Consider the following 72,089-nt stretch of genomic DNA (forward strand, 5'->3'; position numbering starts at 1 on the left):
GGCGGAATGTGATGGTTTGAATGTGAATGTTCATCCCCCAGAGCCTGAGGTATTTTTTAAATATATTTATTTTTATTTATTTCTTTTAGAGCCACATACAGAGAGAGAAAGAGGGAGAGAGAGAGGGAATGAATGGACTCACCAGGGCCTCCAGCCACTGCAAGTGAACTCCAGATGCATGCATCTCCTTGTGCAACTGGTTTACATGGGTCCTGGAGAATCAAGCCTTGAACTGGGGTCCTTAGGATTCATAGGCAAACACTTAACCACTAGGCAATCTCTCCAGCTCAACCAGAGATATTTTTTATTAAGCTTGTAACTTAAGTCTCCAGTAGTCTGATGGAGGGTGTATATGGTGGTTTGATTCAGGGGTCCCCCATAAACTTAGGTGTTCTGAATGCTAGGTCCCCAGCTGATGGATATTTGGGAATTAATGCCTCCTGGAGGGAGTGTATTGTTGGGGGTAGGCTTATGGGTATTATACCCAGTTTCCCCATGCCAGTGTTTGACACACTCTCCTGTTGCTTTGGTCCACCTTATGTTGGCCAGGGTGTGATGTCCACCCTCTTGCTCATGCCATTGTTTTCCCCTGCCATTGTGGAGTTTCCCCTCAAGCCTGTTAGCCAAAATAAAGCTTTTTTCCCAGAAGCTGCTCTTGGTTGAGTGATTTCTACCAGCAATGCAAACCGGACTGCAACAGTAAAGTGGTACTGAGGAGTGGGATTGCTGCTAGACACCTGACTGTGTGGCTTTGGCCTTTTGCAGCTGATTTTCAAGAGGAGTGTGGGAGGATCTGAAACCTTGGCCTAAGAGATGCTTTGCAGTGCTGTAAGTACAGCTTGATGGACTGTTCTGGTCTGAGCTACAAGACCTATGTAAGAACTATGGACTGTGGGGTTTGGCTTATGAGGGTGAGAAAGAGCTTTGTCTGGACTGGGCTAGCAGTTTATGTGAGAAGCTTGCTCTTATGCCCATGTCCTGAGAAATTGTCCAGGGTTGCTTTCGTAGAAATGAACTGGTGTGAGCAGAGGGATATGGCACAGAAAGAATAATCTTTGGGTGACTGTTACCCGTTCAGCTGCAACTGAGAGATTACAACCTTTGAGACTGGGCTAGCTGTCCTGTGCTGGGGCAACAGGAAGAATGTTGACTCTTTTGAAGGGGACTGAGTGCTCAAAAAGTGTCCTTTTCTTCAAAGTCTGCTCTGGATTAACAAACTGGCACCCTACCTGGTATTATGGAGTATAAAAAATGCTGGAAAGAGGGTCATTGAATTTGCAACACGGTCTTGTGTTTTGGAAATGGCCATGGGCAGTGTGAAGCAGGTTTGCTGGTTGCCTGCATGGAGAACCCATGGGGCCATGAAGATGAACCATGGATTGAAATGGAGACCCAGTGGAGATGCTGGGACCATGAGATGGCTGCTAAGGAAAGCTGCCAACCCCGATGAAGTTTTCCAGGACTGTGAGTAGCCTAGCCAGAGGGGTGGAATTGGAATGCCACAGACTTGTTGGTAGTTAGAATATCAGTCTTAGAGATTTATCGCTGGCTAGAATTGTTAGACTTGAAGCTACAGTTTGATGTTTTCCCTGGTTGTTTTAATCTTGTATTGGTTGAATGTTTCTTTGCTATACCCGATGCCATCTTTTGCAGTGTGCATATTTATTCTGTGCCATTATGGGTTTGGGGGGGTTATTTTTTGGTATTATGGCTCAGTTAAAAGATCTTGGACTATGGGGATGTATGAACATCATTGGAATTGATAAAAACTATGGGATTTTTAAAGTTAGATGAATGCATTGCATTTTACATCATGTATGGTTATCAGTTTATGGGGGGCAGGGGTGGAATGTGGTGGTTTGATTCAGGTGTCTCCCATAAACTTAGGTGTTCTGAATGCTAGGCCCCAGCTGATGGATATTTGGGAATTAATGCCTCCTGGAGGGAGTGTATTGTTGGGGGCAGGCTTATGGGTATTATACCCAGTTTCCCCATGCCAGTGTTTGGCATAGTCTCCTGTTGCTTTGGTCCACCTTTTGTTGGCCAGGGTGTGATGTCCACCCTCTGCTCATGCCATCGTTTCCCCCTGCCATTGTGGAGTTTCTCCTTGAGCCTGTAAGCCAAAATAAATCTCTTTTTCCCAGAAGCTGCTCTTGGTTGAGTGATTTCTACCAGCAATGCAAACCGGACTGCAATAGTGTGTCACTGGGGTGGATCTCAAGACTAGCCCTAAGGAGTGTTCAGAGCAGTTTGAGCTCTGGATGTTCTTGTTTGCTAACTGTTGGTGCTTACTGGTGCTAGTTTTTCTTGCTCTTATGTGGATGCATCTACAGAAGTGAGCCAGCTTCTTCTGCCATTGGTGGTGCCTACTGTGGATTCTGCAAGCCTGAAATAAACCCTTTCCTCACTTAAGCTGTTTCTAGTCAAAAGTTTGTCCAGAAATGAGAAAGCTACTACAACAGATATTAATTACAAAGGATAAAACAAAACCTTCCAACATGGATTTGTTCTAATACTTTACGTTGGCACAGCCTTTCACAGTTTTCAAAGCATTTCAAAACATTGTGATTTAGGTGTGTCCAGCGCATGGCCTGAATGCTGGCATGTGGCCTAGAGTAGCTATAAATATGACCCAACTTGAAATTGTAAACTTAAAGTGTTATGCTAGCTTCCTTTGTGATTTTTTTTTTGGGGGGGGGGGTAACCCAGTTGCATAGTTCTTAGGTACAAACAGTAGATGACAACATTGTGTCAAAATATAAAAAGATGTGATGCTATGAATATTTTGAGTTGGCATTTTTACAGATGTTTGAGGCTTGTATAAAGTCAAACAGCTAGAAACTGAGTGATTAATACATCTGGGTCTGCCTCTGACAGTCAAAGCTGGGCATGTTTGACATTGGTCATGATTCTTTTGTGAGCCAAAAACCTGTGCAATAATGAACATATAATTATTTTCAGGTGGATCAGGTCTACCTAAATATGTATATTATTATTAAAATAAATATCCAAAGTATTGATCATTCAGTTCTTACTGTTAAGGGAAAAATGATATTTTTGTGCTATAGATAAATGGGCAACTATGCTCATAGCATGGGAAGGAGGTGCTGCAGTTGTATATAGGAATCTCAGCATCTCATTTTTCTCCTCTAAAGCTATGGTTCCATTATTCTCAATACTCTTGCTATTTATAGTCTCTTCCTTTGTCTTGTCAGAGAATGTGGATCATGTGGCCCCACACTCATTGCTCAATATTGCCAGTATCATCATTGGATTTTTGATGCCTTCAAGAAAGCCTGTGTGGAACACGTGTCTTTTGCCTGTGGAGCTACTAGGAGGTGGTAGGACCTTTTGGATCTGGGGCCTAGCACTAGTACTAGTGCTGAAAAGGAACATATGAATCCAGTCTACCCTCACTTTTCAAACTAAGCCATAAGTACTTTGGGGGGAAGCAATTAGTTGTTCAGCAAACTTTTTGAATATATTCCTCAAAGTGTTTTACCATAAGACTATGATATAAAGCAGAATTTAGAAGTACTTTATGTTTTTCATGATAACTTAGAATTTTTATTTGATTCCAGGTAACTTTGGACAACAAACATGATGAGATGTTTTCTCTCAAATAAATAAGTTAAATTACATCAATGAAATAAATATACAATGAGCTTGATACACCATAATATTACTGAAGTACTACTTTCTATAGTAATTTAATGACTGAAGCTACATTTAATAACAATCTTCGCAGTACTTTTACAGAGTATTATACAGATTACTAACAGATATTACAGCAGTTGTAAGAATGTCATCAGCTCAACAAACATCTAACAATACAATATTCTCCTAAGAGGAAGGAAAAGCAATATATTAGATTTATAGACAATAAAGAGTTTTGTTTTCCACTTGAAACACTGAAAATAAGAATCCAGATAATCTGGTATCTTAATATTTATTACAAAAGAAGTTTCCTTTTTTGGGGACTTGACCCCCAGGACCCCATAGTCCAGTAAGTTTACATGAAGAGAGCTTTTAGAATGCCACAACAATGGAAACTCTCCTAGATGAAAATCATTGATTTGTAAACTACTGCTTAAACATCTGGCTTGTTTTTAAAACCTATTTACATACATTCAGTCCACATCAGTAGCTAGAATGTTTTGTCTATATTACAATAGGCATGTTAGCATCTCACCAGAAGGCCAGTGCAGGACAATTGTGAACAGCCACTTAGATTTTAAATATCATACAAATATACATAGTATGAGAAATCTAATTTTGTGCATGATAGCAGTGGTCTCCTTTATGGATGTGGAATGGCAGAAATTACTCAATGGGATAGTAACTAGAGTGCTACTAATCGAAGACTTGGTTCTCATATGTGGTTGGGTATACTCCTGTAGAGTAAGTTGAGGTTCCCAAAATCCTTCCAAAATGATTGCAGCTAGACCTGGCTCAAAGTGCTGGAAACCGGGGAACCCTTTTAGACATAGGCATATGTTTGTGGAGCCTCCCTAATCTGTGTTTCTCTAATAGATATTTAATAGGGAGTAAACAATCTGAGGTGCTTGGAGACAGCCTCACTGGTCTACATGATGCTTTTGGTGTAGGATGAATCTGAAGTGAAGTGGGTTGGGAACCAGCCTTATCTGAAGACACATGATGGTTGAGAACATGCTCAGGACAGATATGTCATCCTCACAGGGAAGTAGATAGAGCTTACAAATGCTTAAAGTTAAGTAATATTTAAACTAATGGAGCCAGTGAAGGGACTGGTTGATGAGCAACAACAAATGAACACTAATCCTAGTGAATATATTCACCAGGGAGAATATTTTGGTCACTAGAGTTAGGAAATGTTATGAGAATGCCAGAATTAATCCAACTAAATTTAAACCCTTTAAAAATGAGTGTAGTAGAATACACACAGGATGATATTTCACAAGATATTTCTTAGAATATCAAGAAGCACCAATGTAGTGCTATCAGCCCCATTGTCCCTTAATTTGTTATATATGATTTAGTTCCTAAAGGTACAAGACACAGTTAAATTTACACGGCATTCGCACAAATGCAGCTTCAAAAGCGAATCCTGGGTTTTTAAAAATCCTTATACTGAGAATTTCATCCCCATCAGGTCTTCATAGCTGTGAGAAGAGAATGGTACTGTCTGGCAGAGGCATGCAAATTCATATTCAATGATGCAGGGCAAGACTAGTAACTCCTAGTCAGAAATTAGACCTTGATGATGTTTTTGTCAATACTCTTCTCTCCTCTATGAAGGCTTCCTAATCCACCAGAAAGAGGCTCATGCTTTATCTGTATAAGGAGGAGTGTCTATAAGTAAAACTTGTGAGGGTTGAGTGGCTTTTTAAGCAGTACGTTTTCTTACTGGAAAGGGCCCCATTCTGAGCACCATGGCAACATTCTGGACCATGCAGCAGAAAGTCAGAAGCACGCAAGCCAAGAGCATCACCTTTATGCTGTGGCATATTTTCTACCACTGAGTGAAGGCGAAGTTTATTCCTTAACCTAAACTTACCTGTACAAAACCAGGCACTGGGCGTTCACTAGCTTTTCACCTTCTGTCTTGCCCACTGTCATATTCAGTCTCTGTAACCACCTAACCTGGACTTAGTAGTCCTACTTTAGCATGCTCTGTATAGTGTACTATGGAAACTAGGACCACACATCTTAAATGCACCACTGAAAAACCTAAGGGGCTTTTAGACCCACCTTGCTTTTGATGATTTCTATGTCCATGAATGTGATGACTAACAGGTGCTCACAAACCCTCACACAAGCCTTTGTTTCTGCACCTGGACTGATATTTTCTTCTACACACTGGCCTTATATCACAATGAATGAGCATTAGCAATACCTGATCCAATCTCTTAGGTAAGCTGATTTTTTCTTAATGGTTTTAGTCATAACTTTTATCAGCAACATTTCGGGAAGAACTAAGTTTTAGCAACAATTCATGTGCAAGAGTGCAGCAGCTGGCACAGTTCATACTTGGTCACAATTTTCTCACGTTATGACATTGCTATAACAGTTACAAGGTAGAAACACGCACATAAGTACATTTACATTCACACCCACACATAGTACACTTATGATCCAGACTTCTTTTTGATTAAAACACAAATGATATGACTATTTGGCCACTGAGGCATGAAGTCTACTCACATCTGGAACATAGGAATGTGAGACTCTTCAAGTTATCAGCAACTGCACAGAGATAACAACGTACATGACGTTGACACATGCTGTCTTTGGAGGTCTGGTACTAGATAACAACCAAAGAAAGTCAGAGATGCCAATCAAAAAAGTCAAGATGCTTTCTCATCTCCATTCTGATTATAATCTGTTACCCAACCTAACAGCTATAGTCCAGAACAAATGTCCTACAAAAATGGAGGCTAGCAAATTTTTAAGTGTTAATCAATCCTGCTCAATACTTTGGATAGTCTTCAAACTTTTTTTGTGTGTTAACAGGAAAATAAACCTTTATGGTTATTCCAATGTCAACATTAGAGATATCTGAAGAAATACTAAGAGGTTTGTAAAATGTCAACATGGACAATAATGTTCTTAGAAAGTGATCTCATTGCCATGGATCCAGTCCTGTTCTCTATTGGTCTCATGAAAGTCTACCTTTTGGTTTTGCTAAGCTAGACAAAATTAACACTTAGTGAACACTGATACACAGGTCACAACACACAATACATTTTACAAAATATCTCTAGTACTATAAGTATTGTGAAAATGAACATCTCTGACACTATAAACAGACATATCACAAAAGTTGTGGTTACAAAGGCATTACTCATGTGATGACATTTTTCTATGGGTACTTAGACTTCAAAGCCTTCCCTCCTATTTCATTGAGACTCTGAAGGACCATTCAGTAACTAAAGCAAAAGGCTTTCTCCACTGTAAACCCTGGAGAATGGAGTTTAAGTACCTAATCTATTGAGATGTCAGCAAACTAATAAATGAGCATGGTGACAAGTCACCTTTTTACTGAACATGGCAAAATTAAAAAAATATAACCAATGAGACAACACTCTTCTAAATTTTGAGTTAAAAGAAAATGAACTTCTTTTCCCATGCCGCTAGGGATGCAGTAGGCTCACAGGGCCTCAGCAGACGTGTCTGTGGACACAGACATAGTCACCTTGGCGATCTTGACTGTGCTCTTGATGCAGCTTTCTGCAGCCCTGTGCATGCTAGCTGTATTGTTGGCATGCTTGTGCAGGCAGTCCGAGTCCCCCATGCTGTTATCCAGCGGCTGTGCTGTGCCTTCGCATGAGGGAAACATACTGCGGAAAGCATGTCTCAGGTCCTTGCTCCTCAGAGCATAGATGATGGGGTTCACGGTGGAGTTCAGGAGGCAGAGCATACTGCAGAAGGCAAACACTGTCTTAATGAGCTTGTTCATCTTCCCAAAGACATCATATACCATGATCGCAAGCAGAGGGCCCCAGCAGATTATCAAAACCACCAGGATCAGGACCAGAGTTTTGGCTAGCCTAATGTCCATGCGGGCCTGGTCAGGGCGGGTCACCTGTACCTTGCCATCCTCGGACGTGTGAATGATGATGCTCTTCTGGGTTCCACGCTGAATCATGCGGACGGCGTGGCTGTGAGCTTTCCAGAGGATGAACATATAGGCATACACAATGAACAGCAGCAGCACGCTGGTGACCCCGATCCAGAACATTAGATAGGTCTCGTCAATGAGTGGGAAGATGTCAGAGCACACAGACTGAAGCTTCTTGCAGTTCCAGCCGAGGAGTGGCAGCACAGCAATGACAATTGCGATGGTCCACATCAGGCAAAAGGCCACCACGGCCTTGGGCCTGGTGACGATCCTCTTATAGGCCAGGGGCCTGTGAATAGATATGTACCTGTCGATGGCTGTGAGGAACAGGCTGCCTACGGAGGCCGTGAAGGAGGCCGTGACGCCACCCAGTTTGAACAGAAACACATTGGGGCTATCCTTACGGTGGAACACATGGAAGTCGACAAAGCTGTAGACAAAAATGACGCTGCCCAGGAGGTCAGCCACTGCCAGGCTGCCAATGAAGTGGTAGGAAGGCCGGCAGCGGAGGCTGCGTGAGTGCAGGATGACACAGAGCACCAGCAGGTTCTCCAGGACCGTGAAGGTGCCCAGTGTGAGGGACAGCACAGCGATGGCCAGCTGCTGGCTGGGGTTCAGAATCATGAAGCACTCCATGTCCATGAAGTTCTCCCCACACTGGATGTTCTCCTCATTCTCCTTGTATGACGAGAGAGACTTGTTGTAGAATTCTGTGAGGTTTGCTGGGTCTGGGACCAGCTGGGGGTTGTCGCCTGCAGTCATCTTTTCTTGGAAGGGACTGCCCCTGAAGGATGTTAAAGGGAATTTCTGTGGGAAGTATCCTAGTTTGGATGCCATGTCACCTTTGATGTCTCCGTACTGAATGTCATTGGAACCCATATAGAGGAGATCTGTGGTGATGGTGCGGAAGGTGGTATCAGCAAGGCCATCTAGGATGGACTTCATAACCTCAGTCTTTGATTAGGCCAGACTCACACTGAGAAAGAGAGAGCAGAGGGAAACCCTGATGGGAGAGAAAACAGAGAAGATAAGTGGTAAGGAAACCAGGGGACAATAAACAGAAACACCGAGGACACCACAAACACGTGCCATCAGTGCATCTTCTTATAATCTCTGAACACAAGTCTACAGGCTCAGTCTACATAATGAGACGTTCTCAGAGAAGAGCTCTTCCTGCTCATAAAATAGGGGATGAAGTGGCACACACCAGACATGGGATTATTACTGCATGTATCTTAACCAAGATCATTGCATAAGACATGAATGTACCTATCTAATGGGTCAAACAGGCTAGTTCACTGAAATGTTGTCAAGTGCAGTGTGCATCTCATGGGAGGAGTTTACCTCTTAGCTTCTATTACCCAGACAGAAGTCATTCTCATGGAGCCAGAAACAGCTACCATGCATTACATGATACCTGTCTGAAAGACACTTTATGAAATGGTGTAGGAACAAGATTGAGTGATGTGTTAACTGAAAAAGAGAGGGAGGTCAGTACTGAGAGCCAGAGGTAGCTCAAGACCATGATGGGAAAATACACTCCACCAGGAAGGTTTTGACTGAGATAACTTCTAAAATGCCCATGCCAAGCAAGAAAAATGTCACAAAGCCCAAAGTTGAGCTCCCACACTGAGGCTCATGGAAGATCAAGATCTCTAACATGAGGTTTGTGGGGATGATGGAGGATGCTTAGGGACAGCATTCCCTGCAGTATGGTAATATGAGTGTGCCACAGGACAGGAAGCAGCCATGAGGACATGCAAGGATTTTCAGGTGAAGGGTGCTGGAAATAAGGAAGACTAAGAGAATAGGGGAGAATTTTAAGAGCACTTAAGCACCAAGCAATTTGGTGCTGTTTCAAAGTAGCAGGAGATCTCACCTTACCATTTATCAATGTTTGTTTAAAAGTTGGCTGTTTATCTCTTTAGTTTACAAAAACTATTACAAGTACAGAGTGACTGCTATCATAATTAAAATGAACATGAAACCCAATAATTTATTTCTCCATTTATCATTTGTTGCTCCTATATATAATACATATTGGGGGAGCCATAATCTTGGAACAAATTTTAATTCTAGGTCTTTCTACTAAAATACCAACAGCAATCAGAATAAATTATTTAATATACTATTGATTTAATAAAGAATGGAGAATTCACAAAATACCAGACACTCAACCACATGGAGCCCATGAATCTACTGTTCATATGGAGAAGGATGGTGGCCCCAGCAGTCATGAGCAAGCATTGTTGCTCCTGTGGATGACGGTTCTGTGGAGCACCAACTCTAGGGGTCGAAGGAGACTTCCCTAAGGAAATTATGTGTCGTGCTGGGAAGGTGTAGGATTTTTGTAGGTGAGGACTGGACATAAAAAGTTAACACCTTATGATTCACAAGTTGTGTAAGAAAAGGTAACCTGATGGAAAGATACATTTACAAAATAAAGATTTTCAAACATGTAATCTGGAGCAGGCATGAGGTACTAGATGTGGACCACCAGCCCCACCCTTCCTCCAAGTCCAGGTTTTATTGCTGTTCACCAGCGTTAGGTCATGTGCTTCCTGAGCAGTTCTCCTTCCCTTTTCTGACCCTAGATCCTGACCACTGCTACATACCTGCTGAAGGGATCTTTACAAATGTACATCAAGTATGTGGCTCTCATTTCAATGTCTAAGTTCTAAATACCAAACACGAATTCTTACAACAAGCTCCCTTTTCAATCACAGGCACTCTAGGCCTCGTGTTTCAGCCCAGCTGAGCTCCTGTTAAGATTCTGACCCTCCCAGATTCTGTTCTCCATGAGCACAAGTCATTCCACCTCACACCTACGCTCTACCCTGCAGAGTCCAGTAAAAAGGCCCCTGCTGTACAGTCCTGCCTCTCCATAGCTTGGCCTCTCCAACTGAGTTGAACCACACGGGAGTTTGGTTCCACAAACATCAACTCAACTCCTCATACTATTGCTTTCACTGGCCCTGACAGTCCTCTGCCTGTACACTCTCTGTTTCTTTGCCTGATTGACATTGCCTCCCTCTAGCTCCTGCTACCCAAACTCAAAGGAAGCATCACCTTAGAGGCTACAGTAATAAAACAGGCATGTTCCAAGTTCTCCAATCTTTGTGCTTATGTCTGTTCTTTCACTTGCTCCATCCACACAGTGAGCTCCCTGAGGGCCTTATGAAGGCTCCTATGTATCTTAGCATTTAACTTAATAGCATTTAATATAATGCCTTCCACATAGAGGGAGTAAAAATTAAGTTGGATAGCTGATATTTCCAATGAAACCAAAACAGCTCTTTTCTCTCCAAGTTGGAGGAGGGAATCTCATAGTCACAGTGTGAAATACTTAAGAATGTCATTTGAATCAAGGTTTCTTACCCAACAAGATGGTCAATTCATTTGTGCCCCCCCCCAAAGAAAAGGCTGTACTGAGGGCAAGATTATTGGCAATCTGAATGGATGCCTGCACAATGACTACCTATTCTGTACATTGGAGACTGAGCTGTGTGACACAAGACAACTGCAGCTGTAGAGGCAACTGCAAACAGCAGCACAACACATCAGAGAACACAGAACCCCTAGCATCCACCTGACAAAGGGCTCACTCACTCAGCTGCACAGAGTCCTGTAACCATTACATCATCAGGGCACTGCTCCAATGACAGTATGAAGGTGCTGCCAGAGAGCTCTGGGTCCTCCATGAGAAACTCTCATCACTTACTCAGGAAGTGAGCTTTCCCCCTTAGTCTAAGCCAATTCTTTACACAGTGGCCCTGAGTGCAGTAGCCACCTAAGTCCAACCAACTCTGCTGGTGGCTGCTCTTCATATGATCTAGCATTTCCTCAAGCCCATACTTGAAAGCCTTGAGAGGTGACTGGTTGGTCTTTCAAAATACCGCACTTGAGCCGGGCGTGGTGGCGCACGCCTTTAATCCCAGCACTTGGGAGGCAGAGGTAGGAGGATCGCCATGAGTTCAAGGCCACCCTGAGACTACAGAGTTAATTCCAGGTCAGCCTGGACCAGAGTGAGACCCTACCTCGAAAAACCAAAAAAAAAAAAAAAAAATACCGCACTTGCACACCTTCCTCGTGTCTCTCAGTCTCAGCTTCCATACTGCTACATGGCTCTTCCTAGGCTGATGACATTGCCACTTCTGTGCACAAGACCTCTGTACCCTGCTTAGCCAGCAGGCCAGTAAGTTCCCCAAGTGATCCCTCTCTATCACAAACCTCATCATGCCATATAACTATGGGTTACATATTGCTCTCCATAGCCAGAATTCAGTTTTCCAACACAGAATGCTCTTTTATTTTCCCCTCCTTTATATAAGTTACCAGCCTGAAATCCAGAGAGGAAAGAGATGGGCTCCTATGGAAATGCTCAGCTGCACCTAGTAGACAGCAGGGGAACTTCATTAGCTGGCACATTTAGATGGTGATTTAATACTTATTTGCCTCTCAAAACTGGAGGAAAGGGCTGGAGAGATGGCTTAGTGGTTAAGGCTTTTGCCTGCAAAGTTCTATGATCCAGGATCAATTTGCCAGTACCCACATATAGCCAGATACACAAAGTGGCACATGCATCTGGAGTAAATCTGTAGCAGCTAGAGGCTCTGGCATGCCATTCTCTCTCTTCCAGGCAGGGTGGTACACACTTTAATCACAGAACTTGTGAGGTATAAGTTGGAAGATTGCTTTGAGTTTGAGGCCATCCTGAGACTACATAATGAATTCCAGGTCAGCCTGGGCCAGATTGAGACCCTATCTCAAAAACTAGAACAAAACAAACTGGAGGAAAGGTAACTCAGGACAGTTGGCCTGACAACCATATAAATACACATGTATGTGCACATGCACATTCACCCCTATGCTTTTATAAAATAGTAGCATACACACACTGCTTCACATTTTGCTTTCCACTTAGAAGTACACCTCAAAGGCATTCTCTATGAGCCAAGTCCACTTCACTGTGCTTGCTCCAAGGAGCTGGTGAATGGGACCAGCCTCCCCCCAACTGTGAGGCTTAGGTGTTTCTAATATTTAATGCTCCCATGAATTAATGCTAACCACTTCATTTTTCATATTTCTTATGCATTGTGAGTGGTCTTTCTAGGCATCTCACCTCTTTCCTTGGACTCACCATGACACCTCCTCCTTCTTGGCTTCAACAATCAGGTATACCTCTTAAGTCTTGCTAATTTTCACACTTTAAGCACATAGAGACTATGGGCAGGTGACATTCTAAGCCTCTCACGTGTACCAACTCACTTACTCATACAATGACTCACAAGGCAGTTGCTGTTACCTCCTGCCCCCGACTTTTAGATGAATTGCCCAGAGAGGATAAGAAATTTGCCATAACACAGCCAAGAGGAGATACAGCTTGGGATGCACCCAGTTATGGACCACATTTCAAGTGCAACACATCAAGGGCTACATACCAGGCAGTGTACTTTGAAGCTTCCTGCTCTACACCTTCATGTCACACTCTGCAAGGAAAAACAAAGGTCTACTTCCCTTAGTTTCCCTACTGATTCCAACCAGCTACAGATTGATTACAACCTGGTCAAAGGAGAGAAAACTGTACTAGGGACAAGCAAGATCAAGGTCGGTATCAGATCACACTCAGGCAAGTAGTTGAGTTCTAATCCTCAGTGGTTCATCTGCACAATGGGAATGATGGTGATGAGAACAAGGGCTAAATGACATAACTGTCATGACCATTAACTCAGAATAAGTCATACTTGGGGTCTGGCACAAAACCATCTTCAATAAGCATTACTGTCGTCATTACTCAGCACTTATGGCTTGTTGCCATGTACTACATACTAACTGTATTTCAAGAATATATAATATATGGTAATTACCAGATTATATACTAATTTTATCTTAAGAAAATACATTATCTTTAATCAATGATAGGATGCTTATTTGTGTTCTTATCTCAGCACTTAAGAGACTGAAGCAGACAGAAGATGTGAACATGGAGAGGAGGGTTTTTAGTGAATGTTGACTATATTCAGCATTCAGCACTTGGGAAGCTTTACTTACAGCCTGTCATTAATCTGACATGGTCACCTACTAGGTGTCTTATCTTCACTTCACAGACAAAGGGATACCATCAGATATTAAGTAAATAAAAAATTAAGACTATTTAGACAAGTCCATGTGTCCCAGTCTCCACTTCATGTACCCTTTTAAGGATCAACAGTAACTAAATTATAACCACTCTATAACTTTTTAAAAAATATTCTATTTATGAGAGAGAGAGAGGAAGATAGAGAGAGGGTGTGCTAGGGCCTCTAGCCACTGTAAATGAACTCCACACAAATGTGCCATCATGTGCATCTGGCTTACATGGGTACTGGGCAATCAAACCTAGGTCCCTAAGCTTTGCAGACAAGTGCCTTAACTACTAAGCTATCTCTCCAGCCCCCATTCTACATCTTATATTCAAATATTCCTGATTCTTTAGAGTGTAAATTAAAATACTTTGCCAATATTGCTTAGCATTAATTCCTAATGAATCATTTTCTACCCCAGCCTTTCCAGGTAAATCTGCTTACTGGCATGGCCCCAAGGATGAAAACCATTGTCAGTACTTGGACAGTCATCTCATTTCTTCAGGAAAAACAAGAGATCAGAATGCAGAACTATACACTTGTCATGTGCATGGAAAGTCACCACATGTGTGATCCCAATTTCCCACTGCAATGCAACCAAGTACTTTCTTGAAGACAGACCAGCTTGTTATCGCCTAAGCTAGAGCATGGTATGATAATGAGACAGAATTTCTGGCCAATGGAAACTAAGATTAAAGAATAAGTTTAGAGTAATATGGGCTTTGGACGTCTGAGGATCTTAGTAACATGAAAACAGCAGCATGCACAGGCTCCTTTTGCTGCTAATGGGACCAAGGCAGGAAAACTGTTTTCTGCATCTTGCTAATTCCTTCCTTAATTTCCACATTTGTATTACTGCAGTCATTTCCATGTTATCATTTTTTTCATGGAGAGTTCATTAGTAATACGGTATAGTCTTTGAGGTATACAGCTGCCATTAATTTTGTTGTTTGGTAATGGGAAAACTGTAATTGGAAATTTCAAGTGAGATATGTTAAGGAAGCAGGTGGATTTTATAAGTCCTAGTCAAAGAATGATTGACATTTAACATTTCCTAACAGTCTGCTTTTTAAAGTACAACTGACACATTCAAAGAACTTAAAAAATAAACCATACCTTTATAGTAACAATAACAATTTTGGCTTTTTTGAATTTATTATTAGAAAAACTTAATCCCTTTTTTTGAATAGTATCATTTATTCTGTTTGTCCCCCTGTCTATATGTGCATACCTATTTCTCTACTCTCTTCTCTATAAAAATATGGAAATTATCAATAAGGAGGCTATGGGATCAGCAAAGGAATTTCATGAGTATGGGCATAGTCTGGTAATGGCAATGTTTACCTGGGATCTAAATGCTGATTTTTATAATCATCAAGGATAGAAAACATCCAAGCAGAAGCTGGGCATGGTGATACATGCCTGTAATGCCAACACTAAGGAGACTGAGGCAGGACCATGAGCCCAGCCTGGGGTTACCATAGCAAAGCCTTATCTCAAAGATAAAAACAGCAAACACACAAAATAAACCACACACACAAAAAAATCCATGTTTCTTTTTTGTCCCCTCTCTCTCTTTTTGGATTTTTGAGGTAGGGTCTCCCTCTAGCCCAGTCTGACCTGGAATTCACTATGTAGTCTCGGGATGGCCTCAAACTTATCATGATCCTCCTACTTCTGCCTCCATTCTGAATGTTGGGATTAAAGGTGTGTGCCACTACACCTGGTTTAAAAATCCATATTTCTGATTAGGCTGAGTGAGGAGTAAATCAAGAGCAGATTTCAAACAAAACTTTGTGCATCAGCAATATCTTGCTAGCCATTACTTTAGTCATCATTGCCCCAAAAGGATCAAACTTTATTGTACAGGGAAATTTCAATAATTCAGGTATTTATCATTGTTACATCTGGGACTAAAATCCTTGCCATAGTTCTGGCCTGTGTAGTATCTCTGGGGAAACGGTAGGCTGGTATTTATTTACTACAAGATGCTATGATCAGGGATACAAAAAAATCCTCTAGAAGTATTAGAATGACTGGTACTCCCTTAAAGTTATAAATTATACTGGCCCACTACTAATTATCTCTAAGATTCTATTTATAAATTCTTTAGCAAGACGATGTCCAGCTCAGGGTGTCTGAACCAACAGGGACCCAACACCTCAAATGCAGGCTTTCTAGATTCTTGCTTAGCCGTTGTTTCCCCTAGTTTGTTGGTTCTTTGTTGCTGTGCTTCACTGATTGCAAGAATGACCCTGTGAAGCCTTCAAGGGAATGAAGGTCCCGATGGATGTATTTGCTCTTTTCCTTTCACTTCTGGGAATAAGTCTGGTTTCCACTAATTTGATCAAGAAAAATACCTTGCTAATCCATTTCTCTCAAGTTAGTAGGGAACATCTTAATTGGCTCTTGTAACTACATTATGCTTAAGTCACGTCCCCAATAGATATGGCAGATCTCATGGCCCAACATCATAACTGGCTGAATGATGCTTCTGTGTAGGCTGAATGGGAAAAATCTTTTCTAAAGAATGCCTAATCATTAGTGCTTTCCAATTATTAAGGTCCATCATCTTCTATAGCAAAGTAAAATAAAGAATTGACTTAATTATCCTGATAATTCAAGCAAAAATATATAATCTTTCTTCCCTGTGTTAATGTCAGTTTCTTTTCCTAAATGCAAAAGAAAATTCCATTATGCTAGTAATGCCTGGTTGGCTCTCAAAGCCTCAGCTCTTTATATATTTTGTAACACAAAACAGGAGTATTAAATATACTATTTTCTCACATCTATTCTTTCTAACAATAGTGTTAGATTTTTCTTAATATATAGAAAGTGATATGAACTAGAAACATTAAAATACTTATAATGCTATGTTTCTTTGTAATTCATATGTGTAATGTGCTCTATTATTTAACATTTAAAGGCTTGTTAAAGTTTAATTTCAGGGCTCAAAAAATGATGCCTTATAATTACGTAGGCTTAAGCACTATTTGGTGACAATGTTACAGGAAAGGCCTGTCACAAAGGTGAGTTAGCAATACAATTGAAATCATTTGCCGACTTGTCTGACAAGTTCCATTTACCACTGAATTGTGCTGTGCAGTTTAGATGTTTGCTCCTACTAAATGCCTGGGCCTCCTCCTGCAAAGATACCACTTCCAGAGTTAGTAATGAAAGTGGTTATTAAAACCACCTTCTCCGCTCAGAAAACATGCAGTTTGTGATTCAATAAAAGCTATGGTCCACATGTAAACAGCTTCATAAGATTGCCTCTATCTTGCTTATGAATTTGATCATTAAAAGAATGCAATAAACTATTCCAGTCCATAAAATATGTACATCCAAGGCCACAGGCTCTTTCTTTACAGTTCATTATCAAGTCTTCACAGTGGTTACAAGTATGCCATGTGATGCCCACTTGTACAGCATCACATTCATTTTTTTCCTCCTTTCATCTACAGACAAAGGGGTATTTTCTCCGTGAATCCATGAACATACAATTAAGTATAAATAAAGCCCAATCTTGTTTGTCTGGATTCAAATCGGATTCAGACGAATAAATGCATATTAAAGAAAATCTCAATTCCCTAAATTCTCACTCGAGAATTATCTGAAGGGTGTTCGTGTTTTGGCACCATGCCAAGAGTACATATTATTTTCCTTTAACATTTATGTGGTATAGGTGATATTTCATCTCCATTGTACATGTAAGAAAACTGAGGTTTGGAGAGGTAAATGCTCTGCCTACAATCTCCAGTCTTAATGACTGAAGCATCAACCCATGTTTGCATAACCTGCTCTTTACTCTAAGGCCCAGGAAACACACATGGAGCCACCCTTTCTTTCATCTTTAGAAAAAGAGTTGGTTTGGCAGAAAGGACATCACAAACAGTATGTGATAGTTTTACACAATTCGAACAAGTACAGTCTAAGAGGACACTCCAGTGACGGAAGATTGCTATGTCACCTGCAAAGCATCCTTGTCCATGATCCTCAGAGACAAGGTTGACAATGAGCTATAAGCCAGAAGTCCTAATGCTGGGTTTGCACCTTGTCTGCAGCAGCTGCTGGCAAATAAATAAAATCTAAGTCATCTTTGTCACAGTTGTTTTTAATTAGGTAACATGATTTTCTGTTTTGTCTTTGCCTCTGTAGTCAATTTACAAAGATTGTGGATGGTAATGAGATCTTCTACACCAGGGAGATATGGAAAGGTTACCTTCATGTCTGACACCTTCTCATGTCAGAATAAAGCACAATGTCCATTAGTAAATAGAAGCTTGAGGAATCCATTCCCTAAAGGGAGAAATGCAGATTTACTTAAACTCATTCAAGTCCACCATAAGCAGTGGCTTTTCTTTAGTGCAGAAGGCATTCTTCAGGCCAATCCCCAAGTTCTGAGTTGAATCAAGGTGAAAACATGATGTAAACCTTAGGACCTAACAAATGAGTGGTTGCTAGACTCCCAGCTTGCAATAGACATAAACCTGTATTACACAACAATATGGCTGGCTCATAGATATGGAGTGACAGGCCTTCACATGTTTCATTTAGCATGTTTCTGATGTGCATATACTCTGGGACTACCACTAGACAACCATGATGTTCCAATCAATAAACATTTTCTGTGAGGTATAATTCTGAAAAGCATTCATGTTTCACCCTTGTGTAATAGACATGGGTTGGGTAAAGAAAGCAAGAGAAATGACTCTGTATCCTACAACCCTCCCTCAAATAAAGCCCATTCATCTGCCCATCCCCTCTTTCCAAAGAGTACAAGCTATATGTTGAGAATTTCTCCTGGAAGAGCCAATGGGTAGTGCTGAGCCATCTAGTAGCAGTATCTTTTATGCTAAATCCTTGAGAATATGACCACTGAGAGCTAGGAACCATCTCAGAAAGGCTTGCAGGTCCTTTTTCTGGCACAGAGTAGGTACTGACTATGCTGTCATACATTAGCAACAAGGTAGACAACATAACCGAATGGCCTTAAGTATAGATAGTTGTCCTTGGCATAAAGCCAGATAACCACCATCAGGGAATTAAACCTGAGTCCTGGACTCATACAACTGCCCATTTGAAAATGTGTTCAAATGACATAAAATGCACCAATAATGATTCATCCCTGGATCTCTTCTCTCAGAATCCAATGCAAGTTATGTTAATGGGAAGCAGAGGTCATAGGCAAAGGTCAGGTAGTTACTGTTGATTCTGATCCATTTTTATTCTGAGATGACAAACAACTGACCTCATGGCAACATGTGCAAAGATCTTTGTAATATTCACAACCTTGAGTGATCCTAGCATACTTACACACTATGGTTCAACATATGAAAGTATAAAAGTGGATATTTCCTTCCCCAAGTACATGCTAACATTGATCATTCCAAATGGCTTTCTCCATTTACAAGTATATTTTCAAAACAATTTGTCAAGAGAAGTTATGTGAAAACTCAACCACTAGATGGAGTGGCTTTTATAAGCCCTCAGGAATCAATTTGTTTCTCATTCACAGGACATAACTCTTGCTTTGGTCGAGCAATTTCTCTTCCTGCTACAGTATTTCATAAATTTTACATCAGAATTAATTAAAATATAAATAAGAAAATATGTCATGGAGGGTTAAAAAGTATAATTATAATGGCCTACAAAAACCAAATTTCTAATTACTTTTCTAAGGCAAAGAATTGAGAAAATTTAAAATATTGACAAAATTAATTGTGAATATTTGAAATTTTGCCTCAAGAAAGCAATTAAGAATAAATAAAGAGAAACAGTTCTATTGAAAATAAGTATGCTATGCCAAGACATGCTGAAAATAAGATGGGAGGTCTCAGGAGCCCAACAACAATTCTAGTAACAAACTCATTTCTATGTTATGAAATATTTGGTCTTCTAATTTGTAAATATGAAATCACCAACAAAGATTCTAATTCTATGGTGAAAATGAATGGAAATTATCATCTATTATTATGAGAACTAATATGAAGTATTTCAAAAGAGAAGTGAATACTGATCCAAATAACCATACAAATTGAGAAAGCAGACTTTCTAAATAACTCTATTTCCTTATTACTATTCTCACTAGAAAAATTTTTTATGTTTTTATTGTTTAAGTCTCTTAAACATTTTAAAAACCAGAAAATTTAGGCTTGAGGAATGGCTTAACAATTAAGGCGTTTGCCTACAAAGCCAAAGAGCCCAGGTTTGATTCCCCAGGACCCACGTTAGCCAGATGCACAAGGTGGCGCACGCATCTGGAGTTTGTTTGCAGTGGCTGGAGGCCCTGGCACACACATTTTCTCCCTCTCTCTCCCTCTTTCTCTCTGTCAAGTAAATAAATTAATAAAAATAAAAAATTTTTTGTTTGTTTTTGTTTTTTGAAGTAGGGTCTTGATCTAGCTCAGGCTAACCTGGAATTTACTACAAAGTCTCAGGGTGGCTTCGAACTCATGGAGATCATCCTACTTCTGCCTCCCTAGTGCTGGGATTAAAGGTGTGTGCAACCACGCCCGGCTAAAAATTAAAATATTTTTTTAAAAACCCAGAAAACTTATGTACTACCTGTTAGTTGAAATGTTTACAAAATTTTCAGTGTATATTTGAACAACATAAGACATCAAGCAAAAGAATACTTTCAAGATGCAAATAATTACACGCACAATGTAGCAACGCAAAATATGCTTATAAATATTGTTGTGACTTAGAAGCAAGCAAACTGGATGAAAGTGAAGAATTTCTATGCCATGGAAGCCATGAAGTAGCGGTATTGTACATACTCAAAGTCAAACTCATCCTGGGGATTGTGAGATTCTGAACAAAGCTGAGACTAACAGTGTTTGGGAAGAGTGACATAAAGAGAACTGGGAACTAGCACAGGTCAAGGAGCATACCTCAGGGCAGTTATTGAGCAGTCTGGGAGTGTACCAGGCCTAGTGTACAGGTCAGCAGCTTGCATAGGTATTCTCATGACCAGAGCCAGTGTCCTCTGGGAACTTAGGAGAAATTCCTATTTTTAGACTCCAGCTCACATACACGGAATCAGAAAGACTAGTGTTGAGCACATCAATGTTTTTAACAAGGCCTGCAGGAGCTTCTCACCCATTTTAAAGGTGAAGAACCATTGGTCAAAGTTATGAAGACCCATGAACAAGATTAAGTGAGTGGGGAGAGAATTATCTGTTAGAAAGAACTGAGGTGAGGTAGAAAGAGTATTCTATAAGTATAGGTTTTTTAGATCATTGAAAAACAGTGCTAACAGAACTTGCCACAGGAGAGCTTTAGAAAAAGGGTGTTCCCAGTTGGTTGGAATACAGTCTGAGCTGCAAATGAGTACTGACATGGGACTTCTCGAGGGTTTCAGACTGTAACTCTGGGCTCCTCCAGACTTTCTCTGGAAAATTACTGTTGTATCTTTTGTCCAGTAAAAGAAAGTGGCTTCAAGATATAATGCATACTGACACTGTACACAGACATAAACTAAGAAACTCTATAAAACAAGAAAGAAACAAAGAAGCAAAAAATAAAGAAACAAAGAAGGAAGGAAGGAAAGAAGACTATACTATTTTCTCTAAATTCAATTTACAAAGTCTATGGACAACTTTATAGAACTGCTACACTATTTCTTTGAAAAAAAAAACAGTGGGAATAAACCTATGATTACTGAGCATAACAGGAAATAAAGTAAAAATAATTAATCCCTCAGCTTATTTTCTTAAGCAGGAAACATTTGTTTCTATTCTTCTGTAACCCAAACCATAGAATAATGTATTACAAGAAACAAACCCAGAAATGACAAACTAAATGGAAGTTCGGTAGTGTGCCCACGTAGTACAAATCCACTGCCAAGTCTTACCAAGTCAATTTGGTCACGACACAAGATATAGTGCTTGGTTGTCAGTATCTTTCAAAAGTTCCCAGAGGTTATAAATATGAGCAAGCTTTTCTTTCCCTAATTATTGGATAAACAGATTGCAGATTACTTAGTTACCTTACAGAGAACTGAAATCATGTAAATGTTTCTTCTCTTTTATTATAAGAAGTTAGAAGTCATTTCCAAAAGTAGTTGACTCTCTTCCAAGGTCAAATTCCCATGTAAGCAGAAATACAGAATTATCTGAACAATCTTCTTGCTTATTTTAGTTAGTACTTTCCCTCTGTTCATATATGCTTGCTCATTACTTGTACAAAATGTAGAGAAAATTGCACAATTTCTGGTTAGCAACACACTGAAATCAGCTGAAAATTTATCTAGCCAGCATGATATAAATCAAAATATTTAAATCATATTATCATTAAATTAAGTGTCTTTTACAAAGAATAAATGTGAATATATGTTTTATTAAAGAAAGTTGACTTAAAAGCAAACATGAGAGGCAAATTCATATTATTTATGTTTTTTGGAAACCCATAATGGTTAACTTGCTATAGAAATCAATTTTAGGAAATTACTAAGTACAAATATCCATAAAGGTAGAGCTTTATGTAAAATAACTTTTTAAAAAGCATACTAGAATTTGTCATTAGTTTGAATGCAACACTTCTTATAACAACTCAATTTGAAAAACCCATTAACAACTCCAATTTTCATCTTTAAAGATATGATGAAGAAATGATGGAGAGAGACCTTGCCATTTAGGTATAAGTTTTTAAAAACTTGATTTCCTAATTATGTCATATTTTAATTATGTTTAACTATACTATGGCCATATGCAGTTTGTGAAAGCATTTGTCAGTATATTAAACCACAACAGATTGCCGAAACATCTTTGAAAAATGCCTCTGCCTTTCTTTAAAAAGCAATGGCATGGAATTTGCTAGTAAGAAAAAAAAAAACAAAACAGGTAATGCATTATCATTATCAAATTTAGGAAACTATGCTGCACCTTATCTCCTGAAGTTAAAAAAAAAATTAAATGCTACTTGGAGTTGACAAGGGTATTAAGTAGTCAAGCCAAAGACATCAAATTGATTCTGTGTGAATGGAAGCTATAAACAACTAGGAATTCAGATAAGAATGGCAGTATAAGACATCAAATAATAAAGTACTGTACTATTAGGAAAAATCCTTTGCTATTTGAGTTAGAGAAAAGGAAATTTAAATTGTTTCTGTATTCAAGAAATACAAAATCTACTTCTAGAAACTTACTCAAAAATACAAACTATAATACAAATAGAGCACAGAGAGGTAAAAATAAAATCAGCTAGAAAAACAAGGAGTCTCACCTCACCAGTCTTAACTCACTTACCCAAAAACAAAAGATAACAAAACAGAGAATGCAAAACTTTGAAGGTGTTCCTAACATGCAGGTGTGAAAATTTCTCTAGCTGGAGCCAAAACAGAATTTAGTGTCCCAGAACTGCCATGGCTCTGCTAGGCCTGTGTGTTCAGGTCTGAGGGGTATTCCTTCAAACACTGACACCAGCAGCTACAGAACTCAAGAATTCAGTGGTCGCCAAGTTTTTAAAATAATCTTTCCAAATGAAACTTTCTTGCCTAACCCAACATGAATACATGAGTCATCTATATGGCAAATGCTTCAAACATTTTGAAAAATATCGGTGAAAACTACATCAGGAATAAGCTCGTACATGCCACTAACCTTCCAAGAAAACCGTTACAATGAAATGTACTTCATTATACCATAAGGCACTCTGATCAGTAAAAAATGTAATCCAGAAAAAGCTTTTAGTAGGTATTTTATGCAAAGAACTATATGTAACCTCACTGTGGAACAGCTTGACACTGATATACACATACTATTATCCATGTAGTATGCTGGAAGATGTTTATCAACAGTAACAGGTAATGGAAACTCCTAAAAATAATCTTCTTTGCCTCTCATAAATGTCCTGTAGTTTTCAAAACTTTATGATAGAGTATGACAGTATATATAACAAATATAATTACTTAAATATGCATTTTATGATATGGCAAAACCCTATATTTTCTTCTGACTTGCATAGTCTGAGTTTCTGAAACTAACAATTATAAGTATGGTTTTAAAAAAACTGATCTTAATCACATTAATGTTCACAATAAAATTATAATCAATGAGGTGATGCTTATCCTGGCATATTTATGAGATTCTTAGAATGCATGGAACTGGAACCAATTACACCTATCCTGGAAAACAAGACAACCTTGTTCTACTTCAAGGTGAACAATTCCTTCTGCTGAAATGTGTGTCCATCTGCTATGAACTTGGATATTTCCCCAAATTTATAGTATTCATTTCAAATCAGAATAATGTGCTCAAGTATGTAAAATGACAATGCATCTAAATTTTTATTTTGACTATAATATATACCTATGGAAAAGTATGTCTGGGCACTAATCTTTCTAAAATTATGCAATATATTGTTTGATAGAACAGATATTCTGCATGACATTTATCAGTTCGTTTAGGCCAAAATATATTTCAGATTAATCTGAATTGATCTAGGATAAATATAATCTAATCTAAGAATACACAGGTAGGTGAATCAAATAGCTATTGAAGCACTTAACAGCAATTCAATACCAAAGTGTTGGACCCTCAACCCCCACAAAATAGAATCCATTTAGTGATAAGATTAACATTTTATGAGATTAGGATTAGAAAGAAGGAAAGGATCGAGGGGAGGTTACAGAATACGAAATTAAAATTCTACCAACATAAAAGACATAAATCATTTTTTATTTCCTCCTGTTCTTTAAGATTCCTAGCAATCTTCCATCAGTAGGGGAAAAAATATACAAACTGTTAATCTAGAAATACAGATTTACAATATAGATATATATTTGGTCCTAATACAGTTTTCAAGCAATGTTGAATCCAGATTTGTAATCAAGCACAGGATTATAATTTAAATCCAACGGCTAGTTTCACCCTATTTGTTAGTTCAATTAGAAAATAATAAATACCAAAACAGAAGAGACAGACTTACGCTAGGGGAGATGTGGCGGCCTTTCTAGCTGGGAATGCAAGCTCTCATCTGTGTTCTTTACCCAACTAAGCTGACATAATTTCCCCAAGAGTCACAGGCAGCAGTAAAGGACAGGCTCCAGCTTACTAACCCAATTCAAGAAGCTATCACATTTGAATAATGATGTGTTGTTAGGTATTTGCTACCTTTATTTCAATTTGCTACCTTTATTTCCTTGCTGCAGTCCTGGATAGCTGGTTATGGGAAATAATCCATGTTTTCTGGGAAGAAATATTTGATGAGTATAGTGAACTCTAAACTGCCATTATAAGTTCATTTCATAATAGTTTATTCTTACATGGAAAAATCTTCAACTCTAGTTCCAAAGACCAATACAGAAGGCAACCAAGGAGCCAATCTGCATATCCTGGTGGCTAATGTTAATTCTGAGCCAAAGATGGGGAGGCTGCCATAGGTGGCTTTGACAGAGTTTCATAAGCTTTGCCTTAGTAATTAATAAGCTGACACTGCATACTAAACATTCATCAACACGATCCATGGGGCTGTTTCCTTCCTGGGAAATAGGTAAACCAGTAAAAGCAGTTTTTTGTAGGAATACGCTGTAATATGTCACAGATATAGTGGTTCTTTCTGGAGAATTTCATTCCCGGCAGTTTCATCTGGTAACATTTAACAATTTCACTATTTTAACATTTTGAAATGCCAAACAGAACGCACTGATCCTGCAGCCACGCGTATTAGAAAAAAGAATCTCACAGGCGAGACAGAACACAGTCCTCTGGGAGAAGGGCAACAAAAACGACAGAAAACAGTGGTAACACACAAAGCCAAGCACTACTCCACCATGAGATCCGATTTTCACCAGAATTAAAAACTTTACACGCTCAATTAAATAACATCACCTATGACTTAATTAAGGCTCTAGTCACAACATTCATCTACATGCATAGACACTGATGACATTAAAATTCAGGAGTAGGAATGTTGGATTTGTCTTCTTAACAATGAGTATGCAAGCATAGGGATTTTATATTTGAAAAGTCAGAAGTGAGCCTTTCCACCCTCTAGCATTATTTTATCTTCCTGTAGGCTTAGGAACACAATGAGACCTTCCCCCATCAGACACTTGATAAATTCCTCAGCCAAGAATCCTGGCTAGGAGTGGGAGACATCTTTGAAGCAAAAAGAGCCTGTTCACAGTAAGTTCACCTAATAATCTGAAATGTATTAGTTTTTAGAAACCATATGAACATCACACCTCTTAAGCAGCTGCCTGTGGTAGCCCCACTTAGCATACTAGAGGCACAGATATTCTGTGCATATACAAACATAACAGAAAATTATTTCTCACATTTAAGAAAGTATACATGGCCTTTTATTTTGATAAAATTAGAGCTCTGTGTTAGAGAGCAGAGGGAGAGGAAAGGAGTTGGGGGGGTTGCTGGACAGAGACAGAGAAAAATCAATCAATATATCCTCCCTTGTAAACTGTCGGTAGGGTGGGATTAGAAAGCAACACTTTAAATCAGATAAAGTCCTATGGGAACCTCAAAGGCTGGTCGTTCTGAGTTTCTCAATATTCTGCAAAATAGATTGATGTCAGTAGTGACCCCATCAATGCTCAATGTCTACTGAATTTCCAAGAAACTGCAGTTCTTCTATTGTTCAAAGGATAATAAACTTGATAATAAAAATAAGAAGTTATGGAACCCAAAGAGATACCTTCCGACACCTTTAAAAACACAAAGTCTTCTCTTATTGGATTAAATGCTCAAAGAGGCTTGATATACTAAGAAATAAACAAAGGCAGGCACTGCTTCTATTTGGAAGAAAATTAAGAAGCTATGAGACAAAATGATTAAGACAGATCACTAATTCTTTTTTCTCATCCCCTTAAGACCTTGGAGAGATAATGGCCTTTTATAGTTAGAAACATGCATGTTGCTCTTAAACTTTCACAGGACCGAATGACAGCTTTCACGTCTGTCATGGCACATACTTGCTTTCAGGAGGTAATTCATTTGTGGTTCGTGAGCCTTACCAAGAAATGTCTTTTAAAAATGAACCATCAACTCTACTCCTTTGCTGGCTAGCTCCAGGCTACATGGTCCTATGAGGAAGCTTATTACGGGTATTAAATGCTATGCATATCTGTTTTGCCTCAGAGTGACTGACGTGGCTTGTGCTGCTACCTTGCCCGGTATCAAAAGTTTATCATCTGACGTGCACTTCCTCCCTTGACACTGGATGTTTTGCCTTAGTGGGTTTCCCGGCTTGGTGCAGGGGTTAGCGCCCTTTCTCTGGAAGACTTAGTTCCTGGTGAGATGAAGCATCAACTCGAGCGCCTGCTCCTGAAACAGGCAAGATTAGACATTTTCCTCAGAAAGACACAGAGTGCACACACATGCAGTAAACAGTAAACGGCAGAAGCCTCCAGAAGTCGCACAGACAACAATTAACCAGGGTGGGCTGTTCAGCTAAGTAAACAGCGACGCACGATTCGCGCTCCCGAAGGGCTCTGGACACTCCACGAAGGACACCAGGGGACCAGGCTGCTCAGCGCCCGAGGGGCAGGAGGCGGCCAAAGCGTCCCAGACGCCACGGGACCAGGTCTTACCCTTCGCAGCCCCCGGTGCTTGGGCCAGGCGCCCCCCAGGCAGGCACCTCCCGCGCAGCCGCGGGACTGGCTCTCCCTCTCGGCGACGAGGCACCGTGTCCCAGTCCGCGGGGAGGTCGGGCCAGCCGGGAGGAGGAGCCGGGCAGGGGCGCGGGGCGGGCCCGGGGTTCGGGGCTAAGTCCGTTCCGCGCGCGCCGGGCTCGGGCCTCGCCTCCGGCCCGCCGCTGGGCCCGGCGTGGGGAGCCCACAGCCTCGCCCTGCTCGCGCCGTCCCCGCCGCCGCTCGGCTACGCGCGGTCTCTGGCTCCCTCTCTCTCCAGTCCCATTTATGAAGCGCGGTCCCATCACGTGTTAATGAGCCTTTGTCCTGCCCTGGCAGCGGCGGCTGCGGCGCGGGCTCCGCGAGGGAAGCGCGGGAGGGACGCGCGGCGCCCGCGGCTCCAAACTTTGCTGCAAGGGGCGCCACCGCGGCCCGGCCCCCGAAGACCGGCCTCGCCCGGCCTTACCCTGCCGCAGCGCTCCCGGGGGACCCCCGCCGCCTCGACCCCGTGCTCCTGGCTCCCCTCCCTCCCGGGCCGCCCCCGACCTCGAGGCGCCGATCACGCGGCCGGCCCCGCGTCCGCGCTCTCGCCCAGCCAGGTCACGTCTGGGGCGCAGCGGGGCCGGAAGGGGAAGGAGCGGACGGGGAGCGCGGCTCGCCCCGCCCGAGCGGCCTCGGGGCCCCGCGCCCCCCATCCGGCCGGGGCTACCTGGCCGGGGCCACCTGTCCTCCGCCCTCGGGGCGTCGGCGTCGTGCCGGGCGCCTCCCCGCCCCGCCCCGCCGCGCCGCGCCGCGCTGCGCCGCGCCGCGCGCCCCTCCCCGGGCACCTTCTCGAGGCAAGGCCACCCCGCTCCCGTTGCGGGGCTGGGCCAGGGACTCCGGGGGTTCGCAGGCAGCCGCAGCAGACGCCTGGGGATCACAGGAATTAGGGGACATGCTCGTTAATTGGTTCCACTCTCAGCTGTCCCCTGCCTCCCGTGCGCTCGGATCAGACCTTAATTGGTCTTTACATTTACCTCGGTGACTCGCCACCCTCCACACTCACCCCTGCCGCCAAGGCGCTTCTCCCCCACCTCCTAGGGGCCCAGCGCCGTCGTGAAGGCGGCGCGTGTGCTTTTTAGACATATTTCTCTCCTGGGAGTTGAGTCGGGCACAACCGCAGTCTCCACCTGATGGAGCCAAGTCACGTAGGCACTAGGGGCTCGGCCAGGGGCACTGGTTCCGGCCTTCCTCGTGGCCGCTGGCATCCTTTTAAGACTCTTGAGGGGATTCAAAAAAGTCTTTCCCAGACAGCGGCCTGCAAGCCCTCTTCTGCAGATCCTTCCCTGTCCTCCTGCCCCAACCCAGGGCCACAGACAGATGGTCCTAGTTCGGCTTGAATTTTGAAGCCCTTCACAGGAAGGAACGTTAGTTCACAGGAAGGTGCAGATCAAAGGGAGGTGGTTAAGACCCTGGGGAGGGAAGGCTACTACAGGTTGGGGGGTGGTTAAGGCCCTGTGGAGGGAAGGCTTCAATATAGGTTGACAGGTAGTGGTGGTGGTTAAGCCCCTGTACAGGGAATGTCCTAATCTATAGGCTGTGGATGTGCTTAAAGTTCTGGGACAGGAAGGCTATAGGTTGGGGAGGAGGGGTTCAAGGCTCTGGGGAGGAACACTGAAAAATATTTCAGCAGTTTCAGGCCATGCTGAAGAAAGGCTTTATGCAGAGCTCCAGAACCGTCTTTTAAAATACCTTAGACTGCTTAAAGTTAGAGCAAGTAGTTCCCATTTCCCTGTCAGGAAAATGGAAATGGCCGCTTGAAAGAGGACACAGCTGAAGCCTCAAATTCTAGGTAGGTAAATTATTAAGAAGGCTTTGAGGGATGTGTTCATAGGTGGAGAAATGATTGAGGCATGGGTAGGTCGATGTGGGATTCCTGCTGGGCCTTGAACCTGTTGCCTTAGTGCAGCCTGCTAGTTATCTCCCACCCACTGCTGCACATAGAGAGTTGTTTCTGGATCACTGAAGGGAGATGGGGACCCCAAAATCGTTTTGCCTTAATTTTTTTTCCAGAGGATGTTGTTCTATTTTATTCTCACCTCAAGTCCCTGACAGAAGCAGACATTTTAGCCTTTTTAATTTGCCAAATTTTGGCCTCCTTGTGACCTCTCTTGACAAGAGTTCCAGCACTTCCTGGCAGTACCAGCTCACATGATGGCTAGTAATTAAAAGACGGAACTTAGACAGCTCTTGCTCTCAGTGTGCTAGAGACCTCTTTTAACCAACTGGGGAGCTGGGCTTCCCTGTGCCTTCCCATAGTTATTGGGGCTAAATATGTACTTCGGGTGCAACTGTTTAGCATGGCTTAGATACACAACACAGACACCCTGGCAGTGTGCCATAGAAGGCACTGGCCCCTGTACTGACCTACCCTCTGACTGGTCAGTATTAAATCTGAAGGTGAAAGCCATTTTACAACCCATGAAAATCTATTTCAATTGAGCTAAGAATATTTTATTTTTCCAAAACAGAGATCTCTTATTATCCTCCTAATAGGGATGCTAAAGCCCAAATTATCCCAAGTCTCTTTTGATTAATGGTTGATTTTCCCTGTCTTCTATGAAATTCCAAGCAGCAACCTAGGATCTGAATGGCTGGAAGTCTGTTTGTTGATTGATTGGCAAAGTGATCATGGACTGAGACAATCATTAGTAATCTAATCAAGGAGAGACTCCAGCAGTTATAACTATTTAACTTGTGATTCTGTTGCTCAGAATGTGGAGCTGGAGCCTGACAGCTGTTGAAATGTACTGACTTCGTATTGAGAGCATAAAGATAACATTCAGTAATGGAGTCAAATTTTGACTGGTGACCTGGCATCTTATTACCACAAATGAATGCTTTGTTGAAATCAAGAAAATTATGTTATTTGGAATATGGTGTTCTTGTGGGCATTCATGCCTGTCTTTCAGACTCTGTCTGCCCTGGACTCGTGAGGGTATTAGAATGCCAGACAAAGAGCTGCTACATGTTTCCTTCAGATCTAAGGAGCTAGCAGAGAGGCAGGCAGCCAGTAGTGCAGCCGGTAGTGTGAAGGCAGGGTGCTTGCTCCTCGATGCCTTGGACAGTTAGATGGGAGGTGCTTCCCACATGGCTGTCCACTGTACTCAAATGGACAGCAGGAACGACAAAGGCAAACTGTTAGCATCTCTATTAGGAATGTCATGTTAAGGGTGCATATAAACATAACACACGATGGTGAGTGGTTCTTGATTGCTTACCATCCTGGGTTGCATTACTATTCTTGGCCTGGAAACAGACCCTGGCAAACTTAACATGCATCCTTCAAGCTTTCTGATTCTTTAGATCTTTATCTTTTTGAAATTAGAACAGGACTATGATGAGCCAATTTACTGCTGCTCTGTGTAATTTAGGTTATTCACTCAGTGAAATGTAGATGAGAACACAGTGACGGCTGTGTATTTGACCTTCAAAGAAAGACCACAATTCACAGCAGCCCAAGTATTCTTTGTTATCCTGGACACATAACGTTACAGAGGCGTGTCTGCTCCTCCCCCGCTCCAAGATGGCTGTGATTCCATAGGAACTGCACTTAAAGGTTTCTTCTTCAACTTCTCACGGATTGCCATGACTTTCTCCCACTCTCAAAGGGATGGGCAGTGATTCCCTGATGAAACAAAATATCACCCTCTTATAGAGTTTGGGGGCTTTAGCCCAAATTTGGTTCTCATGTTTGATTGGATATTTTCTCATGGATATGATGCTTGTACCAGAGGGCTTGAACACTCCATGATTGGAGACAGTTTTGGAATGATATGACTACAAGACTCCATTCTAATTCTGAGAGGTGCTTTAGTGTTTTAACAGCTGTTGCTGTCTCTCTTTTGAAGCATTGCAGCAGCTTGGCTGGCTTGGTTGGAACTGGCTTCTTCATTCTCCATGGAAAGGGTAAGTGTCCACATGCCTGGAGCAGGCACAGGCTCTGGAAACTACAAAATGAGGCCTGTTCAAGGGATGCTCTACCAGTTATGAGAGCAACCTAAAGAACATCCCTTACTTCTCTATACATGCTTCTCAAGAGCCACAAGTTGGTGATGAAACAGGAGATTCTTGGTCACTCCATAATAAGAAATTAAACTTCCTGAAACCAGCATCAAGTATAGGTGCTGGTTTCCAGGGTAAGACATGAGGGAATGAATGAGGAAGAATGAGAGCATCTTTGACCTTGGGATATTCTCTTACTTACATTAGGTACAAAGAAAATTACTGAGCGACTCAGTGATCTTTCCATACAACTAAACACATGCTCATTAGGGCTTCTTTTCTTTTCACCTTTTCACCCTCTTTCATTAAACCCCCATTTTTAACATCCTAGCTGAGCAGCAGCAGGAAAGGCTGAGAAGTGACAGGAAGGCATTTTTCCTTTGTTAATACATTTTGCTTTGTCACCAAGCAGAGGATAGGTAATGAGAAGGATCATCCTTTTTATTTCAAACTACATGAGAAGTGTGGTCTAGCAGAATAAACACACAGACAGTAGAAATACAGCCAGCAGCAAACAAGTGTGTACAGCTTTTGTTCCCCTTGATTAAACCCTTACACCTAGTCATCAAAACTCTATAATTAAAAAGGCTTTTAAAAGTCTAAATATTCCATTTAAAAAATGGAGCAAGCAGCAGTATTCTAATGTCAAAATATGGTAAATAATAGAAAGTACTAAAAGACATGCTTTCTTAGTCATTGGCTTTCCTTCAAAGTACACCATCCTCCTGTTTTTTGTTTTAGTTTTTGGTTTTTTTTTTTTTTTTTTTTTTTTTACAACTTCTAGTAGGAGTTTTAAAAACAAAAAGAAATAACCATCCATCTTGAGTAGTGAGTAGCAAATGAAATAATGAAGGTAAAAGCCCAGCCTAGCATCTGGAACTTAGGATCTGAGTATGTGATAGCTGGTTTTATTTCTCTCATGCTTTCTGAAACCCTGCTACTGCATTTGGATCAAGTATTTTGCAAACCATAGCCCAATTCTCAAACCAGAGGGTTGATAGATGACTGAGGAACAAGGTGCTGTACTTTGAGAATGTCTTGGGACTCAGCTGTGGCTCTTTGCTGTTCTCCCATTCTGAACAGATGCTGTGGAGGATATTCTGCACTGTGATCTAGAGGCACCAGTACCTTGAAAAGTCCCCACTGCCTGCTCCCTTATAGCTCGTGAAATTTTCCTTGAAATGCAGTTCTGAGGGAATATGAAAATTTGCAAAAGCCAAGCATGTATGTGATTAGTCTGGATTCATTGCTTTGTTCCACCTACATTAAATAAACAGGTATAGCTCAGGCATTATGGAAGAACTGAAAGTATCAGATGATTTTCTAATATTTTGTTTAAACAACTATTGATTAAGACAGAGGTAGTTGAGATTTGGATGCACCACTTCCCCTCCTTCCACGTGAACATGTGTATGTACCATTTCCCCTCTTGTCCTGTGAGGGTGTGGATGCACAACTTCCCATTGTGCCATGTGAGGATGTGGATATACCACTGTCCCCTCCTGCTACATGAAGATATTAAATGCACTACCTCCACTATGACTTACTCTTGGCCTCCACAGCTGTGCAAAAGAAATCCCATTTATAAATTACCCAGCCTAATAAGTTTTGTAGATTAATTGGACTAAGATGCTGGTTCACCTGAAATTATTATATGTAATTATGCCATGGTATTACTATATGTTATAAACTGTTTCTGGCTGAGAGTTTTTTTTTAACTCAAGGGAATATAGTTTCTTTATACATAACAATTTATAAGGCATATGACGGATTATTGCTTAAAATGTTTTTCTCTAAGCTGATTAATGAGTGTATTGCTAAATAAATTCAACTCATATTTTTCCTGTGTGGTCACCAAGTGAAATAGTGGTAGCTTCATCTGGACTCCGTGGTTCTCAAGCATCACAAAACCAACTGTAACTGTAGAAATTCGATGTTAGAAATTAATTTAGGAGCTATTAACTACTTCCCAGATATGATCTTGTACAACTATTTGCAACTCCAGAATATAATGAGGTGACAATTTCATAGTGTTAAGTTATTAAAGAACATGTAGCAGGAGATGGACCATTGGTAAATGTCATTTGAAAATCACATCAGCTCTGAGATTTTGTTTTGTAGTGATTTCCTCCAGCTTGAAATATTTCATCCTATAGGAAGCTCCTTAAGACTCAGGACTTTCTGAAAATTAAAAGGGTCTAAGAAATAAATAACAGGTCTCAGGAAGCTCCTGAAACTTGCAAGGTCCACAAGGTCCTCCTCAAGGGCAGAAACAAGTGCTGAAGAGAAGTTGAACTGCCAGAAATGTAATGCAGGGGTATCAGCAATGCAGTTTTCATGAACTGTCCCCTGTGTGGGAGTGGGCTTGGTGATGCAACTGACTCAGTAGTCCATGTTCCCCTAAGTAACCCCAGTGAGTGCACTGGTTCATGAAGCTAGACTTGGCTACAAGAATTTCTTTGGTCAGTCATTGGTGCCCTCTGTGGGGTGGAAAGATAATTGTTCATCTCTCTCCAGGAAAAATTAGCACAACAGGTCTCTATCATGTTGTGTTATAAGGAGAATCCTAATGTAAAGGTGATGAATCTGGTGCTCTGAAGTCTCCATCTTCTAGAGAAAGTGTTTACTTCTTTCTCCACATCTTTTCCCTCTAGTAGATGCTTTCTGGTTTTGTTCATAAGAAGTAAACAGAGCTAGGTGTAATGAGGATACAGCAAAGGAAAACATAATGTGAGGAAGGTAGGAAGGGAGATTTTTTTCCAGAATATTTGTCTTTTGGAGTCCCTTAAATACTAAAAAGGAACAACTTGAAAGAGTATGTGAAATCTATGACTGGACATTTTTTCTAATATGAGAAAATAATTGTGTTAAACTTTCATAGAGCAGAAGAAGAATTCCTCATAAATTCTGATGAAGGTTCTTGGGTAACACATTTCTGTTCCAAAAGACCTGAGAGAAATGAGCCACTCTAGGAATGTACCTTAAAGTTAATGTATCCTGACAGAATGAATATTTAATTTTATTTCATTTCTAAGATGATTGATAGATAAAATGATGTGAAGTTAATACTGTTCAGTAGCCATAATACATTGGGGCTAGTTACAGTTGACATGAAGATAACAATGTTCAGTGACATGGCCATAATATGCTAGTGTGCTCAGTTAGGTCACTGATCAAGTCTTGGGTTCAAAACACAAATTATGATGCCATTTTCAGCCTTTTATTAATTATTATTATTGAGTAAATATAGCATTTAGAAGCAGCAAACAGTGGAACATGCTCATTATAAAGCAAAACAATGTAATAGAAAATTTAATTCAAAAATCCCTACCTCACTTCCCCATCATGCAATTCTTTTACATTATATATGAGCATACATAGATCTATGAATTTCTAGAAATGGAAGTTTGTTCTTAATGATTTTGCATTTTGGCTATTGAAGACAAATGTGAATTGTATAAAAAGTTCTTTAAATGAATTTAATTTTTTTGATTTAAGCACATGTTTGGGTTCAAGTGAAAACCTGACCTGCCCACATCTCAAGGACAGTGTTAGACTAATGTAAAGATAGTAGGCGAGGGTGGCTATACCACCCTCCAGGAGCTTTTTAAATTGAAGACCAAGGACTATTCTGTTGTTACTAAGATTGGGAGAGTGAAAGAAGGTACATGATACAGTAGGAAGGGTTTTTCCATTTAATTAAAATTGTCTTGCTAGTTGGAAAGAAGTGGAGGGGGGATTTGGGAGAGGTAAAATGGAGGGGATTACGATCAATTTATATTGTCTGAATTTATGGAAGCTACCAATAAAAAGTTTAAAACATAAAAATAAACCCTAAAATATTTTGTTACATCTCATAGAAATTACATATGCTTCAGTGAGCATTTGTGTAAGTTAAGGGCTTGTTCATTTTATGAGCTCAGAGTCTAACTACATTTTATATATAGGTCCTTTTTTCCTTTCTGTATTTTTGTTGTTGTTGTAGCTTTAATATATATTGAATTTTCCAAGAATATACCCCAAATACAATAAAGAGTTAAGCATTTTTGAATATTACATCACTGTGGCATTTAAGTCCTCAACCAACATTTTTTTTTTTCAATCTGTATTTATAACTGGATTCACTGTGATTCTGGTTCATTTTATATTTCATTTAGAGCACATATTGACTCGTTTTAAAGCATGTATGGAGTGAACTATATTACCCATTATTGTATGGCATTTTTTAAAATTTTTTATTTATTTATTTGAGAGCGACAGACACAGAGAGAAAGACAGATAGAGGGAGAGAGAGAGAATGGGTGCACTAGGGCTTCCAGCCTCTGCAAACGAACTCCAGACGCGCGCACCCCCTTGTGCATCTGGCTAACGTGGGACCTGGGGAACCGAGCCTCAAACCAGGGTCCTTAGGCTTCACAGGCAAGCGCTTAACCGCTAAGCCATCTCTTCAGCCCTGTATGGCATTTTTATTCAGGCATAACATGATGCCATCTTGAAAGAGAAAATGTTTTGGCTTGGTAGCCATGGAAACCTTGGAGCAGAACAATACAGTGGTAGCTAAATCTATGGCCATGGTAATAGAGTTGTTGACACTCCCTAGAAGATGGTAGAGGGAAGGGTGACAAGACTCTTCTTATCTGCCCTTCTCCCAGCTACAAGTGATTTTGGGAGAAGGTAGAGAATATAACAAGTGAAAGGTTAACTAGAAGGGAGACTCAATGATACCAGCTTTCATGAGGTCACCATTCAGGTTGGGGTGTGACTTGACAGTAATGTAGCTGTCTATGAGTCACACACACTTCTTTCTACAAGGAACTTCTCACCCATGATAACTTTTACCAATTCACTGGCTCTCCAAAATTAGATTTTGGTGCAGTCATGTTTTGAGCTGCCATTTGTACACTATCTGAAGTAAATAGGCATGTGTTTGTGTCTCCCCAGTGAAAAGTTTCATGCGACACCTATCAGTTTGATTTAACTTGGGATCAGATTACAAAATTTTCTTTTTATAAAAAAGTTTATTGATTTGCTTGAAAGAGAGAGACAGAAGAAAGAGGGTGAGAGAGTGAGCGAGAGCAAGCGAATGGGCTCACCAGACTCTATTGTCACTGCAAACAAACTTCAGATACAGGAGTGATTTTGTGCACCTGGCTTTGCTTGGGTACTGGGGAATCAAATCCAAGCCATCAGGCTTTACAAGCAAGTGCCTTTAGCCACTGAACTATCTCTGCAGCCCTAAAACATTCTTATAGAAAAAGAAGTTTGAGTATGATAGGGTTGGAATCCATGGTTACAGAGAACATTCATTTTACCCTTCCAGATGGGTTGTGCTGGCTCATATGCCCTTGGTTGTCGGATCACTCTTGGCTTGCTCTTGAGGCCCACATCTGCCTTCCCATTCCCTGGAAACCCAAGGTATAGAGTGACTTGTCTTACACAACATCCTCAGAGAACAGCCATAGATGGAAGATTGCCCAGACAGGCAATCCGTGGGCAGAAAGGCTTCTCTCTGTTTCTAGGAGAAAGCAAAATGACCATGAAGCCCACTGCAGAAAAGTGAGGACAAGGTCCCTACTTGGCTTGTGCTGTTCAGCTCATGCTTTATGCAGACTTGGCATGACAGGGAGAACACAGGTGCAGGATGTGCATGGCTTACTACATGCTCTGCACACAGCATGCATGGCTTACTACAAGCTCTGCACACAGCAGCATCAGGTGCACATATTTTCAGGACAAAAATCACTAGGTTAAATTACATAACTAAAATATTGCTTAGTTATACCTTTTTTTTGGTTTTTCAAGGTAGGGTCTCACTCTCGCCCAAGGTGACCTGGAATTCACTATGGAGTCTCAGGGTGGCCTCGAACTCACGGCGATCCTCCTACCTCTGCCTCCCGAGTGCTGGGATTAAAGGCGTGCACCACCACACCTGGCTTTTTTTTTTAATTTTTTAATTTTTAGTTATACCTTTCATATTTGTTCAGGCTCCCCTTTTCTCCTAAACTGACTTATCACTCTTCTTTCTTTTTATGTAATGTGAATCCTTTCTCCAAACTATTTGCTATCTATAGGACTGCCACAGACTATGATGTTTAAAGCAAATTCAGAATTAGCTCCATCCCTTAGATATAAGTTGTATGAGTTCATAGCTTTGTTTTTGTCCCAGAACTTGATAGAGTGCCTAATCAGTTCTCAAACATCATTCATTGCACTAGTGAATTAAATAAAGCAATCCCTTCCTGTTTTATTTGAGGTTACAGAGGGGCCTCTTTTTTTTACCATGTAATTGTTCATAAATTTCAGAGCCAGAAACCTTTGTTTCCAGCCTTGTTGAATCCACTAATCCACTAGTGCTCACAGAGAACTAGTGTTCTAGACCGCTGCTAGATGGGAATCCTACACACACACACACACACACACACACACACACACACACACACGATTCTACAATTCTAATAATCTAAAGATGATGAAATGCCTCTGAAGGCATTTTCTTCCTCATATTGGCTTAGTTTCTGTTTGTTTTTCAGTCTTTCTCTTGCAAAACCAAATCTATTACTCTTGTTTCCTTCCTAAAACAATAAGAACAAAGGAAGTTACACTGTTTGACAACATGGGTAGGATTGTAATGCAATGTTTGAGGGGCATATTTCATCAAACACTGTCACCTGTGCTCAAGGGTGGTCTTACCTGGAGTGTGTCAGCATACTTCCTTCAGCCTGAGCTACAACTGACGATTTTTGTGGCCTTCTCTGTTTTGCCAAAGGTACATGTTTGAAATACTGGCTGTGAATTCTATACTAGCTAACCTATCCCATAATATCACTGCATAATCAGAAAAGTACATGTAAGAATATTAATTGAGGGGTTGGGGAGATGGCTCAGTCCTTAAAGGTACTTGCTTGCAAAGCCTGACTCACCCCTTTCACCTGGGTTCAATTCTCCAGCCACCCACATAAAACTGGATGGAAAAAGTGGCACAAGCATTTGTTATTCCATTTATACTGACAAGAGACTCTAACACATACACACACAGCAATAAATAAATAGATAAATAATAAAACAAAAAAAAGAATAGCAAATGATCTTTTTTAAAAACTACATCTTATATGTTTGTTTTTTGAGGTAGGGTCTCACTCTAGCTCAGGCTGACCTGGAATTCACTATGTATTCTTAGGGTGGCCTCAAACTCTCGGCGATCCTCCTACCTCTGCCTCCCAAGTGCTGGGATTAAAGGCATGTGCCACCACACCCAGCTGCAAAAACTACATCTTATTTATTTGGGGGAGAGAGAGAGAAGGGGCACCCCAGGGCCTCCAGTCACTGAAAGCAAACTTCAGACTTGTGCATCTGGCTTACATGGGTCCTGGAGATTCGAATTGGGATTCTTTGGCTTTACAGGCAAATGCCTTAACCGCTAAGCCATCTCTCCAGACACAAATGATCTCGAACAGGAAGTAGTGGGCCCTCTTCTTGTGTCTCTTCATTTATTTACCCATTTTGGGCAGTTATATCATGAAAATTCTTATCCTTCAAACATTTCCTCAGGTGCAGTGATGCTATAATAAAAATATTAAGGAATGGAATCCATACAAAAACAAATAAGATGAAATTCCTGGCCTTCAAGATTTTATGGTGTCATAAGGGAGAAAGATATTTATATTCAATAGAAATCCTTGAATTGGGTTCAGAATGCTATGAAAACAGGAAAATAAAAAAAAAGTAATTCTTCCTGTAATAAGGGTTGGGATTCTTGGAGAACATTAGGAAAGGCCTCGCCAGAACAAGATTTAACATTAGCCTCAAAGAATACAAGGCAGTCCAACAGACACTATAGTCACAGTACATTTGTGAAATATAAAAAAAGACACATAGCAAAAGGAAGGTTTGGACTCCGTAAAAGGTAAAAGTATGATAAAAAGGTAGAAATTGAAGCTGAACACGGAAATTAAGAAACTTCTCTTAAACTGTTTATGTTTAGTCTAGCATTGAGACTCAAGGACTTATCAACTTAATCATATATTAATGATAGATGATGATAGAGAGATAGATGATAGATATAAGGAGAGGAAAGAATATAGCTTGAATGTAGCCCATTTGAGTGCTTGTGGAAAGCTTGGGGGAGAGATAGCAAGGGCTTCAGTGGATATGAAAACCTTCAAAGCCTTTAGGGCTCTGTAGTAGCTTGAATTGTGAAGGGGTGTGTATAAGACAACAGAAAGTTATGAAGTCTTCAGTGAGCCACAGACTATGGCTTAAAGCACTCAGATTCGCTCGCCATGACTACTGACATGAAGTTCCTCAGGGAGCAGGCTTAGCCTAACTAAGGCTTTGATCAATTAGAATCATCTGCTTATTCTCTTTCACAATAATTTGGAAAAGAATTCTTCTGAGCTTCTCAGATGGCATGTGTAGTTATTCATTTGTTCTGAAAGCCAAGGACTTAGATTATTCTCTCAACTTCTGCTTCTTTGGTTAAACTTACTTTTTATTCCACCTTCAGTACAGCCAGACATCATTTGGGAGTTTTCTCCCATGCTTAGAGTCTTTCATAGTCTTTATCTTCCAACTCAAAGAACACTATGTTTCAAATCAGTACAAGAAATTATAGTAATAACCCCAATTAAGATTTGTACAGTGCTTCCTGGTTAACACATACATTCATTCCCTTCTTTAAAGCAGACTTTTAGATAAGAAATTTGAGACTTCATTTCAATGATATGTGCAAGTCATATCACTAAAAAGATGGAAACCTGGGTTTGGTCTTGTCTCACTAAGTAGGTTAGCTCTTTTCTTGACACCATCTTGCCTCCCATGGCTGATTGCAATTTGGATAACTCATCTGCATGTTTGTCCTAAGTGTTAGAGAAAAAGATTATTGATTCAGAACTTAGAAAACAATGGCATTCTATTATAAGTGACACTTTGAGAGTAAAAAACATTAAATTAATCGCTGCACCAAACCCATAATTTTGTTGAGTTGACAGTGTGTTAAAATAATGAATATTTAAAAGTTTTATTTTTGCATTAGTATGGAAAATTTCTTTCACTGACTACTTTAAATACTCTTGAACTTTGAACTCATTCATTTGTTCATCCACTCATCCAGCCTCTTTTTTTTAGTTTTTAAATCAAATCATGTGCTATGAATATAAATAATAATAATAATAGTTTCTGGCAGCAGCTCAGAGTCCAGGTTGGCTTGACTCCTCCTGAAAGCTGGTACCATTCAAAACTATATTCCCTTTATTTCTTTAATCCATACTCTTAACCCCTCTAAAAGGAGAATTTGTACAGACATACCCATTCTTGATAGAACCCCATCAAGTTTTACTTCATTAAAAGCAAACACGGAAGTATCTAGCATGTAGTATATAGAATGTTAGGTAAATAGTAAAGCCACATCATCAACAAATGCATTCTTAAACCAAAGCAAATCAAAACCCAAATGACAACCAGGGCTGGAGAGATGGCTCAGTAGTTGAAGGCTTGCAAGGCTATGGCTTAGGTTCAATTCCTGTACACCCACATAAAGCCATAAGCATGAAGTGGTTCATGTATCTGGAGTTCAATTGCAGTGGCAAGCAGCCCACATGTGCCTATACTCTCTCTCTTTCTTTCTTTCTAATAAATATAATAAAAGGATTTAAAACAAAAGACAACAAACCAAAACAACCCTAACCACCTGGGAGTGGGAAATGACTTAACCCAGAACATCCATTATCAGTAGTCTTTTGAAAAATAAACTTTTTTTCTTATTAAGATTCAAGCAAAAGGGCTGGAGATTTGGCTTAGTTATTATGGCACTAGTCTGTGAAGCCTAAGGACCCAGGTTTGACTCTCTAGATCCCATATAAGCAAGATGTATAAGGTGACAAGCACACAAGGTCATACATGTATACAAGATGGTACATGCATCTGAAGTTTTCGATTGCAGTGGCTGGAGGTCCTAGAATACCAATTCTCTCTCTCTCTCTCATAAAAATTAACAATAAAAAAGAATCAAGAAATAATTGCACTTATATAACCTGGATAAATAATTATGAAAATCTGAAGTAATGAAAGATTGTTTAAATTTGTAAAAAATGAATTGTCAATTTAAAACAGAAAGCTGGAAGCAACCAATAATAGATAGGGAATATTAAAGAAAATCCGTAACAAGAAATTTCTCAAAACTACCAGAAGACAGAAAAGATGCTTAAAAGATCAAAGTACTGAAGGATTTATATCTGAGTAAATATATAGAAAAGATCATGGAGCTCTAACCAAGGGCTCTACAGCTTGTGAAAGAGAATAGAATGTGTGGGCCAGAAACAAAGAGTTCTGAGTTATTGGAAGAAAGCTTAACTTATCCCATGATACTCAGTCTAAACATTTAAACATTAAAAGTATAACCAATATCACCAGGTAAATGTCATAGGAAAATAATCATTTACAGATATTAAGAGAATGTAGCAATCCTAGACATTTCCAGCACCCTTCCATTGTACTACACACAGGAAAAACAACAATAAATTATTATGTGAGCTAAGATCCCTTCAAGACTTTTGGTATTTAAGAAGAGGACTTAAAGTGCAAACAACAAAAGTGAGGCACACAGCTTAGCAACAATGGGAAGCTGTTGATGCCCTTGGGCTGAAGAAACAAGAGAAAATAAAGAATGTCAAGCCTGGTGAACTCTAGTCCTAAAGTGTCTCCCAAAATACAAAGGGCACAATGGTTGCTAGAGATGTGTACTGAGCAGGTAGGTAGATGAGAGATATTCTCACCACTTACCCTTAGTTCTCCATCTGAGCAGGCAAGGTAGCCCACTTGTAATCCCAGTACTAAGGAGAGAGAGACCAGACTCTAGGGCAAGCTGGCTAGCCATACTAGCCAAAGCAGCAAGCTTTTGGGTTCAGATGAGAGATCCTGATTCAACAAATAGGGTACAGCGCTTTGAGGAAGACATCTGATACCAACCTCTGGTCTACACACACACACACACACACACACACACACACACACACACACACCATACACACATGCACACAAAAATCAATTTTTAATAAACAGTGCTGAAATTTCTCCACCAATTTAGGTTCTACTAGTTGAGTGACCTGTAAACTAATTGAAAATAACAAATTAGTTGAAGAAAAGTTACCACAAATGTAGGAATCCCCACTTGACGAATAGGTCCTTGAACAGTTAGGGGTAAAGTTAACACACAAAGCCTGAAGGCAAGGCAGAAGTAAGGGCTTCTTGTATTAGTCAGGGTTCTCAAGTGAAAAACAGTTGCCAAAATGCACATGTACAGGGAGCACGTTTTAGATTGGATTACACACTATGGCCTGGGCAGTCAACAGTGGTTATTGCAGGCCAAAGAGTCTCAGAACCATCCGAAAGGAATGGATAAGGAAAATGTGGTATATATGTACAGTGGAAGCTTTTTAGCCACTACTAAGAACAAAGTTATGTCAGTTACAGGGCAGTGGATATATGTTGCTGGATGTGAAATGAAAATGAAAAGGGTCACTTTCTCCTAGAACCTCTCTCTATATATATGGCTACCTACTCTGAAGGAAGCACTCCTCCCTCAATTAATCCTTGAACATGCCCTCACACACCTGCCCAAGAGGTGTATCTCTTAGCTGATTCTTTAAAAAAAATATATTATTTATTTATTTATTTATTTGTTTGTTTGTTTATTTATTTATTTATTTGAAAGAGAGAGAAAGGGTGATGATTGAAGGATTCAGGAACCAGAAGGATGCCATGACAGGCTTCAGAGTCACCAGTAAGCCTAAGTTTCTGATTCCTAGCAAGGTTTAAATAAGAATTTAATAGTTACGAAAAAAGATCACAAACTGCTTATGCCATACATTTCTATGGTATAAGTTGATTAAGTTCCTCAAACACACACATAGCCAATCACAATAAAGATTACCTAATCTAGTTGAAATTCCCCTAGCCCCCTGCCCACCAGCTTTGCCCACCAGCATCCTAAGCCTATCAGAAAATACAAGTGCAGTTACTGCTTAAATCTACCAATCATGTAACCACTCCCCTACTTCTTTGTTCAAATCCCTATAAAAATCCTGCCCCCGTGCTGCTCAGGGCTCTTGTACGGATCCACTGTGTTGGTGAAGTCAAGAGTCTGAGCTTAGTCGGGCGTGGTGGCGCACGCCTTTAATCCCAGCACTCGGGAGGCAGAGGTAGGAGGATCGCCGCCAGTTCGAGGCCACCCTGAGACTCCATAGTGAATTCCAGGTCAGCCTGGACCAGAGTGAAACCCCACCTCGAAAAAACCTAAAAAAAAAAAAAAACAAAAAAAAAAGAGTCCGAACTTAAGCCAGAAATAAAGCTCCTTGCCCTTGCATGCTTGTTTGGTTCTCCTTGGTGGTCACTGGGGGCGCCGAGAACTGATCATAGCAATGATGATAAATAGATAGATAGATGATAGACAATAGATAGATAGATAGATAGATAGATAGATAGATAGATAGATAGTTGATAGGAAGGAAGGAAGGAAGGAAGGAAGGAAGGAAGGAAGGAAGGAAGGAAGGAAGGAAGGAAGGAAGGAAGAAAGGAAGGCAGGCAGAAAGAAAGAAAATGGGCACATCATGGACTCTAGCCACTGCAAACGAACTCCAGATGCATGTGCCACCTTGTGCATATGGCCTATATGGGTCCTGGGCAATTGAGTCTGGGTCCTTAGGCTTCACAGGCAAGCACCTTAGTCACTAATCCAGCCCCTATTAGCTGATTCTTAATTTAATCAAGTTGACAATGGAAACAAATCAACACAACTCTGATGAGATTTATTTAAATATTTTGTTGGATTATTCTTGTGCCCTAAGGCATTTCTGTGGCAGCTGACCCTCATAAAGCTTCTATCTTGTTAGGTAAAGAAAGTTAAGGTAAAATTCTTCTTCTGCAGCTCAGCTATTTACACTTTGTAGTAATCACTCTTCCAGCTTGGTGTATTGCTGGTCTGTTGACATGGCTATGAAAGCAGAATCACAGGATACCCTGTTTTCAGAATTGTGTCATTTTATTTTGAGGGACTCTAATGGGTTGCTAGTAAGTTTCGTGATAACATCCTTGCTAATGAAAATTGTAGAGGAAATTTTTTTCACTGGGTTTGTGGGGAGACCTCTATGGCAAAAGACAGCAAGCATACAAATCCATTTAATTAGTTTTGCATGCTAGCATGCTACAGGAGGCTTTGGAAATGAGATAGGAAAACATGTATTCTTATGCTGTTTGATGAGGAAGCAAGTAGTTACACAAGGGTACAATTAACAGAGCTGGATCTAGTAATCTGGGACACTGAGCAAAACTTGCTTGTTCATATGCTGTTCTGTCATAAGAGGCAAAGGCCCAAGAGATCTCAGGTACTTGCCATTTTCTCGTGGCTAAGGTGCAATATATTCTAATATATTTGGAATATATATATACACATACATATACATACATATATATACATATATATACATATATATATATATATATATATATATATATATATATATATATATATATATATATACAGTGGGTGTGGGTATGTGTGTTTGCCCTGAACTCATTAGATGTATATGCTCAAGCTGTTGACAACTGACTCTACCAGCTCCTTTTTCATTTGCCTTTACTGCAAAGCTTGATTACAGTATGAGAAATAGTGTAGCAACACTGTTCAACTTCCTACAAATTTAAATAGTTACTGAGGAAATGTTCTACCAAAATCTTCTGCTTTAAATCCTTTATCCAAATAAATAATTACTGAATATTCTTAATATTCTTTTAGTTTATTTGCAAGCAGAGAGAGAGAGATAAAGAGATAGGGAAAGAGAGAGAGAATGGCCATGCCAGAGCTTCTTGCCACTGCAAACAAATTCCAGATGCACGTGCCACTTTATGTATCTGGCTTTATGTTGGTACTGGAGAATTGAACCCAGGTTGTCAGGCTTTGTAAGCAAGAGCCTTTCACTGCAGATCCATCTCTCCAGCCCCAGTACTGATTCTGATATTGACTGGTAAAGATTTTCTCTTTGGCCAGACTTCCCCTTGTCCTTGGCTCAATGAGACCTATCTTGGACTTCTATATCCATGATTGTAGAGCCCAGTTTTAACATCCTTTCTAGTCAGTTTCAGCCTCAACAGCAAATCAAATGTTTCATTCTCCACATTGGCCTTCTAGGTCATAGATCACCTGGCATGTCTTCATTAAAAATCATGTTAGGTCAAGTTAGTGAAGAACTAATTTAGCCTTTTAATAATTTTCCAACCACTGACACCTAACTCTGCTTTTAGGTTGTAAGTTTCCACTTTTCCTTGTATTCAGAAAAAAATTTGACCTCTTCACTGCAAAATTTCATTTAATATAGTTTCCATTCTCATAACAATAGTCTCAATAAAGTCTGCCTTACTATTTTAGTAACTGTCAAGTTCAGATGCTTCATGATCCTGCCATCCCATGTAGACTCCCATTGTAAGGCCAGATGTTGCAGAACTCCACCGTCCTGGGTTCTCCCTGCTGCTGTGCCATGAGGAACCTTTCTTATGAGGTCAGAGGTCATGGCTCACAGCCTAACCAGAATCCCTTTAGCTACATCAGCCACAAATCAGTACTAAGTGACTCCATGACTGAAATTCAAGCAGCTCTTTTGTCTCTATTTCTGTGAAGAATGGTACTTGAATTATGGCTGGGATTGCATTGACTCTGTAGTTCGCTTTTTGTAAGATATCCATTTTCACAATATTGATTCTTTCAATCCATAAGCATGGGGTGCCTTTCCATTTCTCAGTGTCTTCTTCAATTTCTCTCTGATTGTTTGAAATTTATCATCATAGAAGTCTTTCATTCTCATGATTAAGTTTATTTCAAGGTATTTTTTTTTTTGAGGCTACTGTAAATGGGATTATTTCCCTGATTTTTTTCTCAGTATGTTTGTCATTGGTGTCTAGGAAGCTTCTGATTTTTGTCTGTTACTTTTGTACCCTGCCACTTTGCTGAAGGTGTTTATAATCCCTAGGAGGTTTCTAGTGGAGTCTTTAGGGTCTCTTATACATAGAAACATATCATTATTTTGATAATTGTGTTTAAATTGAGATGAGTATCTGTTGAAGGCAGGAAGCAAAAAGAGCCATAAAAACACCTACAAAGTTTGTCTTTATGAGACTGATTTAATTATGAGATGATCTCTAGTTGTACCTATTTTCCTGAAAATGGCATAACCTCATTCTTCTTCATGGCTGAAAAGGATTACATTGAATATGCATGCCACATACATTTTTATCTCCCCTTTTTTGTTGGATACCTTGGTTGGTTCTATAGCTTCTATATGGTGAATGGTGCTTCAGTGAACATTGATGTGCAGGTACCTCTGGGATATGTTGACTTTAGTCTCTTGGATAAATACTGAGAAGCCATATGCATGAGTTATATGGTAGGTATATTTTAATTTCTTGAGGAATCTTCATAGTTATTTTCATAGTGGTTGGAGTAGTTTAGATTCTCTCCAGTTGTCTATAAGGGGTTCCTTTTGTCTTCGCCAGTGACAATGTTTGCTGTTATTTGTTTTCTTGATGACTGCTAATCTGCCTGTCGAGATGGAATCTTGATATAGTTTTTACTTGCATTCTTTCTGATGGCTACTGTTGTTAAAACATTTTTCATATGTTTATTAGCCAATTGTACTATATGCTTTGAGAACTACTTATTTCATAGGCCCATTTATTGAGTGGGTTGTTTGATTTGGTTGTTATATTTTTTGAGCTGTCATTTTTTTAGTTCTTTATAGATTCTAGATTTAATCTTCTGTTAGTATACAGGTAACAAAGATTCCTGTCATTTTGTAGGTTATCTCTTCACTGAATTAATTGTTCCCTTTCTGTGCAGAGGCTTTTAAATTTATCAATTGTTGGTGCCATTTCCTGAATCACTGAGATCCTGTTCACAAGGTGTTCATCTATGCCCATATCTTGAAGTGTTTTTCCAGATTTTTGTCTTATTAGTGTCAGATCTCATGTTCAAGATTTGGGTACAATTGGAATTGATTTTCCCACCAGGTGGGAGGTAGGGATCTAGTTTCATTCTTCTACATAGGAATATCTAGTTTTGCCAGCACCATTTGTTATAAAAACTGTCTTTTCTCTCATGTATGTTTTTGTCATGTTGTCAAAAATCAAGTGGCTATTGCTGTGTGGGGACATTATTCTTAACAATCTTTCAGTAGACATGCAAAGAAAATTAAACATAAATAAAGGAAATAATTACAAAATTATATAAGGTAATAAACTATGTAATCTCTGAAATTGCCTTAAAATGAGATGTCATTAACTTAAATTGTTCAAAGTTGCCCCTGAGAAGACTTTTTATTATATTTATAATTAAATGTATTACTCAGGCTAGAGAGATGAATCTGGTTAAGAACAATCCCTAGGGCTGGAGAGATGGCTTAGCAGTTAAGCGCTTGCCTGTGAAGCCTAAGGATCCCGGTTCGAGGCTCAATCCCCCAGGACCCACATTAGCCAGATGCACAAGGGGGTGCACGCATCTGGAGTCCGTTTGCAGTGGCTGGAGGCCCTGGCGTGCCCATTCTCTCCCTCTCTTTCTCTCTCTGTCTGTCTCTGTCTCTTTCTCTCTCTAAGTCTGTCACTCTCAAATAAATAAATAAAAATTATAAAAAAGAACAATCCCTATGCAAGCATGAGGGCATGAGTGACCCTGGGAGGCTGCTCACATTTGATCACATGAACATCTGGGCATGGCCATGCACCTTTGTGACCCAGTCCTCTGGGGAGCAGAGACCTGAGAATCGCCAATTATCACAAAAACCCAGCAAGCTCTGGGATCAGTAAGAGATTCTGGTTCAAGTGAACTTGTAAAAGAGCAATATAGGGGGAAATGTGACATGCCCCCTGGTCACCACAGCTGAGAACACCCCAGTACAAACACATGTGATGCTATATAGGAACATATAGGGGCATACATTTGCATACACCACACATACTGCACACATGCACACACCACACACACAAAAATTATAAATATAATTAAATTTAATACTAAATTTAACTGTCTTAGATAAAGGACATGTTTAAGCAATATACATGATCAATTTTTTTATTATATGAAAATGTAATTATTCTATTACATGAAAAATGAAAATAGGCTTTGATGTTTAATGTACAGGTCATATCTCTCACATATGGTCACTTTTGTAGTAAACAGGTAGGTTAAGAAATGTGCTGATTTGACTTATTTTCAAGTTATGAGAATAATATATGGGAGGGTTTTTTGTTTGGTTTTTGCACTTCTGAAAATAGAGTAGTCTGTAATAAAATATATGCAGGGAAGGAGCCATTAGTTCATATTTTATCTGCTTTGTCTAGGCTTGTGATAAAATGTTCCCCACTGTTAAAAAGAAAGTGCTGTGTGAATTGAGCAAAACTCTCTCCATCAAGGGACTAATGATTCTCCTGTTAAAATGTAAATGCAGTAGCCTTGAGTGCTTTAAAATACATGGAGAAAGACTGTGGAATCATCATTACCATGTCATTACTGTGACTTCCCACAGGAACATTGTAAAGGGTGGGGGTAGGGAGTTACTGAACCTCTAAGGTAACCCAGGACAGCTTCCTTCAGAGGTAAGCAAGGAGACCTGGTTGTATTGCTATAAGTAGGGGCTACACAATCAGTTGGAGTTCCAAGTTCTTAGTGTCTTTATCAAAGAATTGTGAAAACATGCTTGAATACTTGATAGTGAAAGGCTTTATTTAGAAGAGAAAGAAACAGTGAAGGGTGGATATGCTGTTAGCAGCAGAGTCAGGCAAGATGGCTGGAGTCCCCAGGTTTTTCTAGGATTCTTTCTTACAAGTTTAGGTGGGGGAGGAACTAATAGTCTCCAGAGCAAGGAATTAAATAAATCTTTACCCTGAAAAACAGTTGGATTATTATATTATTTTGAACTATCTGCATGCGTGGGGCTATACTGGCCATAATTGTAAGCATATGTATGACCTGTCATTCATGCATAGAAACTTGACCAGATAAAGCCCAAATGGAGAGGAGCTGGGTTCCCTCCACAGGAGGCAGGCATATTCTTCCAAGGGGAATTAAAGAATCTCTGGAGCTGGTCCTACACCAGCATGCCTCAGTTTTCCCCTGAATGACCTTTCTCCTTAAATCATTAGGGATGCAGAAGTGTGAATATACAATTTCAGGGGCTAGAGAAATGGCTTAGTTCTCAAGGTGGTTGCCTGTGAAGCCTATGGACCCAGATTCAATTCCCCAGTACACACGTAAGCAAGTCAGATGCACAAGCTGGTGCATGTGTCTGGAGTTCGTTTGCAGTGACTGGAGGCCCTGGCATGCCTGTTCTCTCTTATCTGTCTCTTCCATTCTCTCTCTCTCTTTCTCTCCCTCCCTCAGATAAATAAATAATTAAATAAAATATTCTTCAAAAACTTTTTTAAAAGATGCATTTTCAGTAACTGCTTCATGTTGAAATAGGTGCATTGAAAAAATTAAGGCAATGGTCTTTCCTGCTACTATCCCTAAGGAAAAGCTTCCCAGGCCAGGGTCAAATATTGTTGGTGAAATTACCTTGCCATGTCATCAAGTAGGGACAATGAGGCATTCTTCCCACTGAACTGGTCAGACAGTTCTGTTTGCTCTCAAAGTGTCACCAAGATCTCTAGGTTTTTCCCTAGAATTGACCTGAAGCCTTGTAGTAATTCTACTGGGAGTTGGGTTTGTTGAATCTTAGAAGAAATGAACTGTATATGTTTATTAAGATGAGGAGCATCAAGGGTAAGTAGAAGAATTACAGACAAGATGCAAGTTTTATAGCAGCTTGTGGTTGAGAGTGTGTTACACAAGTTTTCTTTGGCTCCCTGAAGGGCATTTTCATGTTTTGTCAGACCTTTAGTGATCTATCAAATAGGAGTAACATTAACTTAGGGTATAGGCAAGTTTTCCCTGTTTGCCACAACTAAGTCTAAAGCTCCTACCTTTTGCACCACTCTTATCAGGGAGCCCAGTTATTCCTGGACTAAACAAAGCTTTCTTCTGTTTCCCTAAGAGCCTTGGCTGATGCTTTTGATAGCTGATGCTGAGTTCTCAGTGAGCTCCCACATGTGGCTAGGACACTGGCCCCAAATAATGCACTCAGGGTTATTCCAAGTGGAATTAGCAGGGGAGCTGTCCATGTATGAAAAAGGACATTTTATATATAAGGAAAAAAGCAAGGAGGTGTTTTCCCAGGCAGTAGAGCTGTCTGGTATCACCCTCTAAAAAGCAAGCTTCTCTCCTGAATGAAGATACTAGATAGGCTTTGCCTGTAATCAAATAGAGGCCTTGAGAATGTGATACCTTTTGTTTGTAGATAAGAAATATTAAGTGTTGCAGTTGAGTATAAGGCTAGGTTCCCTGATAGCTTCCCGAGTGTGGATCTGAGTAGGTGGCACACTTATATTCCCAAGTCAGGTTCTATAATGTTATGAGCCAGCAAATTGACCCCTACAAATGAGGGAGAAATCTTTGGGGTTAGTGGCTAGATTTGGTTATTTAACCTTTGTAAATAAAGGGTATTTCTCTTAGGATCCCATAGGAGTTGGGAGAATTGGCAATTGAAATTGTTAAGGGGAACTCGACTCTTCTCAGTGGATTTTCATAGGTGGGGGTTTGATTCCACCCAGAAATGGGCCTTTTTCAGCAAAAAATTGAGCTAAGCCATTCACAAGATAGGGTATAAGAGATGGCTGGGGAAATTATCCAGAAGTAGAGATAAGTTTAATGTATTGTTATGGACGTCTACCAAATTTCCTTTCTGTATATGTAACAAAGAGTGAATTGGCAGTGTGCTCCATATCAGATATGTGAACAATGATTACATAGGAAGAAAAGACCTCTTGTTATTTTCAAGTATGGGCCCAAGTCTTCTTGGGCCAATAGCCACCAAACTCTAGAGAGAACCAGAAAAATTAGTCCTGTGTGCATCCCTATAAGTAGGTATTAGGAGAAAACCAGGAATGGGTAGGGAATGAAATTAGAGAAAAGACTGGGCTCAACAGCAGAGACAGACTTTATTCAGGGAAAGTCTCTAAAGAGCTCTAGCCAGGTAGGTTGAGAGCCATTTCTCTTTAGACTAGAAAGTTCTTCTAATAGCCATGAAGTCATTAGAATATATATTTTCATTGCATTCTGCCTGGGGGGCCTGGGCTACTTCAAGGAAATAGAAGTTAGATAGATGATTTGGACCATTTCAGGGGAAAAGCAATTCATATATTGTTTTACAGTTGAGATAGGTGGCCTAGGACACTTCTGGGAATTGTAAACTCACACATTGTAAAATGGGAATCAGAGTTCAAAACTGGAGATGTTCTGATTCTAATAGTAGGTATTTCCACTTGGGGCTAGTGCTGGCTATGCATAGCTATGTGGAGATGCACAGCCAGCAAGGGGGGCAAGAATCAACAGAAAAGCCATATGAATGGCTAGGTAACAAGTGGTGGGGTCTGTAAACAGTTGTTACATGGGAGTGTACAGGAAGGGTCTCAAGATATTTGTGATAAAGAGCCCAGTTTTCTAGACTAAAAGCAGAGGAAAATTCAATCAAGATGAGTTCTGAAACCTAAAAGAATGACTCCAAAGGTACACAGCTCCAGCATAAGGAATATTCTGGAACAAGAATGACCCAGAACACTTGAAGTCTCAAAGCTTCCCAGTCAAGCAACATGTACCTGTTGGGTTGTGATGCCTTCTGAAGGAGAATTTCACTGAGGGAACAAAACAAGGGCAGAACAGAAGAGATTTCAGTGCCAAAGCCTTCACCTCTCTATCAGCATTTCAACTTCCCTCAGCTATTGAGATGTGGTGCTTTTGACGACCTCTACAGTGGTGCCGCCACCTTTTTTAGAACACAGATGGCTTCTGGAAGCCAAAGAATGTTTTCAGTGCTTCATGGAAGACTGCTTCACTAAGATTGTTTCATCACACTCCTGTTCTTCCATATGGCTGCATGGGCATATCTGGAATCAATATAACTGTTAATCGGGGCCTTCCAACAAGGTCCACAGAGGAAACAAGGTTCCTGAACTCTAGAATTCGACTTACAAATGATATTAGAAAGTTGAGATGTCCATAGCTTTATACATGGGGTGGGATAAAAGTTAAAAGAGGGAATTTCATCCAGGTATGGTGGCACACACTTTTAATCCTGGCATTCAGGAGGCAGAGGTAGGAGGATCGCTGTGAGTTTGAGGCCAGCCTGAGATTACATAGTGAACTCCAGGTCAGCCCAGAATAGAGTGAGACCCTACCTTAAAACACACACACACACACACACACACACACACACACACACACACACACATACACGGTGGGGGGAGGGAGAAAAAAGGAAAGTCAAAACCTCGTTTTTTTCCCTTTTGTGATGTGTATACATAGATGACATATATCAAGCTGAGACATGGACTTGTTTTGTGCCATATAGGGTCTTCATTGCTCTCTTCTGTGATCTGGTTATCTGTCATGAGAATCTTCAAGTGGTGGACACTCTAATGGTATTTAACTGTTTGACCCATGCCTGCAGAAGAAGGTATTCAAAAAGGAAAATGTAGCCAGAGGGATGGATATGGTCTCCCCTTTGGGGGTTTACCTCCTCACTGGCTCACCAATTATGTTACAATGGGGACTCCACAGTTGGTCAGTGCTCCAGATTCTGGGTGACATCATCAAAAAAATGAGAAGCATGCATGACTCCATAGTGAAAAGTTTTACTTAGAGAAAAAGACAGTGAAGGGCAGATATGCTGCAAGTGAGCAGCAGACTCAGCCAAGATGTTCCAGAGCTCCTAAATCTCTTCAGAGTTCTTTCTTAGGAGTTTAGGACAGGGGAAGAGCTGATTCCCAAAGGCAGGAACTGAGAAGCTCTTTACCCTGGTTGACAGTTGAATTTTTATATAACCTTGGATGATCTACGTGTGTGTAGGCCATATATATCACATAATTTTAAGCATATTATGTCCCATCACACATACACATGAGGTGGCAAATAAGGGTTTCCTCTTGACAGGTCACTTCAAGGACAGACTGGCCCTCTCTACAGTTGCACCAAATATTAGCATAGGCTGGTCTTTTTTATCTGTCCTGCTACAAGGAAGTATCTGACCAGGAATTACTCAGAAATGAAGAGCAGTTGGGTATTGCCCTGCTGGTAACTGAAGACACATTTTCCCAAGGGATTTGTCCCTATGCTACCCCAACTCAGGAGTTCCACAGACTCTGGGAATTGACAGTTAGGAAGCAAGAGCAGGAAGAGTGTCTTGGGAGGTCAAGTTAGAGGAAAAAATTCTAGAGCAGGTGCCCGGGTCCAAAACCTATGACAAGGACCAAGACTGTGGCTGTTAGAAGCCAGATTGGATCAATCCGAGTTTGGCTTCAGTATGGAAGGACTCTATTCCTCCAAAAAAAAAAAAAAAAAAAAAGGCATAAAGGAAGCCAGGCATTCTTAGAATGAGAAGTAGAAATGGAGTGAAGTGTGTCAGAGGTTCGTATGTCTCTGAAATTGTGTGTGTGTGTGTGTATGAGCATATGTGTGTGCTTGAGTTTTTCCTGGGTATATCAGATCCTTAGCTACATCAATTTTCAACCCACCAACAAAGGCAAGTGAAAAGATATGTTGTTTTGATGTGGATCAAGAGGATTGATTAGCCCAAGATTATATTGGTGAAGCTTGCCCTTCAATTTGTTTCTCTCTAAATTCCTTCATACTTAGTGAAATTAATTGTGCAAGTGAAATGATTCTGAGTTAAATGAATGGTTAGGATGAAATGATAGCATGTTTTTCTGAGAGTAAGTGAAAATACAGACGTAGAAGAGCAGACTCTCCGTCTGTCATTAGGAGTGTTCCAATCCTACACTCCAACCACATTTGACACCAACAAAATTCTGTTATTTCTACTGATTCTACCTCTACCACATGCTCCTTTCATCTTATATGATTCACCTTCTTTTTTGATATATGTGTATAATTTGTATCCTATATACATACCGAGTCAGTTTAGAGGTAACAGAGCCAATATAAAATCTCTTATCTAGAGAGGTCTCTCTATTTTCTGTGAACCCCCTCTTGCCTACCTCTTGAGAAGAGCTCTGTATTCACTCTTTCTCTTAAACTCTAAGCACTCCTTTTTCTAAGTTCTAAGCCTTCCCTATTTAAAAACACCTCTGTGAACTATACCTTTTAGCCTGTGGATTTCAATTATTTGAATTCATAAGACAAGAAGGTGGAAGTTGCTGACCCAGTGGAAGTTTTGTGTGACTATGACAGTCCAGATACCCCAACTCCTGGGTTTAAGCACACCCAAGAGCCAAGGAAGACTCAGTGCTCTCAAAGATATGATACAGATTTCTGTATCATAGTGGTTTCTTGGCTGAGAATATGGCTCCATCACACTCATTTCCTGTTCATTATATATCATATGTATGAGCCCCTTTTCCCTTGTCCATAGCCTATTAAATGTACAGTTACCAAACCTGGGTAGCACACAGTATAGGTAACCTTTACTGCCCATGCTGGGTGGGGTTTTCCAGGCAGCTTGTCATCCATGTAACTGGCAACCACTCAGACAAAGTTCAGTTTATTGCACTCAGCAGTTTATCAGGAGACAGGAAGTGTCAGAGGCTCATAGAAATGGCAATGGTTGGTACTAACTTGATGAATGGACTTTGAGAGAGTTAAGCATTTGTTCATCAGTTGCAAATCAAATTCCAAAATATCAGCACACGTTTCTGGCAATCCTTTTAATGACAAGGTAAAAAGTTTTCAGTGATACAAAGGTAATGGTAGCAAGCAAGAGGCTGTGACAAAAATAGGGACTTCATAATTGCTTCTCCTCCACACTCCTGAATTAGAATGTATGGGAAATTGACTTTGGGGTAAGGCTATTTCTGATTCTCTGTGCTCTCATCCATTAAATGTAGATGGAAATGCTGAAGAAGCATGAACCTAAACATCTTAATGTAAAGGATGTAACACAAGATTTCAAAAGTAAAAAGAAATATCTAAAAATATTTTACATGATACCAATCTGATATAACCAGGAAATTTGATAAGGGTAGAAATTAATGTGCATATTTTTGTTTTGAAGCAAAATGAATTTGTTAAGGCTTTTTTCTATCATATTTATTTATATTTTAGGTCATTATAGTTTGTATACCAGCGAATACTTCTGCCAACCAAATTTTGACCTCTAAATAATAATGTAACCAGGGTTTGCTGGGGAAATGTCCAATTTCAGGAGAAGGGCACTGTGAGACTGAAATACCATATAAGAAAGCTAGGATCTTATTAAACAATTGAAGTCATGTCAAAAGATCCCAGAAACCAACTAGGAAAGAAGTCCACCCACCACATATGAGATCATTGGACTGTCAAATATATTTGATGCTTGAATTGCAGCACTTCAAATATATTTAGGTTCTTGAATTCATAATGACACTTAGAGGAAACATCAGAAATAAGTCATAGACCAACTTCAGAAGACATAAGGAAGTCAATCTATTATTCTGAAATTTGTGAATAAAGGTTCAAGCATTTTTTTTCTGATTTTATATGAGTTATAGGATGAGATAGACCAGTGTTCAGAGATAGAAGTGTCTCTATACAGAATCCCAACCAATATTTTGTAGAGGAAATAACAGAATTAGAATATTAATACTGTATTGCTTAGCTTCCTATTACTGTGATAAAATGCCAGAGATAACTTACAAAGAGGAAAAGGGGCTGGAAAGATGGTTCAGCAGTTAAGGCACTTGCCTGTAAAGCCTAAGGACCCATGTTTGACTTTCCATATCCCACATAAGCCAGACATACAAGGCAAGTGCAAGGTTGCACATGTGCACAAGGTGGCACACATGTCTGGAGTTTGATTGCAGTGGATAGAGGCCCTGGCATGCCAATTTTCTCTCTTTCTCATAAAAAAATGCTTTTAAGAGGAAAAGTTTAGTTTTGGCTCACAGATTCAGAGGCTCCAATCCATGATATTTGTTTGCCTTGTTGCCAAAGGCGCATTGCATGAAAACACTGACAACACAGCATGATGGGGACATAGTGGAAGGACATCTAGTTCACCTCTGGAAGGCCAAGAGCTAAAGGAGACAAAAGGAAGGTATCTGGGCCCAGTATCCTCCTCAAGGGCACACTCCCAATGACCTGACTTCCTCCCACTGGTCCCCATCTAAGGTTGGAACCAAAGCATTGACAAAACAGCCTCTGGGAAATATTAAAGATGCAATGACTAATGAAATGAAATCACTGTTCTATATAGTGATATCCTGAGCCACTCACATCACAAAAATAAAGACTACCAAACATTATGTACCTCCTGATAGAAGTCTACATCACTAACCATAACTACTCCTGTCAAAACCTTAACCTGATCCAATTGATGTGCACAGCTGTGGCGACCAGACTATAGGAAATGCATATGATAAAGAAGCATGTCAATCTACTCCAAATAATACCATCAAGAAAAACTAGATCTAAGAAATAGAAAACACTAAAGTTCTTTTACTGATTAATAAATTTCAATGGAAAAAATGAGAGAAGTATAAAATGAATGAGATTTGAGACATATTAACCAATTAACCTTATTTAATCTTGATTCAAGTAAACCATTTTTGGATGAAGAACATGACATCAAAATAAAAGAGAGACTGATTGAGATGGGGAGGGTATGATGGAGAATGGAGTTTCAAAGGGAAAAGTGGGGGGAGGGAAGGTATTACCATGGGGCATTTTTTATAATCATGGAAGTTGTTAATAAAAATTTGGAAGAAAAAGAAAAGAAATTAGCTCTTGGTACCTCCTTGTAATCCCAGCTCTTGGGATTCTGATGCAGAGTTTAAGAACAGCCTGAGCTACAAAGTGACACTCTGGCATAAAAACAAATAAACAAAGATGAAAAGATACGAAGAAACTTTAAATGACTATTTCAAAGTAAAAGAAATATATCTGAGAAAACATCATCTAATTCTGAACTAAATGGCATTCTGAAAAGGGAAAAAATAAGAAATAAATAAAATTAAATAATAAATAAATAAATAAATGCAGGCCTGTGTGTCTGCCAGCCAGAGATCTGTGACCTCCAGTCAAATTGGAGAGCAGCTGGTTTCCCCCATAACAGACGTGCCACTATTGCACCCTTTGGCTCATTTGGCCTGACTGGCCAAATATAAGACTTGCATTGTCCACTGTATAGTATTATAGTTATGATATATTACATATGATAAATTTTTAGTTGATTTTAACAAGTGGATGGTGTATGTTTATATTATTTTTACATATGTGTTTCTAGGTTTTCTAGCATTATTTATAAAAAGACAAGTTTTTTTTTTTTAAGTTTTAGGGAAGAAAAGAATTGATTCTGGCTTACAGTTTCAAGGAGATATAGTTCATCAAAGAGAGGGAAGCACGGCAACAGGAGCAGGTGGTCAGTTGGCCATATGGTAGCTAGAGTTAGGAAGCAGAGGACAAATAGGAAGTGAGGATATGCTCTAAAACCATAATGCCCACCCCTAGTGATCCACAATCTTCCCAAACAGCACCACCACTCAGAGACCAAGTATTCAAATACACAAGCCTATGGGTCATTCTAAGTTTAAACCACAGTAGCAAAGGAGAAATACTGAATTGTCATCAATTAAGAAAGCACTGTCAGGGATGGAGAGACAGGTTAGCCATTAAGGTACTTGATTGCAAAGCCAAAAGACCCAGGTTCAATTTCTTAGGACTCACATAAGAGAGATGCACAAGATGGTGAATGCATCTGGAGTTTGTTTGCAGTGTCTGGAGGCCCTGGCACACCCATTCTCTCTCTCTCTCAAATAAATACAAATTTAAAATATTGAAAAAAGAAAGTACTATTAGGCTGGAGAGATTGCCCAGTGGCTAAGATACTTGCCTGTAAAGCCTAATGAGCTGGGGTCAATTCCCTACTACTCACATAAAGTCAGTTGTATAAAGTGGTGCATGCATCTGGAGTTCATTTTCAGTGGCTGGAGGTGCTGCACATCCAGTCTCTCTGTCCCTCTCTTTCTCACACATCTATCCTTGCAAATCAATTAAAATTTTTTTTTAAAGAAAATACTATGATAGGCTGGGAACATGGCTCAGCTATCAAAGGTACTTTCTTGCAAAGCCTGTTGACCTGAGTTTGAGTTCACAGTACTTACATAAAAGAAAGCCAGACCCACAAACCAGCACATGAGTCTGCAGTTTATTCACACTGGCAAAAGGGCCCTGGTTCTCTCTCTTACTGTTCTCTTTCCTTTCTCTCTCTCTCCTTCCCTCACTTTTTCAATAAATGAATGTTTGAAAACAAAGAAATTAATATGCAAATATTGAATATAAAGTGGTTAAGCTATTTATCCTAGGTATTCCTAAATACTTACTTGTGTGTTCCACTGTCCTCTCAATTGAGATGGGGTCAGGCATAGTGGTTCATGCCTTTATTTTTAGCATTTGAGAGGCTGAGGTAGGAGGATTGCCATGAGTTTGAGCCCAGCCAAGTTTAGAGTGAGAATTTGCCTCAAAAAGAAAGGAAGGAAGAAAAGAAAGAAGGAAGGGAGGGAGGGAGGAAAAGACAGAGGGAGGGAAGAAGAAAGGTCTGCAGAAATGACTTAGTGGTTAAAGCATTTGCCTGCAAAGCCTAAGAACCCAGGTTCGATTTCCCAGTACTCACATAAACCAGATGCACAAGGTGGTACATGCATCTGAAATTCATTTACAGTGGCTGGAAGCCCTGGTCCATCCATTCTCTCAAATAAATAAATTTAAGGAAAAGAAAGAAAGAAAAGATAGAAAGAGAAATAAAAGAATAAAAGCAAAAATGAGATGAAGTCCACTATTTTCAGTTTTCTGCTAAAATGTAGCATGCTATTATGAATTCAAAATATATTTGTGAATTGATGAGATATGACAAGATTTCTTAATGCCTCCAAACAAAATACTTTTAAAGCCAGAATAAAGAAAAGACACTGATTCATAATTGATTGTTGTTTATGTCAACCATTTTAATAAAATGTATTTTGTTGTTTAATAAAACTGCAAGCTATAACAGATAATTCTTTCCAATAAAGTGATAATAGCAGAACAATAATAGTGCTAAAAACTGTGAAAGAAAGGGTAAATTTGCTTTTCAAAAAGGCATAGGAACAGCAAATGCAATTTGATCATGCCTAGTACACCTCTCATAAGACTCGTTCATATTTACAGTGACTTGACATGATATAAATAAAGCTAGTTCATCTGGAGGCACAATTATTTCTACTGGAATTTTGTAGCAAAAGAAAGTAATTTTCATTTGCCAATTCAATATTTATTAAGTCCCTACAATTAAATAAATGAAGAGGCAGTATTATAGTAGATATAAAAAGGTATCAGGCAGCCTGCCACCCTTAGCACATCTTCGAGGGCAGATAAGCACATGCACATAATTAGAAAAGATCTGTACTTAACAAGGCATAAGTTATTGCTAAAAATTTCATAAACGTTGACTCGGGAAATGTCTCAATGGGTAAAGTGTTCACCACACAAGTATGAGAGCCTGAGTTCGGATCCCAAGTCCTAACAACAAGCTGAGTGCAGAACCCATGCTGGGAACACACCCTGGTCAGCCCAGCTTCCAGGAGGCAGAGCTGGAGGATCCCGAGGACTTGCTGGCTGGCTAGTCTAGTGGAATCAGTGAATCTTAGATTCAGTATGACATCCTTTCCAAAAAATGAAAAAGAGCAACTGAGGAAGACACCCAACATTCACCTGACATTGATCTCTGGCCTCCATATGCACACGCACATGTACATGCTTACAGACCATACATGCACATATAGACAAAAAAAAAAAGATAATATAGAGAAGAAAATAAGTTATTTCCTATTGAGACCAGGAAATATTTTGTGGAGAAAATATTTGAACTAAATCTTGGAAAAATGAAGAAGCTGCCCTTTGCCATGGCCCACTGTGCATCCTCTGGCTTCCGAATGTTTTGTTCCCCTGAGGTTCATACCACTGATTTCACACCTTCTCCCAAACCTTAACTGTCAGCTAGCAGCCTCTGCCACTCTCCTTCAGCCTCTGCTGGCCTTGGTTCCTGGAACCATGTCCATGTCTTCCATGTCTTCCAATATCCTACCATTCTTGTTGCATTCAACATACATGTAACTATAGAAGTCCAGGTTGTCGTTATTTTGCCCAGTTCTGATAGATGATAACAAATCATCTTGAGGAGGGGGCACCATTTTCTTATTTGCACAAACCCACAATCTTGGCTAGTATGAGGGCTTCCTATGGACAGTTCAGCCAATATACCCCCATTTGTCCCTTGACTTCTCACCACCAATTATCTGGGCCACCACTCCACAATCTCAGAATCACACATTGGATTTTGTCACCCTCAGAAATTAGACTACCTCTAAACCAACATATCTGGAGGTTCTACTTTCCTACCTATACTTCCTGTTTTTTCTGGTTCCCTAACTCAAGTATCTCTGAAACAATTTTCCTATGATATTGATGCCATTAACTCAGTCTGTCCTCTGTCTTCTCTGTTCATTAGTTATTAGTTCCAGTTATCTTTGACCTTCTCTGATCAAGCTTAGGTTTCACAGTCTTTCATTAGGACCATTCTCTCACACTCTCAGCTCCTTGCCCTCTTCTTATTTCACATTCTCTGGAGGGAAACCATCTCTAAAGATATCCAACATTTACCTTCTCTGGCTGACACCCATAACACCAGCTGTATGGTGCCTTCTTACACAGACCTCCAGGATGCTTTCCCTTACACTTGCACTTCCAGCAACACTGGCGTTTGCACTGATCCTGTGAACTAAATCATCTTTGAATATACTGTTCCCTCTTTTTTAAATTTTTTTTTAAATTTATTTATTTGAGAGCGACAGACACAGAGAGAAAGACAGATAGAGGGAGAGAGAGAATGGGCGCGCCAGGGCTTCCAGCCTCTGCAAACGAACTCCAGACGCGTGTGCCCCCTTGTGCATCTGGCTAACGTGAGACCTGGGGAACCGAGCCTCGAACCGGGGTCCTTAGGCTTCATAGGCAAGCGCTTAACCGCTAAGCCATCTCTCCAGCCCTACTATTCCCTCTTTTATGAATGCTTTTCCTCAAAACTCTAAACATAGTTGTCTCCTCTGGCCTTCACACTTCAACTTAAAAAATAATAATTGGTAGCTAATTTTTATTGAGCACTTTCTTTGTGCAATGTGTTTTATAAAATTAGTCCCATCTCATTACTTTTAGTGGTAGATAGCATTCTTATCTTTATTTTGTATAAAAGAAAATGAAGATTTACCAGAGAACTCAGAATGGGAACTGCATGATTTGGTCCCATCCTCATTTGCTGTGGATTCTATGCAATGTCTTGCTTCTTTCCCTGCCACTCCTTCACAGATGCCATTTCCCAAGAACCATAAAAATAGTTTATAACAATTTTCAAGCCTATAATTTTATATATATATATGTATATATTTACATTTACATTTGCTATATATATGTACATTTACACAACCATGCCTTGAATTTCCTTGTCTCCTTCCTTTTGCAACACTTTAGCTCTCTAGACATCCTACATCCATCTCACATGCTGCTGTGGGATCAAGGCTTAACAATCTGCCTGGATGAGAACAATGATAGGTTCCTGCTTGTTCAATGAGCAGAGAAAACTGAATATGATGACAGAAGGTAGGACAGGACATCCCAGACCGGCCTAGTTATGAACCAAGACTAGCAGGATGGCTTAGAATCCTAATGTGATGGTCTCAGGGGACTGTCACAAGATAGATTTCTCACCCTGTATACCAGCATTGGTGAGATAAGCAGGACCAACAAGTACAAATGGCATCATGGTACACACTCATAATCCCAATATATCTGAGACAGAAGCAGGGGGATTGTAATTTCAGAACCAGACTAGGGTGCAAACTGAGACTTTGCCTCAAAAACCAGAGCTATGGGATGTAGCTCAGTGGTAGAATATTTTCATGGACATGAAAAGCACTGGATTCAATCCATGGCATCACCAAAAAACAAGACAATTGTCATGTAAAGCTGAAAAATGGGAGGCATTCTATCTACAGAGCTGAGGACAAGTCCTGAGATTGCTGTTATCATTGCTAGAGAGAGCAGGGCTGAATTTCTCCCCTTGAAATGTGGACTAAAGAGGTGTTGGAGAACTGTCCTCCTTTGCCCACCGCATTGGGTCCTAACAGATAAGAACCATGCTGTCAGAGCACAGATTCCACAGTGGCAAATTTCAGACAAGAATTTGAGTTGGATAAGAGGGGCAATGTAAGTAAGCTGTAGTGGAGGTTAATTCTATTACACTGGAGAAAAGTAAGACATATAAGATAACACAAAGCAAATACATGTCATCTTTAAAATAACTTACAGAGACAAAAAGACACAATGTTAAAGTGAAATTCTTAGTGTGCAAAAAAGTCACACTGCAGCTTTAATTCATTCTATGGCAAGAACTTCAAGGCACTAATTTTTACTCAGTAATTTTGACCAGGGTTGAATTCACCTTTAGCACTAGATTCTAAACCAGCAAGTGCATGGGTGTCTCTAACGTGCCCATGTTTCCATGCTTCCTTAGGTCACTCATCCTCTCTGATGTGTTAAGCTTGCTACAATTTTACAGGGTCTCCAAGAACCCTGTAGTTTGATGCTGCAGACACAGGACAGAATAAAAGATTCTTAGAGATTGTAGCTTCACAGGATAAGAAAACAAAACTGAACTGTGAAAGAAGGAGAAGCAGCAGGACATATTAAATAATGGATGAAACTGGAGTTCTGAAATTTCTACACAGGTTCTGTGCTGAGCAGCGACTTCCAACATGGAATCTGGAGGTTGTCTCAGTCTATCCACAGGATCTTACTCACTGCAGCTTTTGAGAATGATTTAAGAAGATGCAAACTTGGGAAAACTCAGCACAGGTCCATCCCTACCTCTTGTACCTGCAGCTGCTGAGGGCTGAGTTGCTGGGGGAAGGTGGATGATTCTCATAGTGGTGCCTGACACTGCTTTGTGACTAGCATCTGTACCTGGGTTGTGGGAGACTTCACTGGTGCATGTATACTGTTCCATCAGATATTATTCCTGCAGAAACTGAGGCTTTCAACCATGCCTGGCTAATACAGGGCAAGCTGGAGTTGCAAGGGCATAAATACCTATGGGAGCAGCAGTATTCATATTGCCACAACACCAGGAGCAAAAAACAAGTTGTAATCTGCAGCCATTACTCTTATTATTTATTATTTATTTATTTAGACAAGTCCTTTGAAGAGTCTGTATAGCAAGCATTCCATTTGGTATGTTATTTAGACAAAATTTTTCAAGGAATTTTTCTCTCATTTCCTAGAGATCGATATTCCTAAAATGACTCTATTTTAAACCCCAGGGGGAACTTTGGAAATGTCAGGAGCTTCTTCAATGTTGTGAAACCCACTTACAGCTTATTTCTTATAAGCTTTGATATGGAAATGGCAGAGGGTATATAAAGAAAAATATCCACTGGCAATGGCAGTGCTGAGAGGGAAATTTGATGAAGAAGGTCTGTGCATAATGAGCAGAAAATTGCCAAATGACTGATCTGTTATATACATTCTCTCTGTGCCAAAGTGAAGGGCAGTGAAATTATTCTTTGAGTTGGAAACCATGCTGATCATCAACTCAGATCACTTTCCAGTTGTCTATTTTGCTTGCTTAATTATTCAACTGGTTATCCACTGGCTTCTAATCTATTAGTAAGCCTGCTTTATTTTTGTTTGGTAGACAAGTATCTGATCTTGTAAATTAGGGTGTGCTTTTGATATATTCAATTAATAAGTATTTGCCAGTGCATTATTGAGTAGGAAGAGAGTTTACAAAGCTTGATCATGTCCATGAACTAGAGCAAATGTTCATATGTATGGTTTGCCTTTGATTTGTATCTGAAAAATGCATTTGTTAGTTTGTTAATCCTGTTTTCTAGGAAAACAACTCTGAGTATATCTTTGCTTTTTAGCATTATGTCACAGCTCAGCAGAGCACCAGGCAAACTAGACCGTTCCTCAGTAAACCTTTGTTCACAAGTGAATGGAAAAGAATGATGACTTGGCATTCCTGACCTCTAGTCCTCCAAATGCCCTGAATGTTATCTACAACAAGACATCTTTCTTCACTGGTTTTCTTCACATAGTTTTCATAGAGTGATCCTGTAATTTGTAATCAAAATAAGGGCACTTTGGAGTGTAGAAGAGATGCTAGTGTTACTTATGCCAGGACAGCAGTCATCAGCTGTGATGATGTCAGGCAAGTTGGGACATAGGCTAACCCTACACACTAAGGAGGATGAAGACAATGGAAGACCAAAGAACATTCTTGCCTAAATCTCATCTTTTCCTCATTTTAAATATTTTTATTTGTTTATGAGAGAAGAGGTGCACCAGGACCTCTAGCCATTGCAAACAAACTCCAGACACATGTGCCACCATGTGCATCTGGCTTACATGGGTACTGAAGAATTAAACCTAGGTCCTTAGACTTTGTAGGCAAGAGCCTTAACTGCTAAGCCAGCTCTCCAGCCATCATCTTTTAATTTTACTTTATATTTATTTATTTATTATTTTTTAGAGAGAGAGCAAGAGTGAGAGAGAAAGAGAGAATTGGCATGCCAGGGCCTCAGACACTAAAATTGAAATCCAGATACTTATGCCACCTAGTGGGCATGTGTGACCTTGCACTTGCCTCACTTTTGTCTGGCTTACATGGGATCTGGACAGAGATTGAGCATGGGTCCTTAGACGTCACAGGCAAGCACCTTAACTGCTAAGCCATCTCTCCAGCCTATCTTTTCCTTTAATTTTTTTTCATTTATTTACAAGGAGAGATATCTCTGCTATGGGTGTGTTACAAAATAAGCCAGCTTCTTTCACCATGATGAAAATTCCCCTGGAATCTGTAAGCTGGAAATAAACACTTTCTTTCTGTAAGCTGCTTCTGGTCAGGTGTTTGACCTAGCAAGGAGAAGGTAAGCAACACTTGCTATAATTGATTTTAATTTTTGAGCTAATTACTGAGTGTTTTATCAACTTATCACTTTATTTCTCTCTTTTTTCTTTCTGTCCTTCTTTCTCTCTATCTTACCATTTTTTTTGTATTAATATGGCACAAGCTGGGCATGCTGTCACAAGCCTTTAACCTCAGCACTCAGGAGGCAGAGGTAAGAGAATTGCCATGCATTCAAGGCCACCCTGAAACTCTAGAATGAGTTCCAGGTTAGCCTGGACTAGAGTGAGATCCTACCTCAAAAATAAATAAATAAATAAATAAGAATATGGCACAAAATAAAAGCTCCAAGAGAAGTAAGTGGCCTTTTGGAACATTCTTCTAAAGCCCATGCCTACCTTTGCAACATACAGTGCAATATATAGTTGCCTTAAAAGAAAGAAGAAAAAGTTCTAGTTTCAAATGGTAAAATATATAACAAGCCAGAAAATCTGTGCCCACATACTGCCAGGCAAATGACTTTTTATTATTGTTGTAAGATGTTTTATTAGCATATATTAATTTGACATAATAATACATTTCACAAAATGTATTTTTATTATATTTACTGCAATTTACCCTCTCTTATTCCCCCTTCCACTTCCACTTCCCCTTTCTCTTCTCACATATCTTTCTCCTGAGCTGGGCATGGTGGTGAACACCTTTAATCCCAGCACTTGGGAGGCAGAGGTAGGAGGATTGGCATGAGTTCTAGGCACCCTGAGACTCCATAGTGAATTCCAGGTCATCCTGGGCTAGAGTGAGACCCTACCTTGAAAAACAAGCAAACAAAAAATTCTTTTAACTTTCAATTTTTTTTTAACCCAGTGAGTTTCATTAGGGTTGTTTACAGGATTCTGAGTGAGGGATTGTTTACAGGAGCACAAGCTCCTTATTAGTTGCAACACTATTCAGAAAATGTCTCTTCCTTTCCTCAGTGATCATTAAGTGCTTATAGATACTCAAGATGATATGGGGCCTTGTAAGATCCTCTTCCCTGTGTACTATTACCTGAATGTAAGACCTCATAGAAGGACAAGTTTTTATGGTACCTTTTCTAGTCCATGACAGGATGTTCACAGGTCTAATTTTGCTCAGATCTTGGCCCTATAATCACAACTTTAATGAAATGAATGTAATGAAATCAAGAGTGTAATGGTGTCTAAAGGGGATGATACAGATGTCCCATTGATGACTGATCATTCCACACTCACTTCTTCTCAGCAGTTTGAACAGTTAGGCATCTTTGCAGTAACCACTGCCCACTGCATAAAGGAGCTTCTCTGACTAAAGCTGATGGCAACACTAATCTATAAGGACATAAGCAAAGTAATAAAAGACAATTTGGTGATCACATCATGTTCACTTAGCAAAACCATCAGTAGCTTCCCAAATAGAGCTTGTGTTCTCCCCAGGTGTGGGATTTTGACCAGGTTTATAGGGGCAATGTGGATGTGGTTTCCCTACTGTGGAGCAGGCTTCAATACCAATCAGAAAGTGGTTGGTTACCTCTATTACTGACTTGCCACTATTGCACCAGTGGGTACTTTTTGCTTGGATAGTCAGTAGTTTAGAACAAAGGTAACAGAGCTGAGTAACACTTTTTAAAAATTATTTATTTATTTATTTGAGAGCGACAGACACAGAGAGAAAGACAGATAGAGGGAGAAAGAGGGAATGGGCACTCCAGGGCTTCCAAACAAACTCCAGACGCGTGTGCCCCCTTGTGCATCTGGCTAACGTGGGACCTGGGGAACCGAGCCTCAAACTGGGGTCCTTAGGCTTTACAGGCAAGTGCTCAACCGCTAAGCCATCTCTCCAGCCCTGAGTAACACTTTTGATGACAACTCTTCTCCAGGAGACTACAGAGCACCAATGGGAATCAGGCTTTCATTTCAGTTCCAGCTTGATTCTTTATGTCCTATGACCAATAAGTGTGGTGTTTTTAGCAATTGGGTCTTCCCATCTAATTCCAGTGTGTAACCAACAGTCACAACAAATGCATATATTGATTTGGGGATCTCCAAAGCCTCCTGGGCCAGTCATCATAAAAATGTAATCCATCTTGGACACAGGGATTTTTAATAATAGCCTATGGATTCTGGTAGAAGCACTATCCAACCAGGTAGGGTACTTCCATCTAAACTCTTTATTCCAGTCATATTATGTTAGATGAGATCAAGTGTGTTCCAGCAGGGTAGTATGACAGTAGAAATGTAAATCATTTTAAAATAAACACAAAATGAATGTGATTTTTTACTTGATACAAAACTGACAAAAGAACCTGGAAGACTCATGAGTGAAGATGAAATGAGAAAATCAATTCTCACAACACACCAGAGCAGCATCAAAAGCATCTTTCACCAGAGGAGGCTGGAAGTGGGAGGCAGAGAAGGAGTCAGAGGCAATTAACAAGGGCATCAGAGTAGAGCAGACAGGTTGACCCTTCCTCTCAGACACACACCAAACACATCTCTCCCACAGCAGTGAGCGTCCTGAGATGAAGTGGCATGGCGATTGTTCAAGTATTCACAATGCCCCAAGAAATCTTGCACAACTGCAGAGTGGCGGGGCTTGCTTCTCTATTACTCACTGGAGACAGGGCGTCTCTACCTTAAGGTTTGTGAACAGTTAACAGAAATGGCAAAAAGATCAGCTACCGAAACAAACCAATGAAAAAGATAAGAACAATGTTTAAAGCTGATGTACACCAATACCATAAAAAGATGATGTTCTCAACAAAAGTAAGAGACTAGAAAAATGAGAGAACTTATACCAGTTGAAGTAGTGTAGGATAACAAGTTAATTTTCCCTTATCAGGAAGATAAGGAAAAATATCAATTCAAAAAACTAGGTTGAGAGATTATGAAAAGTGTTAGCCAAGGAAATGAAATAAACATAACTTTTGAAATAAAAACAAGTAGAGATGAATAGCAGAATAAATAGTGACTTAAAAGATCGTATAAAGGAAACGCATCATATCTAACTTTCGTTTTCAAAAAGGCTGAAGAAGAACGTGACTCCTACAGTTAGAAGAGCTCCCAAGGAGCAAGTCTGAAGATAGCAATATCTATTAAAAGAAGTTTTAGACATTCTATGTTTATGTCAAGCCTATATGGAGAATCCTAAAACGCTAGGCACAAAAATGAAAATCAGATTGCTTACAAAGGAATTAGAATCATACTGATGCTGGCCTCACTGGGCAACAGCTTTACTGAACACAAAGGAACCAGAACATCTTCTTCAAATAGGAGAGTAAATGGAGCTGCAAGTCTGTAATTTATATGCAAATAAACATTCATTCAAATATTAAAGCAAAACTCTTCACGTGTGCAAGTCCTTAAAAAGATTCCCTAGTTAAGAGTTATTAGAGGATATACTGTAGAATGAAGAAAATGAAGCCTAAGATTTTATTGAAGGTATTCATTGTATAATTAAAAATTGAATATAGGGGGCTGGAAATGTACATTGCTCAGTTGACAGAGTGCTTAACTAACATACTTGAAACTTGGATGTGATCCCCAGTACCACATAAACCAGGTGTTGTGACACTCACCAGTAATACCTGAACATGGGAGGTAGAGACAGGAGAATCTGAAGTTCAAGACTATCCTAAATAATATTATAGGTTCTAGGCCAGCCAGGATAAAGGAAACCCTATCTCAAAAATTTTTTTGGTAATAAAACTCGTGTATTTCTAGGGAAATGGTGTTTGATCTTTTCATTGTAAGTATGAAATTGGATATAATTAGAATTCCACACTTGCTCCAGTTATATACTATATCACTAAACTATAAAGGTATAAGGTGAGAAATAGCCTGAAACCTGAAATCCTCTGACCAGTCAAGAGGACTGTAAGAGGCCCTATCGCTCTAACACCAGAGGACAGAGGTCAGAAGCCAGGACTGAGAGCTGATAAACCACAGAGTTTCTCATACAGAGCCACACACAATCCTAAAGACCAGAATTTGATATTTCTATCAACAACTAGTTATTTTTCTATGCCATCTTCAAGGACTCTCCAAAGGCTAAAATGATTTTCCAGGAAATATTTAGCAAAGTAAATAAAATTGAGTATTGGAAGAGTATTCAGATCCCAGAAATCTCTTACTTTCACTAAATAGCTTTACCTAAGTTTCCTCATTTTTCCCAAGTCAAGACAAAGAGTGCTTAATGATACAGTGGCTTATCCCTGAGCATAGCTCCTCATAATACAAATGGTCATTGGCATCAATGGGGCGTGTTCTTCTCTTGGCAGTGTGACTTTAAATAGTTTACTTATATGGTTGTCTGCAGATCCTCTCTAAGTCAGGAAAACTTTTGTCACACCACCCATATTAATGTCATAATGGGCATTGTGCTTTTGGTAGACATTGCTGTTTTTACTGCCTAGTAAACTTCCATGTTCATGGAGGCACCACTACCCCTTACCCAAAATGGAAGCTGATGTGTCCTGTCTCCTGGGTCTCAGAGATTGGCCCAGAAGAGGAACTCATACATATGGGACAAAATCCCCAGAACCTTTTGCTCACCACTAAAACTTAAGAGAGATGGAGACCTTTTCCTCAGAAATCCATGTAGATATGATCTTATAAATAACTGTATCCTGAGTACATGATGGAAAATGTTCATAGATGGAAGGAAGGAAGCCAGAGGGGAAGTAACAGGGGCAGAGGGTTTGAGTACTGATGGAGAGGGTCTCTGGCTTCTAGGATACTCTTACACTCATGCTGCATACTGGTCCTGCAAGTTTTTCTTCTTTGTTAGTTAGTCCAAATTACCTATCACTAGCTACCAGGGAGTCCTGTCCGCTTGAGTGCTTTTCCCAGAACAGGTATACACAAAGGTCACTGGATCCAGGGAGCTGGCCAAGAATCAAGACATCAGGCTCTGGAAGCAAGGTAAATGGGCCAGGCCACGCATCTTTGTAGAGGAAGAGTAAGGGCAGGGTGGACCATGTGGGAATGATTCTGTCCATGGGAGACAACCAACCAACCACATGGCAGTGGTCCATGCCAACAGTGACAACAGGTTTTGATAGGAAAGAGACAAAAGCTCTCAGTAGGTCTCAAAAATTGAAAATGACATTTGGGGAATTCTGTCATGAGCCTGGTAAGAATGGGGACTTCTGTAATCTTCCTATGCTTTAATACTTGAAGGAAGCTCTTTTTCTTATCTCTGAAATCCATTGTCTTCTGTTAATTTGTGCAAACAGACTTCCATGTGAGCTTTTGTGTACAGTGTTAGAAAAGGAGACTGGAACATTAGCCCATTAGGCTTCCTCATGAAAAGACATTTGAGGAATTCTGGGTGAAGAATAAAAACCAAGAAGAATGGACTGGAGAGATGGTTTAGTGGTATTTGCCTACAAAACCTAAGGGCCCAGGTTCGATTCCCCAGATCCCACATAAGCCAAATGCACAATGTGGTGCACATGTCTGGAGTTTGTTTGAAGTGGCTAGAGGCCTTGGCATGTCTATTCTCTCTTTCTTCTTTTTCTTTCTCCCTCTTTGTAATAAATAAATAAATAAAAATCAGAAAAAAAGAGAAGAATGTAACTACCCAAGAAGTAACTCTAGGAATTGCTGGCCAAGTACCACCTCTCAGCACTGGTGCTGCTTCTCATTGAAAGTTTTCTCCGGGGCTGGAGAGATGGCTTAGCGCTTAAGGCACATGCCTGTGAAGCCTAAGAACCCAGGTTTGATTCTCCATGTCCATGTAAGCCAGATACACATGGTGGAACATGTGTCTGGACTTTGTTTGCAGTGGCTAGAGGCCCTGGTGGGCCCATTCTTTCTCTCTGTATCGTTCTCCCATTCTCTCTGTCTCTAATGAATAAATAAATAACAAATCTAAAAAAAAAAAGTTTTCACCAAGTATGATGACTCATGTCTGTAATTCCAGTACTTGCAAGGTAGAGTAGGATTTTCATGAGTTCCAGGCCAGCTAGGAATATAGAATGAGGCAAATAAAGAATGGGGGAAAAGTAAACAAAAGCTATAGTTTTCCTTTGTGACCATGGTTATTACTTTTAGGTGAATTTCAAGGACTCTTCCAAAGGTTAGCAGAATTTATCTGACAGGAAAACCTTGTGTTAAAGTTGACTATTAAAAAACAATTCAAATTCCAGATGTGCTTTCACTTGTCAAATGTTTGTATTTGTTTAAAGGTAGTAATGGTCTTTGCTCTGTACCAGAAGCATGATAGAGAAATTAGTTAACATGTTACAGGAGACTCTTCTTGTTTCATTCTCACTAAGTGTCAACAGAATGGGTGCTGTGGTGGAATAGACACCTTCACCTGCAGAGCCCACAAAGGACAAGGTGAACTACATCAGACGTACAAGCTCTCAACCAAACCAGACATGCAAGGAGGGAGAGAGGCCTATGAAAATGGGAGGAAATTTTATGATGGCATATTTTTTGAAGATCTACGTGTCATTTATTGACAGCAGTTTACACGTTTGTTTTCTTTCCAGGAAAGTCACTTCGGAGCACTGCACACAGCCTTCAGGAAGGGTGGCAACAGAGAAAGAACAAGGGAGGACGGAGGTACAAGTCTATGGCTGGTGTGCATAAGCAAGCCTTCAGATTGTAATCCCACTGGGTATTTGATAGGACCAAGGTGTGGTATGGACAGGA

The 72,089-nt window shown here is 40.1% G+C and overlaps 1 protein-coding gene and 1 long non-coding RNA gene across 8 annotated transcripts; one reads left to right on the forward strand and one right to left on the reverse strand.

Annotated features, from left to right (window-relative positions):
• Nucleotides 1–3,538: 3,538 nt before the first annotated feature.
• On the reverse strand, nucleotides 3,539–28,444 carry Cnr1 (cannabinoid receptor 1). Of its 7 annotated transcripts, none has more exons than XM_045138163.1 (2): nucleotides 28,359–28,444; nucleotides 3,539–8,606 (listed from the first exon to the last, which is right to left on the reverse strand). In XM_045138163.1, exon 2 carries the CDS (start codon nucleotides 8,546–8,548, stop codon nucleotides 7,133–7,135), a length of 1,416 nt encoding a protein of 471 aa, XP_044994098.1. In that variant the 5' UTR covers nucleotides 8,549–8,606; nucleotides 28,359–28,444; the 3' UTR covers nucleotides 3,539–7,132. The 7 variants fall into 7 exon arrangements, with proteins under 7 accessions (XP_044994098.1, XP_044994096.1, XP_044994099.1 ...); XM_045138161.1 differs by lacking the exon at nucleotides 28,359–28,444 and adding an exon at nucleotides 28,141–28,269; XM_045138164.1 differs by lacking the exon at nucleotides 28,359–28,444 and adding an exon at nucleotides 28,023–28,044.
• Nucleotides 28,445–29,016: 572 nt separating this feature from the next.
• On the forward strand, nucleotides 29,017–32,578 carry LOC123456006. The gene is made up of 3 exons (XR_006634268.1): nucleotides 29,017–29,144; nucleotides 31,204–31,261; nucleotides 32,441–32,578. It is a non-coding gene; the product is annotated as an uncharacterized LOC123456006 (long non-coding RNA).
• The last annotated feature ends 39,511 nt before the right edge of the window (nucleotides 32,579–72,089 follow it).

This window comes from Jaculus jaculus, chromosome 19, assembly GCF_020740685.1.
Source record: "Jaculus jaculus isolate mJacJac1 chromosome 19, mJacJac1.mat.Y.cur, whole genome shotgun sequence".
Classification (NCBI taxonomy): domain Eukaryota; kingdom Metazoa; phylum Chordata; class Mammalia; order Rodentia; family Dipodidae; genus Jaculus; species Jaculus jaculus.

Coding starts and splice junctions, on each gene's coding strand:
- Cnr1 (XM_045138163.1), bottom strand. CDS start 8,548: ATGAAGTCCATCCTAGATGGCCTTGCTGATACCACCTTCCGCACCATC.